This window comes from Sipha flava, unplaced genomic scaffold (genome assembly GCF_003268045.1).
Source record: "Sipha flava isolate LNK unplaced genomic scaffold, YSA_version1 70_pilon_pilon, whole genome shotgun sequence".
Classification (NCBI taxonomy): domain Eukaryota; kingdom Metazoa; phylum Arthropoda; class Insecta; order Hemiptera; family Aphididae; genus Sipha; species Sipha flava.
Window position 1 is genome coordinate 1 of NW_020273610.1, and position 72,089 is coordinate 72,089.

The 72,089-nt window shown below is 27.9% G+C and overlaps 9 protein-coding genes across 12 annotated transcripts in view; 4 read left to right on the forward strand and 5 right to left on the reverse strand.

Moving 5' to 3' along the window:
• Window positions 1-228: 228 nt before the first annotated feature.
• On the reverse strand, window positions 229-1,641 carry LOC112692153. The gene is made up of 2 exons (XM_025566730.1): window positions 1,479-1,641; window positions 229-909 (listed from the first exon to the last, which is right to left on the reverse strand). Exon 2 carries the CDS (start codon window positions 721-723, stop codon window positions 229-231), a length of 495 nt encoding a protein of 164 aa, XP_025422515.1. The 5' UTR covers window positions 724-909; window positions 1,479-1,641.
• A 421-nt stretch (window positions 1,642-2,062) lies between these two features.
• On the forward strand, window positions 2,063-3,105 carry LOC112692098 (cytochrome b-c1 complex subunit Rieske, mitochondrial). Its single transcript, XM_025566651.1, has one exon. It carries the CDS (start codon window positions 2,187-2,189, stop codon window positions 2,991-2,993), a length of 807 nt encoding a protein of 268 aa, XP_025422436.1. The 5' UTR covers window positions 2,063-2,186; the 3' UTR covers window positions 2,994-3,105.
• Window positions 3,106-4,661: 1,556 nt separating this feature from the next.
• Window positions 4,662-5,066, reverse strand: LOC112692143. Its single transcript, XM_025566708.1, has one exon. It carries the CDS (start codon window positions 4,886-4,888, stop codon window positions 4,673-4,675), a length of 216 nt encoding a protein of 71 aa, XP_025422493.1. The 5' UTR covers window positions 4,889-5,066; the 3' UTR covers window positions 4,662-4,672.
• A 7,468-nt stretch (window positions 5,067-12,534) lies between these two features.
• LOC112692128 (glycoprotein-N-acetylgalactosamine 3-beta-galactosyltransferase 1-like) lies at window positions 12,535-29,526 on the forward strand. Of its 2 annotated transcripts, none has more exons than XM_025566695.1 (9): window positions 12,535-12,689; window positions 24,755-24,806; window positions 25,790-26,059; window positions 26,119-26,271; window positions 26,332-26,467; window positions 27,692-27,810; window positions 28,393-28,494; window positions 28,960-29,117; window positions 29,181-29,526. In XM_025566695.1, exons 2-9 carry the CDS (start codon window positions 24,764-24,766, stop codon window positions 29,385-29,387), a joined length of 1,188 nt encoding a protein of 395 aa, XP_025422480.1. In that variant the 5' UTR covers window positions 12,535-12,689; window positions 24,755-24,763; the 3' UTR covers window positions 29,388-29,526. The 2 variants fall into 2 exon arrangements, with proteins under 2 accessions (XP_025422480.1, XP_025422479.1); XM_025566694.1 differs by lacking the exon at window positions 12,535-12,689 and adding an exon at window positions 20,992-21,719.
• A 1,690-nt stretch (window positions 29,527-31,216) lies between these two features.
• Window positions 31,217-35,874, forward strand: LOC112692131 (chitinase-3-like protein 2). Its single transcript, XM_025566698.1, has 7 exons — window positions 31,217-31,529; window positions 31,610-31,776; window positions 31,892-32,163; window positions 33,192-33,328; window positions 34,702-34,926; window positions 35,005-35,220; window positions 35,285-35,874. Exons 1-7 carry the CDS (start codon window positions 31,480-31,482, stop codon window positions 35,637-35,639), a joined length of 1,422 nt encoding a protein of 473 aa, XP_025422483.1. The 5' UTR covers window positions 31,217-31,479; the 3' UTR covers window positions 35,640-35,874.
• A 12,778-nt stretch (window positions 35,875-48,652) lies between these two features.
• On the reverse strand, window positions 48,653-49,519 carry LOC112692100 (vigilin-like). The gene is made up of 3 exons (XM_025566653.1): window positions 49,387-49,519; window positions 48,953-49,108; window positions 48,653-48,883 (listed from the first exon to the last, which is right to left on the reverse strand). The coding sequence occupies exons 1-3, from the start codon at window positions 49,510-49,512 to the stop codon at window positions 48,653-48,655; spliced, it is 513 nt and encodes a 170-aa protein (XP_025422438.1). The 5' UTR covers window positions 49,513-49,519.
• A 196-nt stretch (window positions 49,520-49,715) lies between these two features.
• LOC112692101 (vigilin-like) lies at window positions 49,716-53,100 on the reverse strand. The gene is made up of 6 exons (XM_025566654.1): window positions 52,927-53,100; window positions 51,167-51,382; window positions 50,721-50,903; window positions 50,069-50,222; window positions 49,805-49,983; window positions 49,716-49,727 (listed from the first exon to the last, which is right to left on the reverse strand). The coding sequence occupies exons 1-6, from the start codon at window positions 53,098-53,100 to the stop codon at window positions 49,716-49,718; spliced, it is 918 nt and encodes a 305-aa protein (XP_025422439.1).
• Window positions 53,101-58,702: 5,602 nt separating this feature from the next.
• On the forward strand, window positions 58,703-66,351 carry LOC112692076 (myosin-J heavy chain). 3 transcript variants are annotated; one of them, XM_025566615.1, is made up of 5 exons: window positions 58,703-58,792; window positions 62,774-62,841; window positions 62,914-63,177; window positions 63,247-64,890; window positions 66,035-66,351. In XM_025566615.1, exons 2-5 carry the CDS (start codon window positions 62,788-62,790, stop codon window positions 66,176-66,178), a joined length of 2,106 nt encoding a protein of 701 aa, XP_025422400.1. In that variant the 5' UTR covers window positions 58,703-58,792; window positions 62,774-62,787; the 3' UTR covers window positions 66,179-66,351. The 3 variants fall into 3 exon arrangements, with proteins under 3 accessions (XP_025422400.1, XP_025422399.1, XP_025422401.1); XM_025566614.1 differs by lacking the exon at window positions 58,703-58,792 and adding an exon at window positions 61,129-61,277; XM_025566616.1 differs by lacking the exon at window positions 58,703-58,792 and adding an exon at window positions 61,410-61,649.
• A 618-nt stretch (window positions 66,352-66,969) lies between these two features.
• LOC112692077 (calexcitin-2) overlaps window positions 66,970-72,089 on the reverse strand; it is a 149,915-nt gene continuing 144,795 nt past the window's right edge. Inside the window, exons 6-7 of the mRNA XM_025566618.1 lie at window positions 70,625-70,722; window positions 66,970-67,441 (exon numbers count right to left, since the gene is read on the reverse strand). Coding sequence (XP_025422403.1) covers window positions 67,325-67,441; window positions 70,625-70,722 — 215 coding nt within the window. The 3' untranslated portion in view covers window positions 66,970-67,324. The remainder of the gene's footprint in view (window positions 67,442-70,624; window positions 70,723-72,089) is intronic.

Genomic DNA, 72,089 nt, shown 5'->3' on the forward strand with positions numbered 1-72,089 from the left:
AAAAATTTACATTCATTCACCTCTTTTATTAATTTGTCTGTGATAATTAAGCCACATATATCGATCAAATTATTTTGAATAGTTTTACTAACAAATGTTGCATTTTTTTGGAGCCGATTCTAAGTGATTGCAAAGATCTACATCGCCCGCATCTATTCTGAACATCAACAATTCTTTGAATATTCCAATATTAAAATTATTTTTTGCTTGGTCATTTGAAATCAGATTTCATAAATTAACATCGTCTCTATGCCTCCTTATAGATATATTATGACGACCACAAAAAATAATTGTTTTAATTATAGGAATTAATTTCTTTTTATTTTGTTTGACAGTTTCATTTAGTTGGTCATCAAGTTGAATTTTTATTGTTTTTTGTTTGCCTTCAAAACATTTTATAAATTCTAAAGATCGCACAATTGCTATTTTATGATATTCTCTTTCCATATGTATCTTAAAATCATGTAAAGCATCTTTGTATTTTATCATAGGAATTTCTTTTAAGACCACAAGCCTTTGTCCTCCAATCCCACCAAACTTTGGTCCAAAAAGTACACATACTTTACAAAACGCTCCTTCTCTATTACGACTATAAGCTAACCAGTTGTGCTTATTTAGCCATTCAATTTGAAAGCTTCTTTTATGACCTTTTTTATTCATACTTACAGGGAAAATATAATTTTGTTTAGGTGACCACGTTTCTTTTAAATATTTATAAAGCATATTTGGATCGTTTTTTTGAATTTTTAGATTTGCATTTTCTTCAATAGCAAATGCGATATCATATTGACTGTTAGAATCGACTTCACACGAATCAGAAAATGTAGCTGGCTCTGACTCTGTTGGTAACACGCTTACATTTTCTATACCTTCAATTGGAGATGGATTATTTTCGTCACTTGTTTTCAACTTTTTAAAAAAAAAGTTTATTTCACTTTGTCGTTTTTGTGACATTTTAAAACAGAATAATTTGAACACGAAACTACAAACGAAAACACTACGGACAACAGCAGTACAGGCGAGTACAGCACGAAATACGAATTACACACAAGTGACACGACGACTGTAAAATTACTAACATTTTAAAACGATAATAGCAATATAGAAATGGATTAGTGATAATCGTCTTACAAATAAAATAAGATAAGATAGCGATGGCCAGTAGGAACGATACATGGCAAAAATAGCCGGTTAGCCGATCTGCCGTCTGCGTTAAGGCGAAATGCTTTTATACCCGCATAATAAAAGTAATAGTAATATGTTTGGGAGAGTTTCTTATATAATGATAATATAATAATAATATAAAATATATGTAATGATAATATTTCTTAAATTATAATATAATGTGTTTGAGCGAAACAATATAAAAGATAAAATTATAAAAATTAATAATAAAAAATAATAAAACCTAACTTATGCCAATGGGGGGGGGGCGAGGCCCTTCGGGCCCCCCCTTAAATCCGCCACTGAATACTCACAAATGAAATGATACGTTGCCTGTATTATCTTTAGAGGATACATGACAAACAATGCAAGTACGAACCATAGCTTGAAGACAAATGATAATTCGTACAGAATCGGGAATACTTCAATTTGTAAAAATGTTAAATAATTTTAAAATAAAAAAAAAATGCGTTAACAATAAAAATATTTGTTATCATCATAGATATCTTCTATTATCATTATAAAATAAAACTAATGATAAAACCCCTTGCTAAAGTGAGTGCACTATATAAAAGCAGTCTATCTCTCATCCACATCCCGGACCGCGACCCCTTGTATTGTTAATATATTTTATATATATATTTAATTGGCCTATCCATTCTTCTATTATCTATGGTCCAACCGAATAATTACGGATTCCTGATAAAAAAATCCGCTTAGTTACCTCTCCTCCACCGGATTGAAAAAAAGATGAAATTAGGAACACTAAATTCTAGCGTCTGACCAATCTGCTGAGTTTTGGAACAGACGAAATTTCATGTGGGTGAAACCTTATCAATTAGTAGACCACAACCATGGTATATTATAGTTACGTGATATACTGCAATCAGATGTAATATTAGGTCCGAGATAATAGATCATAGTAAGGTCAGCACTTTACAATAGTTTCCGACCTTTTTTTTTCAATCACAGAGATCAATCTTGTTTTAACTATTTTTTTTTAGTTTTACCTGTCCCCAATCATGTTCCGTAACATTCAACTTAACGGTAATATCGCCAATGCCGTAAAAGGATGCACCGAAGTAGTGGCGACTACATCTACCAAAGCACCGTTCGCTGGAAAATCACCAAAACAAGTTTTGCCGACAAAGCCTATCTTCCTGACCAACTACAATTTGCAAAGTACACTTTTGTCTAAGAAAGCATTGACACCAGTCACCACTACTCAAGTTCGTTTGGTCCACACTGATTTTAAAGTTCCAGACTACACTGCATATCGTCGTGATTCTGTAAAGAACCCTAGTGCTTCGAACCGTGATACCTTTGAAAAACGTAATGCTTTCACTTATATGGTACTCGGTACTGCTGTTACTGGAACAATGTTCTGTGCCAAGGCTGTTGTTCATAAATTTGTTTTGTCAATGGCACCAGCAGCTGATGTTTTGGCTTTAGCATCCATTGAAGTTAACCTTAATGAAATACCAGAGGGCAAAAATGCAACTATTAAATGGAGAGGAAAACCATTGTTTGTTAGACATCGTACTTCAGCAGAAATCCAAATTGAACAAAATACTTCATTGTCAGAACTTAGAGACCCTGAAGATGATTCTGTAAGAGTTCAAAAGCCAGAATGGTTGGTAATTATTGGAGTATGCACTCATTTAGGTTGTGTACCAATTGCTAATGCTGGTGAATGGGGTGGTTATTATTGTCCATGCCATGGATCGCATTATGACGCAGCTGGTAGAATTCGTAAAGGACCTGCACCATCAAATATGGAAGTACCACCTTATAAATTTATTGATGATAATACACTTCTTGTAGGTTAATATGTTATTATCACAGTATTTGTCATTAGATTTACATGTATGTTGTTAAAACAATTTCAAAATATATGTACTCCTGCTATTTTAATTATATTTTTGTTTTAAACATATTATCTATATATGAATTCAATTTTTATATTTTCATGGTTTCATGATAAATATTTCATACATAGCTAAACTATTTCAAATGAACCATTGTATAATTTGTCCGACAAAAATAAATTGAAATAAACTAGTAAACTGTTTTCTTATTATGCAACTGTACATGGATTTCTTTAATTTTAATTATATTATAGGAATGATGTAAATAATTATTTATAATTATTTATTATTAGTATATAAACTGTTGGTATTGAGTTAGTGAATTTTTATATTTCTGATTTTGGAATTGTTAAAGAAATAATAAAAACAAAATTATAAAGTTGTATCTAATAGATATAATTTAGATATTCAAGATTATTTAAATGTACCCTAAGTTTGACATAAGAAACTACAAAAAATATAACTGATAAATTCATTCAAATGTGTTTTCCTCAACTATAATTAATTTACCTCGATATGGAATAGTAATGCTAAATAATAAAGTACTGTCTATTTAATACAGTTTATATCTTCCAGTGGAAGACTACCACGGTCCAATTAAATTTGAAAAAAATAATGATTAATTGAGGTGCATTGATAAAATTTGACAAATTTATTATGGGTGATTACTGAATAATGTATTTCATACCAAATTTTACATTTATTTTAAGATACTTTTACAATAATAAAATGATCTATGAATAATGTAAGCAATACAATTTTAAATAAAAAATATTACTTATACGAAAATAGAAACTTAAAAATCTTTGGCCAATCTATATTATACAGCACTGCAATAATAGGGTATAGTGTACAGTTATTGGCACCTTTAGAAAAGTTAATATTTGTTTCCATGACATTTCACACTTAAACATAGTTGAAAATTGTATTATTATTTCCAATGGTGAAACAAATTGTTATCAATCTTACCTTATGATCATAATCTTATATAAATATTAAATACTTTTTCTTATTTACCATCTAGTATAAAATAATTGAAAGTTATAGTTATTGGCACCTAAAATTGTGTTATTGGTTTTTTAATTTCTGTTATTGACATCCTCTTAAATTATATATATAATTTAATAGTTTTACCGATTCATTTGGTTAAATTAATAAATAAAACTACATAGGTATTTATACTATTTTATAGCTAGATAGTAGCTACTACTTAGGTATACTGAATACTTATTAAATAACACGTATAAGAACCATACCAAGTTTAAACTACACATAGCTGTAGAAAAATTATACATATTTAGTTTACGATTCTTAATAAATTAACTAATGAACTAATTGTGTTTTAAGATATTTTATAACTTATTATTTAATTACCTATATGCTTCACACAGGTAACTCATTCAAAAAATCATAATATTTTATTTAATCACAATATATAGTACTATATTGTAGTTAGAAATCAAATAGATACCTATTATAAAAAATAATATAAGTACATCTAGCAGAAATAATAATTATGCTCAACAACTATAATAGGCAGGTAACTAATAATTTAGCTAAAGTATTTGATTATAATAAGAAGAAATAATAAAATATATTTCAAAGTTTAAAATATTTATTTGGTTATAATTAAAACAGTCTTATGTTTTATCACTCAACATATAAAATATAGATACAGATAATACAGGAGCTGGTTCACAAAAAACTTTTTGGTCAGAATTTTTAAGTCTATATTGTAATGTAGATTTTGATACAGAAAAATTGTTTGCTGCTGACTTTTTTGACTTGCCTTCATTGCCTGCTTCAGCAGCATTAGTCAAATTGAACTGAGAACAATTCTCCCTTTTTTTTGGCATTTCAATAAATAACAGTCAAATTTTACTCAAGTTCTACAATTTTTAAAGTAAGGGCCAATAAATAAATTAATACATTTTATGTGCATTTCAATAATAAGCACCCTATGCCAATAACAAAAATTTCAAATATGTACATATCAGTTATTGGCATACCAATTTTTCACAAAAATAATAAAAATAAATTATTGTACATCGGATTAAATGATGAAAAATGTTCTAAATAAACTAAAATGTACATTATGCTAATGAGTAGTTATAACTAAATTAAGAGCTTAATTTCTAAGTATAGTCTACTGATAAAAACAGTAAATTCTTATAAAATATTCAAGATTTCTGAGACGACTGAAAACTTTGATAATAATTAAACGATAAATTATTATTATCGGGAACACTTGATAACACGACATGATCAGTTTGGACAGATATATATAAAAAAAAAATCATTTAAAAGTCAAAATGCTCACTAATTACAAATAAAAAACTTTCATAGTGTCAATAACTGTACCAGCGCCAATAACTATACACTTTACTCTATGAACGTAGGCATCAACAGTGACAGATAGTCCCCTCCCAACCAAAAAAATTTCTCTTATTTTGTAAAATATACAATCATTTTAAGCAGTCTTGTAAAAGATACTTTTTAAAAGTATTCAAATACAGATACAGATGCATATTTTCAAAAGTATTTAAATACGTATATGAATATTTGATCAAAAAAGTATTCAAGTACAAAAATAGATACTTTCAAATATAATACTTGAAATAATTTAAAAAATATATTCATGTATTACATAGTTGCAAAAAATAAAATAATTCAGAGTTTTCATAGGTCATAAATCAGAATTATATTGTATTTTGAAAATGAAAATAAACAAAATTCTCAAATGTGTTATGAAATTGTTAATTAATATGGATTGTAATGTAGTAGATTATAGTATCTTAAGTATCTGAGCGCACGGTAGTGCGCTGTCCAAGTTCAAGCAATGATAGTGTATCTTTATAGCCGGGTTTACATTGGTAGAGTATTTGGTATAGTACGACGGTAGAGTAAGTATTCTACCGTTTCTAGCATAATGTAAACACTCAGGAATAGTATAGGTAGAGTACTAAAGATAGTAATCGGTATAGTAGAGTAGTTAACCACTGTGGTAAAGTACACTCTACTCGCTTTTACCCCCACCACCGTTTTTACTGTACTCTACCACCACTCTACTGGTGTAAACAGTCTAATTTTGGTATAGTAAAAGAAAATATTGTTGATATCGCCTGAACCGGCACGTGTATTCATATTTATTTTTAAACTTTGTATACATTTTTAATTTTGTTTAATGTTTTTAAACCTTATAATATAATATAACTATTCTACATTTCTGATCGTATTGTATTATATCATTTTATTTCATTATAAAAGTGGTTTTAATAATTTTTAAAAATGAAGTGGTCTGAAAGTGACACGATAGCGCTGGTGGGTCGTTTACTAACGCAGTTGTAACCACTCGAAGGCATTTCTTTAATAATTTTCGACAATGACGACGACGTACGATATCCATATTTGTTATTTGATATTTTGAAGTTGATCAAACCTAACCGTGACGGCGTGAGTTTACACATCAACTGCACTCTCTTCTAATAAATACTAGCTTCGTGTAAACAGTTAATCTACTAAAATTAGTAGAGTAGAGCGAGTAGGCAAAATAGTAGGCTAGTGTACTCTACTAAATACTCTACCAATGTAAACCCGGCTTATACCATCCAATTTGCCCAGTTATTCTAACCCATATATCTCTGTTTCCTCTTAAGATATACTTTTGAAATTTAAAACACAGATTAATCTCGAGTAGCTTAGGACGCTGTAAGGAAATGAGCCCTTAATATTGTACCATTTCGAAATGGATGGATTTAAAAATTTGCAATTTTGTTACTAACGTGAAATTTGGCACAAAGGTAGGTTTTACAATGTAACTAAAAGGAAAAATCTAAAAAATGATTTTTTTCAAAATTAATGCCGCTTTAGAGAGTGTATTTCTAAACGTATGAAGTGGCGCGCTTAGCACGCATAAACGTTTTCCTTCAAACAGCGTCACAATACGGTAATAAGAAATCGTTTGTAGTTGACTTATATATATGTATATATTTATAAAACATAATAATGTTTTCGTACATTTATTTTATTTAAATACAAAATATAATATAATTATTCAAATATAGAATATTTTAATAATATTCGTCGGTATACAGACGATAATTTTACATGGTAACGTCGTAAGAAAACATTGATAAACGTATGACCAGTGGTGCATTTAAGGGGGGGGGGTGAAAGGGGCAAATGCCCTGGGCGTCAAATTTTTGGGAGTGACAAAATATTCTAACTTTTATTGTTGATGTGTTCATGATTTTTTTAATTTTCTCACCTTTTTCAGTATTGTTTAGTATTTTAAAAAAATATTATTGAGCATTTAATAAGAAATTAAAAAAATTATACTATACCTAGTCACCTAGGTATTAGTGAAATAGCAAAATAGGTATATTAGATTTATTATTCAATATTATATTTTCGTTCGATGTTTATAATAAAGACTCGAGTACACAGAACGCGGTATTCACTTTAGGGCACATTTAAGAAGTTTACAAAAGGAGTAAAATTGTTGTCTTCTAATTATGGAGATAGTTGGATGAAGATCTTGTTTTTTTTTCAGAAAAGACTTAATGGCCTTGCTATGTTATTGATTCATCTAGATTTAAATATTACTACTGATGGAGTTATTGACGAATTGACAAATAAAAGAAGAAAGCTATAGTTTATCATATAGTTATAATTAATGAAATTACATTTTTCAATAAGAAGATAATAAAATTGATAAAAATTTAATTTTGACCATTTTATACTAATTTATAAAAAAATGTAAGATAAAAACCCCCCTCCCCAAAAAAAAAAAAAAATTATAAATATGCAATTGCTCTGGGAAATGATTTAAAATATTTTTTTAAAACTATTTAAAATACATATTTAAGTACATGAAAGTTATTTGAATACTTTTATTCGAGAACTTTACAAGCAGGGCCGTAGCAAGGAAAGAGCTAGAGATACCTATGCCCAGGAGCAATTTCTGGGAGGTTAAAAATGAAAAAATTACAATTTAATTGTTACTTATAACTTATTACTTATAAATAAAAGTAATTTTATGTATTTATGTATTTACTTAAATAACCTATAAATATTATGTTATACCTATGTGCCTACTTATAATTATCATTTATATTTATATTTTAATAAGTTATTGATTTAAAAAAAAAAATAAAAAATGCCTACATAATTACCTATAAGGGAAAATCATTATTTATATTGTGTTTATAATAAAATCATCAGTTTTTTGTGAGTTTTTTTTATAAATTAAAATACTTAAGGGCACGTTTTGGAGATTTGCCCCGGGCACAATATTTGGTTGCTACGATCCTGTTTACAAGATTGATTTTAAGACATAGATATTATGTTACATTATGTTATCATTAGACATAAGCGTGCGCAGAGTATCAAGTCTAGGCAGCAAATATTTTTACCGGCCCATTTTTTTTTCATACAAACGGCTTGTAAATGACTAGTATACTTTAGTAGCCTGCAGTGACTGTGTTTTTTGTAACCAATAACCTATTTAAACACAGTAAAGATTAGATTGATAACTGAATGCATTTTTCGAATAACCAATTTATTTTTCATTAAAAATTATATGGTGGCTAGCTTGGACTGTTTGACACTAACAAATACACTTAAACCGTCCAGGGGTAGTAAGAGAACACACTAACTGCCCCTGTGCATACACCTTTGTCATTAGACAATTTTCATTGTTTCAATAAACTAAATAATAACACCTTTTATATTTTAACTTATGTTTAATCGACTTATTAAAATTAAAATCTTGATTCTTATGCAGGAGTGAATTTAAAACCCCACTCCCAAAATATTTTTCTGGCTACGCCACTGAGTGCAAATAATGTTTGAAATTTGGGGTGGTTGAATCTTATAAATGTATAATATAGTATACTATTTAATTTTCATTCGTTTTTTTTTTTTTTTTAAGAAAAGGGCAAAACACCCCTACTTCTTTATTTGTGTTAATGAATATTTAGGTTATTTAATTCTGAATATAGTAATACCTAAAGGTATTATTATATTTATCAGGTAGATACGCATTACCAAGGTATCTCAAAATCCATATAATATTCGTGCATAATATGGTGCATTTAGAACGGCAGGTACTGGGTAAATACTAAATTAGGTACAACGTATATTTTTACATATTAATATGATATGAGGTACATAATTTCATACTATGTTTAGCATTTTTCTTTTTATGGTAACTTTAAAGTGACGTGAAAAGATGGACGCAGATGTACAAGGTTTAGATCTAGGAAGCCTCTTAAGAATATTATATTTTTTTTTGTCATCAGTGAAAATATTAATGTGGCGCAAATTTAAATCAATATTATTTTTTTTTTTTTGTATGAATATAAATAGATGCATATTATATATACAGTATACTTATATATCTGTTAAAAATGATTTTTATTTTGAGTAATAATTTATATTTGCATCTAAATTAACCTGTATACCTATTAATAATAAATAATAAAATATACTTGGACATAACACTTTCAATATAAATGTTGAATAAGCATTTATAATTTAACTTTTTAATGTTTGAAAGATGTAAATTAAATAAAGAAATAATAATGATAATAATAATAAAATTATAAAAAACAATTATTTATGTTATTAGCTTCTTCAAATATGCCTTCAAACTTTGGTTGTTCTTTTGCTTAATTGATATCTTTCACCTGACTTTTAATTTTATTCAGCCAAAATGGATGATTTGAAGATCTATTTTATTTAAATAATTGATATCATAATTAATAAAACAAAATAACGATTTTTAAATCAATTAAAATTTTATGTGTTATTAGACTTCAAAAATTTTAGTCTATATAATAATGATTTTCCTATAAACTTATTAAACTCATTGAAACAATTAAACGGTAAGTATTTTTAATTATCCAAAAAGAAACCTTAAAAGAAGAGAACTTTTAATATTTTCAGCCCTACGACCTACATATACTATGTTTACCTCATCATGTTATAATTAATGCATCGACATTCAACTTGCGGCCCTCCAACGATTTATATGTGGCCCAAACAGAACTCATTGAATTGATAATAAAATATAAATTTCAAAATTTATATTATAAATATAAAATAGGTATAACAAAACAATCAAAATGTGTCGCATATCCAAAAATGAAAGTGTATAGAAATCGGATTACTGATTCACATATTGACGACTTGTTAAAAGTTGCATGCAGCAACTACAAACCAAATATATCTAAATTAGCGAAAAAACCATTTCAATATAAAAATTCACACTAATTTAAAATAAATATTTAATTTAATTTTTTTATAATACATTTTCAAATTTTATACAATATATACAATATATAAATTTATTTTAAGTCTTTTTTTTTTTTTTTTTTTAATTTCCGTTCCGTTCATTTCGACTTGCGGCCTGTGAAATATTTTAAAATATTTTATATGGTCCAAATAAAAAAAAAGGTCGAGTATGGCTGAATTATACTATAGCGATAGAACTCAAAAAATTAAACAGTTTTTACACGTTATGAAATAATAACTGTTGTAAAATAAATGAAATATTACAACAATGTTTTAAAAAATAATGACGATAAACGTACTATAAGATTATAATATTTAGAAATAACATTTTTATATTTGTATGGTACGGTAATAACATGCAATTTAAAATTATTAGCAATAATATTTATTAATAGAACACGATACTTTCATTGTTTAAAAACCATTAAAAAGTTGTAGCATTTTTTATTTATAAGTGAACTATAAAGTAAAATACTGAAGTTTTCATTTCATTTTAAAACAACAATATTTGTCAATATTTTTTTCGCGATATGTTAATGGAACTAATGAGTTGAGTAATGAGTGTGTATTATCATTGATTATAAATAGTATAGATAGCTCACTGCAATATAAAATACGCGGCTCGTTAAATGGCGGGTGTCGCTACGAGGCGCTTCGCGCAGTTATTAGTTTTGGCGGGTGTCGTTATAATCGCTAGTAGTTTACAAAAGTGGGGTTGCTCCATTTTAATAATAGATAGGTCTATTTTATGTTTAATACCTAAATATAATAAAAATTGTCTATAATATACCTATACAGGTCATACTATTAAGTTTTCATCGGAAAAAGGTTATGACTATTATAAGCATGCAAAACAATGCGAGTCCTCACTATTTACGTCTCACCGAGGACCGACCGCCGACGTTTAGCAACGATTAAAAATAATATTATTTTATTCCATTATAATTGACAAAATTCCTTATCGCCCTCTATCGGCAAAAGTTTCTTACGTAGCATATTTTGTATTGCAGTGAGCTATCTATACTATTTATAATCAATGGTATTATATATTGTATGTGATTATAAAATTATTTTATAGTTTTAAATTAATATCTGGTTCTAAAATCTAAATAAAGACGGATAAACACAAGTTATTTAAGTATTAAACTAGTCGGCCTATAGAAACAGAATAGTACCTATTTGGTTTTACAATGCAATTTGCTAATATGAAATAAGTTATATGTACCGTAATTAAACAAACCTAATTAAAATATAAGTAGGTACATATAAATATTAAGGTATCTAAAAACCATTACTGTTGAAACCTTATTTAAAAAATTTAAATATTATTTTACCATATATAACAACAATTGGATAATAGTGTAAGGAGCGTTGAAAATATAAAAATAACAAATTTTAACAATATGAATACTACTAGTTTTCAAATATTCCATTGTTTTTAGAAAATTGATGAAAAATGTTTATTCTTACCTACGTATTAAGTCAACCAATACATAATATAAGCCGGTTAAAAATAATAATCGAAATATGATACCTAAATTGTTGTATGACATATATTATAAAAACACTAAAATATCCACATATAATACAATACATACAATATGCAAAATATCCACTAAATTTTAATTGCGTAGTGAAATATTTTTATGCTTGTTTTAGCATGCAATATGATCTACAAGGAAAAATGTGCAAATACATACACATTCAATTCATGCCATAGAACGGTTACAACTTACTATATTAAACAAACATTATCACATATATCTATTTGTGTACACTAATGAACTATGTGTGCTAATGTATACTTATAATATATATTCATAAAATAAAAACCAGGTTATTGTGCATTTAAAAGGAACCAAAAGAAAAATACGTATTGTAACAAGCGACATTTTCAATGCATTATTTCAATTTCGAAGTATCTATAGAAAATAATTCTGCATTTTTTAAATTTATTAATAACTAACAAAACTTTTCCATTGATATAAAATAGTACAACGTAATATAAAAAATATTTCATAACTATTCACTAGCCCAAAAATGTCCATAGTTAAAAATTATCTAGTATGAGACATAAGTGTAGATAAAAATATAGTTGCTGTTTACGATAAAAACTTGAATACAGAACTCGAATTGCGATACCATTACTGTAAACGGATGTTGTATTATTTTATCTATATAAGAAGAAACCATTCGCTCGCGTGCAACGTTAGAGATATGACGTATATCACTATACTTTGTATTGTGTCTAATTACATCGTGTTTAATACCATTCGATACGGAGTGAAGATCTACTACTGCTCATTCCGGTTCCATGTTAATCTTTCAGACACTCTCCAGCCTCTGTTCTGGAAAAATCTGGTAATAACAATTATATTATTATTCTATACATAATATCAGTTTCACCGTGTATCGCCATTTATCGTGCCGATATATGTATTATACCTTATTGTGTCGAACTTCTCGGCCTAGCCGGTGGACGTTCATATATATATATCATCCATATATATATATATATATATATATATATTTTAATATATCATAATAAGTAGTTACGTAAATAAATATACGACTAATGCACGCGATTCCATATCAAAAAATACTGAAGCCACATTATCATCAACCGCTATTCCAAATCGCGTACCCAGTGATTCAAGTTAACGAAGTCTTTTCCGATAATAATAATTCAAACACCGAATTTAAAACGACCAAATCCAAATTGAAACGTCCTTATCCTTTTACTAGTTCTACTGAAAAATAAAATAAAATTATGAAACCAGTTTTTGTCTGTACAAATAGATTTAATATTCTTAACACTAGCGAAAATGTAGGCGATACGGAAATGCACAATGCACCCAAAAATAATCCCGTCAGTAATACCGGTCGAAAAAATCCGCTACCTCCACCGATTGTACACAATGTCGGAAATTTTATCGATCTGCGTAATGATTTAATAAACCTTGTTGGCTCCGACAGTTTCTACTTCAAATCTTCCGTAAACAATTTAAAAATTATTGCAAATAAAAATCAGAAATCCTATTGAGCAGTCATTACATATTTAAAAACAGGCATTGCCGAATATCATACTTATCAAGCTCGTGAAAACAAAGCATTTCGGCTTCTTTCTCTAATGAGCTCCTATTCCCTCCTTGTCTCAAATCAAATACCTAGGTATAACTTTAGATAAGAGATTAACCGGCTGGAACCCGATCGATCACGAGTGATCTTTTTCGTAACCCAATTGAGTACGGTTGCAATCAAACAATAGGAACCAAAAAAAAAAAAAACCCAAAAACTACACGATTAAGCACGAAAATGGGTGCGACCGTTGCCGCTTTGTACCGTAGAATATTTCATTAATTCACCATTTTTTCTAATCCCAATAAACCTATACTTGAAAGCTCCGACATTAGCCAACTCTGTGCCTCTCTCGGATAAAATAATTTTTATTTCATTATTTTCCATTTCAATTTTCAAAATACACGTTATTTAGGAATACAACACGAGCACACGAGACAACAGAACAGACTGGCTATTATTTACAGCGTAGGTACATACAATAATAAAGGCTAACCTAAAGGCCCGGCACACATTGAGACGCAGGTGACGCAGCGCAGCGTAGTTTTCTGTAATCTATTAGTTAGAACGTACTAACACATATTGGGAGTCAGGGCAGGACAGAGCAGTGCTGTGCCTGTGTCAACCTGCGTCACGCAGTGTCCGCGACACAGATTACTGCACACGTGCCGTACAGTTTTGGAAATTACGATATTACATAATTTTAAACTAAACTTGTTAATTAAGTCAAGCTTTTATAATAATTACGATGGAAGAAACTCTAATAGAAGCCATCAGATATTATAATTTATTGTATGATACTAGACAAATTGAATTCACCGTGACTTAGTCTTCTCTTCTTAAAATTACTTTTCCACATTTTTTTTTCTTTACTTAACGAATACAACAAAATTAATTCATCAAATTCGTCATGGGAATTTGATTCAGAACTTAAATGTATTAAATTTTCGGCCATAATACTATCGCTCATGCTGGTAACTGTGAACAACAACTGTCAGTGAAACGTCAGAACTGCGTAGTAATATGCGCTCACTTAGGTAGCGCAGTTTTTCCTGCGCTGCGCTGACCTACGCTGTGCTGCGTTGCTTGCGTCTCCATGTGCACCGGACCTAACAGTGCAATCGTTGTAAATAAAATCTGATTTCCTTTCTATCAAAGTTATTTTAAACTTCCGTGGAACCCATCAATCTACAGCGAAATTTTTTTCGACTAATATTTAGTTAGTTTCCTATTAGTAATCTATAATATATACTAGCAAAAATCTGACTACGTTGTACACAATATTTTTTTTTACCGTGCTCAATCAGGTCGTCAAAAAGGTCGGCCGATAACGACCTTGCTCAATCGGGTATCACGGAATTAACCTGGGGTCCACACCTCAAATTCAAAAGAAGATTACTAAACACTAGATCCCACTTATTACGTCCTATACTAAAATTTAAACTTCCACTTCTTAACAAAATACTATTATATAAGTCAATGCTAAGACCAATTCAGTCTTATGGTGTCCAAATATGGGGTTTCGCCTAACCAGAGCCGTGCCTAGGGGGGTGCGAGAGGTACGTATGCACCGGAAGCCATTAACACTCGGGCGCTAAAAGCTTTTCATAATCTAAGTAAAATTACTGAAAGTTAACCATATTATTTAATTCAAAATATTTAATACGTTTAACGCCATGGTCTCGCGCGTAGTCGACATCATTAATAATGTCTTGATGGCGGTGTTGCTAATTTATTTTTAGTATTGGTATTTATTTTTGCCCCGAAATCAACGAGATGACAAATCAACAATAATATACCATTCATAAAATTATTAAAATAATAAAAGATTGTATACAAAAATCAGCCTCGTGAATAAAGGAAATAATTAGAATGAGAGCAGATTTTGAAATTTAGAATGCTGAAAGTATTGAATGGATTATTGAGAGACTAATTAGGATATTGCGTTTGGTATGTAAGGAAGGGCAGTCAAAGAGAATATAAGATAGAGTATAGATTTTTTTTTCTAAATGGAGTGTGCAGAGAAGGGAACAGTGGCGCAACTTGACGATAAGGGGCCTATGTGAAAATGTCCAGACTTATATTATTATTTATTGTTATTATATTAAAACAGACAACATAATATGTGTATATTACAGATTATAATAGAAATATTGTAAAGGACAAAAGTAATATCAGAAGAGATCTCGAGGCCTCCCAAAACCGGAGGTCTCTGTGAATTGTACACCCAATAATCCCGATAATTGCACCTCTGGAAAGGAATCATTAAGATTAAATTTGTAAGCAACATGGTAAGAAATGATGGCCAGTGCGTAATCGGTTAAATTTGATTACGAGGGATCTGGAAAGAGTGAGATCGTTGAACCATATAACGGGTCTGGTATAACGGGAACTATAGATTTAAGTCTAGAGGCGAAATTTGCGGGTAACTTGTTCAAGTAGGTAGACCAGAGTGAGAAAACATGGCGTCGAAGAATCAGTTTGAGTTATATTACTTATATTGTACTTAAGTCGTTTATTATTTCTTTTATTAATTTAATAAATACAAAATAAATAGTTACATAAAACCCCATATTCTTAAGTAGTCTCCTTATAGTTTAAGCTTAGCTATAATTATAGGATCAAAAATACTTTGTAGAGGGATGAGGGCACTAAAAATGATTTTTGGCACCGGACGCTAATTATGCTAGGCACAGTACTGCGCCTAACCATCTTATCTAAAAACAATTGAAGCATTTCAAGCGATCTCCCTTCGTATAATCACATATGCCCGATGATATGTGTCTAATCTCACCCTCCACGATAACTTAAACATTGAACCAGTTGTAAATTTAGTTAAAACTCACTATAAAAAATTCCCCTTCAAATTAAATCATCACCCAAATCCTTTTATCGCAAACCAGCACACTTTCTCAATTTCTGGCAATCCTCCTCGTCGTCTTAAAAGACGTTGGTTTCGTGACCTATTAGTCTAAAATAACTGTCTGTTTGCTTAGCGTAACTCACCAAAAAGGTCCTATCACTGGATAGCTTCTCTGCTCTATGTCCCAAAGTCAAGTTTATAATATTACCACATTTGCTTATTGTATTTATTTAAATATAGATTGTAAATTTGTTTATTTTTAATAAAAAAAAAAAAAATTAAAAAAAAAATATGAGATAAATTTTAGTACTCAGTAAAGCTAATGGCTCGTAATCCGAACTCAAAATGAAAGAAAATCGAACCGAACTATTTATCATTTAGGTATGTTCGAAATTTGAACTAGAAAATATTCTTTATCAAACAATCTATAATTAATTTTCTATACTTCGTAGTTTATAATAAATATCATAGTAATATTAACTATTTTTTTTTTATATTATTACGATTAGGTATAGTAAAATAATTCCACGTTGAAGCATATAATTTATTTTGTAAATATCTATTGGTAATATTATTACAGATTATTTTTCATATGATCAAAACCATAAATCTATTTTTGGAAAAGTGAAAACGAAAAATATAAACGTTTTTTGTACTCTATATTTTAAAAAACTGTATGAGAAATAATAGTATTGGATGTTAATAAATAATTATTATAATTTATTATATATTTTTAAGTGTATTACATTTTGCATAATGTAAGTAAAATTTTCATAATTTCAACCTATTTATAAAAGGAAAAAAAAATTATGAGTTCGATAAAAAAATTGAATAGTTCGGTTAGGTCCGGGTTTATTTGAATAATTATAAGTTCAGTTCGATTTGTGTTCGTAATGCTTTGACAATGTTCGATTCGATAACGAAAAATCAGGTTCGAACCATCACTAATATTTATATTTAATAAGTTATTGATATAAATAAAATTAACATCGCTTACATAATTATAAGAAAAAATCATTATTTATATTGCGTTTATAAAAAAATATTAAGTTTTAATAAGTTAAAACTTTTAAAACTTTTTTTTAGATTTTATTTAGTTTTATTAAGTTTTTTTTTATAAATTAAAATACTTTTTTTTTTATTTATTTAAACTAACAATGTGTCCACATATTACATGTTATTACAAGGTATTATTTATATAATAATGATACGGTTAAAAGAAAATAATAATGATGTTGTGGAATGAAAATAATGGATAACTAATTTTTGAGATAATAATAATAATAATATATATATATATTCTAAATTGACAAAATGTAGTCGTTAATAATGATAGACTTGGTTGGATGTTACATAATTTCAATTAAAATTTTAGATAAAATTAATGAGGATAGGTCTGAGAAAAGATAAGATTATAAAGATATTATGAGACGGTGTGCAATAGTATTATGGAGAGATAATGCCTTTAGCTTTTAGTGTGTTTAGGACTGATGTAAGGAGGGAAATTAATGGATTAATTAAAGAGCTTAAATTGGATATGAGTTTTGAAAAGGTATTTGATATTTGTTCTGGTTGTTAGTGGCTTCTGCTTATGATTTTATTTTAGTTCTGGGTTGAGACTGTTGAGAGTGAGGGTCAGGATCTTTGACTGGTTGAAACTTTTGAGCAGATTTTTTAAATATTGACTCGAATGCTGGGCATCCTTTGAAGTTTACGGTGTGGTCTTTAGCGCATAGAGCGCATTTGGCTGGACTATTTCGGTCCTTGGTACACTCGATTGTCAGATGGTTTTCACCACATTTGACACATCGTGCTTCATGGTTGCAATAGTTCTTTGTATGTCCATAGTCTTGGCAATTATGGCATTGCGGTGGGCCACGACTTTTTTTGAATGGTTTTTCGATTTTCACTATTGTGTTGAGAAGAGATGTAATTTCATGGATATCATTGTTATTTTTTTGCTGACGGATATCTACGAAGAATACTGGAAGTGGGCAGTTGTTCCTGTTTTTGGTATTGTAAATACTCTTGACTGAATGTCCCTGTTCAGTAAAAGCAGAAGTAATATCGGTGTGTAAGGTGGAATTATGTAAATTTTTAATGACGACTCTGTATGTGTGATGACTTGGGGGGGGGGGTAAATGAATGGAAACTAGCGTTTGTTTCATGTAAATGATCTATTATTACATCGTAAGTTCGTTTATCGGTGGGTTGTGACGGAGTTGACTTACAGGTGTAACCATTTGGTCCGGTGATATTTTTTAGGACGGTGTTGAATACTGAGAAGTTGGATATGTTTTTGATGTGGATAGGAGGAGCCACGGGTTTAGCATTGTGAACTTTGTGAAGTGGTCTGTCCGGATCTTCCGTGGTGCTAGTTGAAAGTGTGGCGAGTACATTGTCTTCATCGGTGTTGAGTACGGCGTAACGGTTCGGGGTGATAAAAACTTTTTTTTTGTCGATTTGACTGGGTGAACTGTAGATAGGTTTTGTTTCGTTGTTTTAGGTGTATGCGGCATGATAATGACGTAATATTATTGTGACAAGTTATATAATAGCGATATGATAACGGAGCGCGGACAATTACGACGTGCGTGTGTTCATGTTGAACGTTGCGGCCGAACTTATTAAAATACTTGAAGATGCATTTTGAAGTTTTATCCTGGGGGCAATATTTGGTTGCTACGACTCTATGTAATGTTTTTATAAAAAATTGAGGGGTCGATTTGGATCTTAATTTGTATGAATTTTAAACTATTTATAATACTAATCACTATTAGTGTCGCCCGCGCTATGAGATCTCATCCATAAAATATAAAATGACACTTGAAATACCTTAAAAAAGTCTTTGAAAATATACCTACAAAACTATTGGCTATAAGGAATTACCAGAGTGAGATACAGTATGAGATCTTATGGTAGTCAACCTGTTAATATTTATAATGAAGTACTTATACTTGTAGCAAATTTTTTGTAGCAATTTCAAAGAATTTGTATTTTATATTTTAATAATACTTAAAAAAAAACTAAATAATTTCAAATTAAATTTAATTAAAGTTTTCACAAACATTTCTTCGCTTTTTAATTTGAAAACTTGTCAATATCACACAATGTAATACGTCAGATCTTTGTGATATCACTTTATACTTGTAATATCTACTCCCATAGCGTCCATATTTTTTAATTGAAATGTAGATCGTAATCTATTATTTATTCTTTTCAAAGAAGAAAATTATTTTTTATCAAAACAATTTTTATCATGCATTGTAAAAAAAAATATGTAGACAAGTTTTTACATTTCTATACGCATGTGATATTTGCATGTCATGAATAAAGTTCAAGCCAGTGTAATTTCTTGTCACCTAATGAGAAGATAATTAATTATGAAATTGAAAATATCCTTCTATAAAACTATTGTGTTCAAATCTAGTTTGTTTGCATACATTGACTGTACATTTTTTTATTTTTTTTATTTGTTTATTTTATTTATATCAGGATTTTCTTTAAATAAAAATCCTAATTTTTTCTCTACTTCAATGTATGCCACTTTACTTTTATTGAACTCGGATATAAATCTAAATTAAATTATTTAAAATTAATATCACTAATAAATTTTGCTCTTGGATATAATTGGCTATCTTTTGTGTCATTATACTAGTTAAATATTTATTTTGTAGAATTTTTTTCCTTGAACTTTGATATTCGATATTTTAATTTAAAAATCCCATAGATTCACTTTCATTGTCATCCAAATGTTCTTGAATATACAGCATAAAATTTATTGAGGAAATGTACAAGGGCCATATTGAAAATTAGTTTTTTGTTGAAGATTTACCAGGGATAATTCTATTAACTATTATTGATTTATTAATTTATCAATTTAATCGTGTGATTGAGATATATCGTGATGAATTCAGGTTTTGCGCTACAATATGATTGCATATAATATAATAAAAAATAAAAATTTAAAATATTTACTGTGACTTTTTTTGTTCTGTCTTTGTTAATCAGCTATAATTATGACTAAAATGTATACAACAATTTTGTTTGTTTATTGTCGGAGGAGGGCCCTATTTCAAGTGGGTCCAGTGCAAATGTCCTATTTGTTGCATAAATATGGTCTTGAATGTACATTACTTTTCTGGGGAAGAGTCGAGAAATTCATCACTTTGACATTAGTGGCACTGGCCATTTATAATATTTTATACGTTATAATTACAACATTTATACATTCCCTGGAAAAAATGAATTGGTCATTTAAAATTAAAAAGAAATTTTCGAATTTCGGTGTCCCTTCAATCTTAATATTAGTTGTGATTCTACCCTTTCCCGTGTGACGGGGTTCACGGGTATCTATAGTTACGTCGGTGCTCCTCTATTGATTGTCGTGTCCACGGGGTTGTAGAAATACGGTGCTGTTATAATACAACCCAATACAAGTACTACACAGAGGCGGAATGATATTTTAATAACTATTAGGTGTGCAAATACTTTTACTATTCTCGGCCGGTAATCGTTCAACTGCCTACGGTTACGGTCTACACTGTATACTGTACGTCATAATATTTTGGGTAATGGTACAACGGTACCCAGGGGACTAGGTAGAAGTTACCGAGTTTTCGAGTACAATTTATCGCGTTGCTACGTGAACACGGCGACGAGCGTGCGCGCGGCCCAAATCCCATCTGATCAGGCGTTCGGACGAGACTGTCAAGTGACAGCCGTTGAATCGTCGTTGTCTTCGTAGCGGCTAATCTCTAAACGCGTTATCTCACGTCCCGTGTACACTCGGCTACACGTAAACATGTTCGAAAACTAACAATTAATCAATTTGATTTACAATGCCGCAATGATATTGCTATCGTCACCGAACAATACGAATTTGCGGTGTTGCACGTTCTACGTGTTTCAGTGGGTTCCTACTGCGGCCCGTAGAACACACGGACGTCACCGCTACTGTACGCAATAACACATTAACTCGAAAAACGAAACGGATAATTTTTTATAGCCGCTGATAAGAAGGTTATATATATATATACATTCCGGTAAAATTACATTATTGTTTCGTTGTCGGCGGCCGTGCGGTTGTTCCCGCTGCGCGTACAGTTCGGTTGATAACTGACTGCCGCCGAGGTTGTTATAGTATTGCCACTTCGAGCTCGACGATCGAACCGAACTCCGCGAACTTATTCTTGTTGCACAGCTCATTTATTTTATTTTTTATTGTTATTTGATTATTATGATTACTTATTACGTATGTCGTTGCTGTAATTAGTTTTTTTTTTTTACTATTAATTATCTTCCGTCGTAACCATGCACATTGTTTCGAATGAAATTAAAACCGATGGATTACTTCAATGTAAATTACACTCCGTCAACGTTGCAAAGCTTTCGAGTATAACACCCAAATTCTACATCATATTCTTCGTATTTATATACATAATGTCGTTGTAAGTACATTTGTTGTTGTAAGACGTGTTATTGTCTTGATCTGGTAATCTTAAATAATTATCTGCAGTTTAGGTATTCAATTTAAGAACGTTAACAAAATTCAGATGTTCTTAGTAATCAATAATTGATATACTCGTTTAAATTGTGTCTAAAGACTAGGGCTTATGCATAATATATAGATTTAAATATACACAATAATATTTTTTTACCTAGTGGTTATTAGTTTGCAAAAAAAATTAATTTTATTTGCATAAAATATCATTACATTTATAATCTTACATACATAACAGTTCTGTAATCATAGATTTTTTTTCATTGTAATTTTTAACTACCTCCTAGGTACTGATTATTTTGTATTATAATATATGTAAAATATGTTTAGCTATGGTATATACTATCTTACTAAACTATAACATGGGTTTTTTTTTAACTTAGATGTTTTACTATTAATTTTGATCAATATAATTAAATTTACTCAATTATTTTAATAGATTAAAATTATTAGGTTTCTACACAGATATATAAATCGAGGTTTATACCTATGTTTATGGTTTTATATTATGTAATAAATTTAAATTCTTAAATTATATGTGGTAAATTGTAATATAATAAACTATATAGTAGACAGACACTTTCAAATTAATAAAGGTCAAAACATTTGATACTAGTTTTATATTTATTTAAAGTGGTCTTTTGTGTCCCCTGTTGGCTATTACTACTTTTAACAAGTATTCATTATATAGAGTCAGCATGAGATTATTGAAACCCACAATACATGTTTTGTGAAGTGTCCTTAAAAATAACTAGAATACATTTTTAAAATACTGTTTTATAGGAATGTTTTTAGTTAATATTATTTATATTTTAGTTTTATTTTCAATTAATAGGTAATTAAAATAAAATATAATAGAAAATATGTTATTCTATGTACTTCTTAGGTACCTATTATTTACCCATTATTTATCTATTATTATGATGATTTATTAGTGAGCATTCTCTGGGTTAGTTTAAGTTTTTTTTTTACTGTTAAATATAAAAATATGTATATTATATGAAGGTTTTATGTTTTTTTTGGGTTTTCATAATTGAAGAAATATAGTTAATTATTTCTTATCACAGTTTTACAATGTAATAAAGTAATGATTTTTTTGAAAGTAAATTATCAGTAGGAAAAACACTTAAATACATATAAATATATGTACATAGATACTAAATTAAAAAAATAATAATTGTATGATATTGGTTTTGAGCAGAGCCAGATTAATGAAATTAGTGGTTCTGGGCTAATTTATTTTTGGGGCCCTAATTTTACAAAAAAGTATTTTTATAATAATATGTCAATTTATATTAATTAGTTAAATCAGAAAATTATTTTTTCAGACAGCAAATTTACATTACATAGTAAATTTATTAAAAAATAAAATTTAGTTAAATGTTAAAATATAAAATATATGGTAATAACACAAAAATACAAACAAATGATTATTTAAAATATTTTTTTCTAGATTTATTTGATGCCAAAGTATCTAAAATGAAAGTTTTTTACATATCTCATTTTCAATTGACATAATTGTTAATGCGTTCAACCTATCTTTAATCTGTGTAGATCTTAGTTGATTTTTAATTATAGCCAACTTTGAGAATGAATGTTCTGATTTACGATTTGTCAACGGTATTGTCAGGTTTAATCTCAGTGCAAGATATACATTTGAAAAAACATCAATAAGTTGTCATTCATATAGAAGTTTTGCTATAGCACCACAATTGTCAATATCTGAAGAAACTGTTTTGATATAATGATAATAATGTGATATTTTTGTTTTCAAGTTATCATTGAAATCATTATGTTAAAACTGAATACAGTTATTTAATAAATCATGGTTTGAGTTATTGTCAGTTTTAAAGTTAACTAAAAATTTGAATCGAGAAAGAAAAAAAGTATAAGAATTTAATCTTCTGTCAAGTTCAGAAATCAATTTATCTATAATAACAAAGAAAGTATCGACTTCAAACTTTTTTTTGAAACCTATAAAACAAAACAAAATAACACAGTATATTGTGTTTTGTATGTACCTATCTAATTCAATAATATGTAGGTTGTCACAGATAATTATTTCTAATGATTAATATGATCGTGTCTTCAAATAATTATTATAATATTTAAATATTGTTAAAATCATATTTTTCTAATTATGTATCTATAACTGTAGAAAAGCTGCAAGCCCATTTTATTTTTTTGGAGGCCCTGGGTTCTAGTCCGATTAGCCCCCCCCCCTTAATCCGGCTTTGGCTCTGAGTATAAGTTTTTGCATTTTAGATGCCTAAAAATTCTTAATTATTTTAAAGTGAAATGTTATTTATGTATTAAATGTTTTGTAAAACTAATTGAATTTAGAATTTTATATATTTTACACGTTTATTATACTTTTAGATTCTAAATAGAGATATAATGTTATATTTTTCTATTATCAAATGTTTGGGTTGTAAATATACTATAAAAGTATTATATTGATATTTTAAAATACAAAATCCAATACAATATATAATACTTAAAGAAAAAAGTTTTTTTTTTTATTGCTTTTATTTTTACAATATTATAGAATAACAATTATTAGAATTTAGATACGAAAAAAAAAAAAAAAATAAAATAAAATAATAGTAAAAAAAGTTTTTATTTTTATAAAATAACTTATTGTGTGTTTAATGATTGAAAATTGAATTTGAATATTTTTAATTATTATTATAAATGAAGAAGTTTTGAACTAGCTAACTTTTAAACCTTTTAATACATTTTTTTTTAAATAAAAGTATTTAATTTTCTGTGTTTAAACTTCATACAAGTATGCAAATTATTTCATTACATTTATGGATTTAAGATGCAAGTATATTTTATGATATGTAGTCAATTCAACTATATCTATGTATATATTATAAGTAGTAACCTTCTGTCAACATTTTTTTTTTTTTGAAATTGACTTATTATTGTTTTCAAAATTATAATTATATTGATAATTAACACAATGTTTTTTTTTAGAATTAGCCAATGAATAAAGAAAATTATTTTAAATTAACTACAATGAAAAATGGTAAGAAAATATTTTTATTTATTAAAAATAACATTTTGGTTCATTTTTTACAGTATAATATGTACTTTATAAATAATTTTTTTATTTTTAACATTAGATTTAAAATTAGTTTTTAAATATATAACTTTATTTAATTATTACTTAAAAGTTTTAAAATAAGATGATAGTATATAAATTATGTAAGGCCATCAGTTTGATATTCAAATATTGGTTGGTTTCTCTATAAATTATATAAAGAAATAGGTACTCTATCACTGATGGAATATACTTGTTTAATCAATATCTTTATTTCTTAAACTTATTTGGTCAGTGGTAGGTAAGCTACTGGTTTTAACCCAAGATCACTAAAATAACTATTTGTCTATAGTTGAAAAAAAATTATATTGTTACAAATATAAAATAATAAAACAGTATTCCTATTTCTTAAACAAGGAAATTAATTATTTTTTAGTGGAATTTGTCAATTGTTTAGATAAAATATAAAACTTATTAGTTTATTTTCCTGGTAAAAAGGAAAGAATATGTTGAACATCTCTCTTTAAATTTATTCTTAGATTGTAATAGGAGAATATTTTTATGATGATCATGTAAAATTTATACATAGTAAGCATAAAACAAAATTAAATATTGTAGTGAAATAGCTTTATAAAATCTTATATTTTATTTTACGGATTTTAAGAATATACAATATTGCATATGTAATGTTTAATCACAAAGAAATAATTCATTGTTTAAAAAAAATTATCCTTTAGAAAATAGAGGTTAGTTTAGTGGGAACGTTTTATTTTGTTAGTATAACATATTAATTTTCATTGTTAAATTTAATTATAATATTAAAATTCAGTTATAATTTTATTAAAGGTTTTTATTTAATTTACTTAATTTTGATTTAAAAAAAATATTTACTTATTAAATGTTAAAAATTATATAAATACATAGAAGTATTTAATAAATTCAATAAATGTGTATTTTTTTGTTTTCAGAAATTTTTTATTTAAGCCGACCCAGCATTAAAAAAAATGTTTTATTAACCTTCTGTATTGGTGTACTATTTGGTATATTTTTTGCCTACACTACTGTATCTATAACTGAATGCCATTTTAAAGATATCAAAATACTTCCATCGAAGTTTTCCTATGAAACAAAAAAATATAGTGATCATCATTCACACGGACATGGAAACTATAATGAAGGTTTATTTAATGATTCAATTATAATGAAAGATCATGGGGTAAATGAAACTTTACATTTTCGTAAGTCAAGCTAGGTTCAATCTATAAATAAGTTTTTATTTCAATGTAATATATTTTAGATGAAGATATTGTGGCTCAGGAATTGAAAAAACGGATTAGAGTTATTTGTTGGATTATGACTAGTCCTAGTAATCATATAAAAAAAGCAAGGCATGTAAAAGCTACATGGGGTAAACGTTGCAATAGATTACTTTTTATGAGTACTGTTGAAGGTTAGTGTATTATAATGTACTTATTGTAATAGAGATGTAATAAAATATATTTTCTTATAGATAAAAGTTTACCTACTATTGCTTTACCTGTTAAAGAAGGTAGAAATCACCTTTGGGGTAAAACTAAAGAAGCATTTAAGTATATATATCAACATTATAACGATTATGATTATGTATTGAAAGCTGATGATGACACGTATGTTACGCATTTTATTTTATGAATAGTATTTTATTACTCATTTAGTTTAAAAAAATCCCAATAATTATAAAACATTCTTTTCAAATATATTTAGTGTTAATATTTGAATACTCATTTTAAATAGTTTTTTTGAAATACTGTACAATATAATTATGAAAATTGTAAAAATGTAATTGTTAATAAAATATGAAAAGGAGTGTTTGTTTAATTTTCAAATATAATACAAACAAACTTCATTATATTAATTTATTCAGAAATTCTAAGCATAAATATTTTATTTAGTTTCACTCAATTGTTTGTCAGCATGTGATGTTGAGTATTATTTAAAATTATTGTATATTTAAGTATAATTTATTGTACGAAAAGTAAAAAATAATTAAAAAGTACTTAATATATTTATAAAGTATTTCAAATAATTTGATTTGCCATTACATTTTATGCTATTTTATAAACTATTTTATCTGTATTATAAATTAGAAGTTCCTAAATTAAGGCCTAAAATCTTGTAGTAGTCTAGAAGATTGTTATAATTATTTTGATCATCATTTACAAAAAAAATAAAGCTTAAAATTTGCTACAAATATGCATTTAAAATGTAATAAAATTCAAAAAATTAATTTGTATTATATATTATTATGAAAAAAGGGTATTAAAAAAATGTAATTGTATAAAGATTTTGTGACCAGTAGCCTGTTTTAAACTAGTTACTGCATTAAAGCACAAGCATCTTATACTTTTTATCTCTCTCGTAAAGCCAGTTTAATTGGCTAATAAATTGTTTATCATATGTCTTACAATAAAAAATAAAAGAAGAATTTCTAACTATTGATCACTTTATACAAAATAATATATTACAATAATTTTAAATGTAAGTTATGATATTGATTATAAATTTACATTAAATGTTTAAATTATACAAATATATCTATTTTATAATAAATATCCATATATACAATGTATATACAATTTGTATGTATGATTTTAATAACATTCATTATTTGATTAACTTATAAGTTTTTTTTGGAATTTTAAAGTTAACATTCTAGTTGTATAAAATAATATTATAATATTAAATATCTTATAATTTATTTAATTTCTGAATATAAAACCCTTATAACTTCTCAAGCTAAATATGTATTAATATATTTCAAATTAATAACATTTATATTTAATATTATATAATTGACTCTTTCATGTTATTGTGTTTATATTTGTTTTTAGATATGTTATAGTAGAAAATTTAAGGTATATGTTGACTGCATATGATCCAAATGATCCAGTCTTTTTGGGCTGTAGATTTAAACCTTATGTTAAACAAGGATATATGAGTGGAGGTGCAGGTAATTTATACTTTAAATTAATCATTTTATAATATTGGTATATTATAAAACAGGAGTAGTTGATGTATAGTTAAGTTATTTTTAACTAACTTAACCTATAATTTTATTAAAAAATGTAGTACTAATTTCAGCTTATAAAATTAAATAGTTTGTTCATTTTTTACATTTTAGTATTAATCTGAAAATTAAAATTTCAATTAATTTCTTTTGGTATATTTTCAATTTTAGTGTCTTTATGTTGATTTAATCATTCTACATTCCAATTATATTATATATACTTCTAAATTGTTTTGTGAACACTGAAGTTTGAAAAATATTGAACTTCATTTAGAATCATTTGAGGAATTATTAATAATGACTTAAAATCCATAATAATAATAATATAAATAATCTAGTATCTTAAATCTTGTAGGTGTCCATAAAAACACATTTTTTACTCTATCTTAACTATTAAATTACATTTGATATGATTATAATTATAATTTATACTATAAGTATGTATATTTTGTTAAAGCTATTTGATGCTGTGTTTATTATTTTTAAATTGTTTATATTTACCTTTCAAATATATATATTATATAGGTTATTTGTTAAGCAAAGAATCAGTTAAGAGGTTTGTAGAAGAAGCTATACCTCATAAACAGTGTCGGCAAGATAGTGGTGGAGCTGAAGATGTTGAAATTGGTTAGTTCTTTATTAATTATAAACTATTTATGATATATAGTATAAGTAACAATATTAATCTGGTACATAGATATTTTATATTCATTGGCATTCATTGTAGAATTTTGTTAAATAATTAGGGCTTTAGTCCTCATTAAATCTAATAAAAAGAGTAGTTATACTTTAGTCTTTAATACATACTGTTAGTTGGAACATTTTTAAGATTTTTTTTTATGATAATAATGATAATCAATACTTAATATTGTAAACATTTAAAATAATGTTTAAAAAATGTTAAGTTAATTTTTAACTTAAAATTAATTATTAATAGTATAAACAGGACGGAAAGTTAAGTATATGATAATTATTGCTTAAATATTTATTTATTATTGTTATTTTATTAATGGATGTTCTGAATTTTGCATATATATATTTGTTGAATGTATTTAAAACATGATAATTTATTTGATACTTAATTTGTTTAAGGTATTTGTCTTCAACTAGTTGGAGTAAAAGCTGGAGATTCTCGAGATAGTTTAGGTCGTGGGCGTTTCTTTCCATTTGTTCCAGAACACCATCTTATACCTGGCCATACAGATCCAAATTTTTGGTATTGGAAATATATTTTTTATCCAATAGTAGAGGTAAAAGGAAAAATATGTATTTTCTCCCAATTGTATTATTAATTATTTTTAATATCTGTATAGGGTATGGATTGTTGTTCAGATACAGCAATTTCATTTCATTACATTGATCCTAATAATATGTATGTACTCGAGTATTTAATTTATCATTTACGACCATATGGAGTATCCCAAAATATTGACCAAGCCATCATAAACAAATTTCATCTCAACAAGGGCAGCAATGTTACTAAGACTGATAAGCTGAGCAATAAAACACAACATAATTAAATTTGTTAGCTGTATAACTTATTGTTCAAACATTTCACTGGATAATGGACAGTGTTCATTCTTGTTGTATATTTATAACTATATTTTTGCATAATTTAGAATAATTAATTCCGTGCCATTTGCATGTCTGTTTTCAGAACATTTTACTAGTCAACAACTTATGGCAAATCCTAGTCAATTTGCTCATAAAGTTCTAAAGATGGAGCTTGATTTCTTTAATTATTTTCTTTCTTATTATTTCATGTTTAATATAATTATGCACTGTGTTTAATTATATTCATGCTCATTTATTGTTAAATAATTAAATAAAATATTATGTATCATGATATTTACCAAATACATTTCTAAATCTTGTCCTATGAATCAACCAAAGATATTATTTTATAATTGCTTATAAAATGTCTTTAATAATATTATTTGCTATTAGTTATTCATTTGTTTATAAACTACACAGTCATTATGTAAACTACTTATTATTTATATTATTGTATAAAAGAAAAAAACTGTGATTTATATTAAAGAACAATTAATTAGTTTAGTTACATTTGACTTAAATGTCAATGTTTAAAATGGTTTTAATATCTTATAATATATTATTATAGTATTATTTATTTAAAAGAGTGTACCATTTTTTATAAATACATTGTGAATTTGATGACTATGTTCTTTGACATTATTTATAACATTCTTATTATATATCCTATATATTATATTAAATATTTACAAACTTGTGTATTTTATCATATAATTATTGTGGCCTTAAATAATCTTAAATCATAGATTATTTTAATTATTTATTATTTTTTATATTTTTCAATAAATAAATAAAAAAAGTTATGTACAAAGAATAGCATTTATTTAAAGACATAATAAAAAACTAGATGTCTTGGTAATGCTTTAATTATCATAATTATAACAATATTAGTTGTACACTTGTATTTGAACGGAATAATAATTTTACTACTTTAAACTCTAGGATATAAAACTGATAAAATGTTAGTGAGTTCAATGAATATAGAACTTTAAGATATAGGCAGTGGCGTATCCAGGGGGGGTTAGGGGGTTATAACCCCCCCCGAAAATGTTTAGTGTATGTATATTGTATATTGATTATAATAAAAACACACAAAATTCAAAAAAAATTTAATGTTTCATTTTTTATAACCCCCCTCCCCAAAAAAAAAAATTCTGGATATGCCACTGGATACAGGTGTTGACCTGGTCATTAGGATATGTTTTTACTATTCATAACCCATATTCATAACAAATATTTTATGTATTGGCATTGTAATTTTAAATAATTTAAAAAAATTTGTTGAATATACACTGAAATTATTAAAATATACTTGGTTTTTGAAATTAAAATTCTTTAAACTCAAATTTAGTATTTTCTTTTATTTGTTCGTTGTAAACTATTGTAGGTGTGTTTCACTAAAAATATTAAGTTTTAAGGTGTGTATCAAATTCAATAATTTGCAAACAAAATATTTGATTCTTAATTGACACCTATGTTATTATGGAAAATGTGCTATAAATTAGTTTCAAATTAATAATTAAAAAATGTGTGCATGTTGTTTAACTAATAAAGTAATTCAATACTCCCTAAAACATTTAATTTAACATACAATATTTATGTTAATATCATAGTTATTAATTAATAGCAAATAAATACAATAACAATTAACAAATAGATTAATTAATACAAATGTAAATCCAAAGTAGAGTTGATAACGTAACGGCAGTTGGAAAATCATAACTTGTTTTCTTTCACATATGTCGCAGACAACACAGTGTTATCACTTATATGTGATAACTGATAATATTGTATTTAAGTACTCATTAAAGGTACGGATAAAAAGAAGTTATCCGTGATTAAGGCCATAATACTTTTATTCATATTTCTTATTAAGTAATGCAACACAAATCACAATAGGTAGAAGGTTACTTAGTTATGTGGTCGATTTATAATTTATAAATAAAAAGAAAATCTGTTAAAAAATAATTCTTTATAATGTTTTTATTATTGTGTAACAGTTGGTTGTGAACATTATTAAAGTTTTTATATATTAGTTGAATTGGTTCATTGGAAACAATGGCTCTTGGACATTTAGAACCGCAATATGAACTTTTAAATGGAAAAAAGTGAGTTTTCAATTGATTGAAAAATTTTTGTTATAACCATAGAATTTTATATTGTTTTTTTTTTTTTTTTTTAATTATAGAAGATATGTCCAGCCAATCGTACATACTATGGTATTGATCGGGCTAACTGTCCTTTTAGTATTTGTCGTTATTTTGATGTTTTCTGTGTCCTGGATGAAGTTTGATGACTCTAATAATCAAAATATACCTATAGATCTAGTTCTCTATGGTCCACAAAAGTATACAAGTAAAATATATTTTTATAAGTTTTTCTTGGAAAATTTATTATTTTGCAATTTTTATTCAAAATTATCGGGTTTACTAATTTTTTCTTTTCACATTATTTGTTTAATTTATTTTAGATTCAGAAACAGCTTCTTATCGTGCTCATGCATTTGCTATTGCCTCAAAGTACAGCAATAAAACTTCTTGGACAGCCAAGTATAAAATCAACCTAAAGAATCGAATAAACAAGGCATATAATTTGGCCTGTTATTATTCTATACCAACTGATAATACAAGTAATACCCTTCAACCTGATCAAATCAATGCTTCATTATGTACTCATTTAATAGTAGCATTTGCTCAAGTACGAAATAACAGCGTTTACTTCAAGAGCTCATTAGATACTGATGTAAGATGTCTTATTTTAATGTTTTTTGATACTATTTATTACAACTATTGGACATTTGATTTAGTTTAATATAGCCTATAATTATATTTAAACAGCCATTTTCCTGTGTAAGTTCACATACCTACATATTTTGGAACGATTTTAGTTTAGCAACCTATCAATTTTTTTAATTTTTCTTTTTCCAAAATATGTGTTTTAGGGTGTTTTATAAATATGTAAAAAAAAAGAACCCCGGACAAACTTCGCTTTGAAGTTATTGATGAAAAACTTCAAAAACTCGAAGTGATGTCCTTTGTGATATTTTCTCCTTCCGAATTTTGATTCGTCAATTTCAACAATTAACCCCGGTCCACCTATATACGAAGTATTTATGAAGAATAATTCACTAAAAATCAAATAAAATTTTTTTGCAAACGATGTGTGTGGTATCGGCAATGGCCAATGAAACTATTATACGAGTGTTTCGGCACTCGTTGCTACTCTCCTCGACGCCGTCGCTTTGCTTTGGCTTTGCAAAACCACCTCAAGTAGGTAACAGGGACAATAAAAATGAAAATATGCGAAAATTAAAATTAAATATTCAATTCTAAGTATTTTTTTTTAAAAAAATATGCACGTTATGAAAAAAATGAAGTTTTTAAAGTTTTTCATCAATAACATCAAAAAGAAATTTGTCCGGGCTACTTTTTTTTAGCATACTTATAAAACACCCTAGAACACACATTTTGGAAAAAAAAAAAAATTAAAAAAATCGATAGGTTGCTAAACTAGAATTATGCCCACATTTTTGTATTTATATTTATATTTTTGAATTTGCTATACTTTTAAAGTATAAAACTTATATAGTTGTCAGTGTTGAATAGGTAGATATTAGGTATAAATAAATACTTGATATTCAGATAATTCTGTATTTAATGTAAATATTAATGTAAATATATATTCAATATATAATTTTTATATCATATAGTAGTAATATATGTGACCTAATGTAAGTATATTTAATTATGATTTTATTTTTGATGTTTCAGGTATTGAGACAAGTAGTTAAGCTACGTGAAATAAACCCAGAATTAAAAGTATTACTCTCTATTGTGCATTTTTCTAATGGTTCACATACAAACGAGGGGTTTTCTGATGTTGTTGCCAGCAAAGAAAATTTATTCAAGTATGATAGGTTTTTAACAGTTCAATATCTGATTTGTTAGTGTATCAATGATAGTAATACAAAATATTATCATTATTTAGTATCATTTAGAATATGTTTTATCATATTAATTTGTTGTATTATCTCTCCTCAGTTGTATAATGTGGTTATTTACCATTTACAACTTTTTATAGTTACGAATCAAAAATAAGATGTGGTAGATCAGTGATTGTGCTTTGACATTCGGCGCATAGTGCTGTGGGTTCACATTTACAAATACACATTTTATAAAGTACCTTCATACGTTAACATGATGATTAGGGCCCGGAATTATATGCACTAAAAACGTACGAAATATGCATGCATTTATGCGATGGTTATCATTCAAATATGCAAAAATATGCAAACAAAAATGCATGTTTATTATTTATTAAATTACTTCAATTTTAAAATGTATACAATTCATTAAATAATTAATATTCAACAAAAAATATATTTTAAAATATATATTAACTGTATTTTATATATTTTATTGAACTGTATGGAACTGTATGTTGTATTGTAATTAAATTTTATTTTAACACTTACTCATCTAAACAAAAATTCACTAACGAAAATCAATTTAAACAAATCAAGCGGAATTTTTAAAATATTTTTAAAGTTACCTGGATAGTAACTAACGTATTGGTACTTTTAGCAAACTTTATCTTATCTTATTATTACACAAAAATCAAATTATATAACTGCACAATTCACGGAATTTACAATGGACATGCGCTAAGTAATAAATAATAATATTAATAACTTCATAATATTTTTTCTATATATGCATTATATTTCAGAAAAATGCTAAAATATGCATAATAATTTTAAATGTTCCAAGTATGCAAAAATATGCCAAATTTAATTTTGCATACCAACACTTTAGGTTAAGATTAAAATTTCTGTCTTGCCTAGTTACTTTTTAGTTTAAATATAAAAGTATGCAAATGCATACAATTTTGGGCCCTAGTGATGATTAATAATACCAAGGTATGTTTTTATAGGCATAGAAACAATTTTTAATATGAGAAAAAATAATTTGTAAAAGAACCAATTGTATTATAATTTTTTTTTTCAAGTCCTTTTTATGTTTAAAAGATATTAATTGATATTTTAGATTTTTTTTTTACATATTTAAAGAAAATGAATGCACATTTTTAACTTTGTGCATATTTTGTCAATTAAGTTATCTATCCTAGGGATGGCCATAAGGCTATATAAAAATGGTAGTAGGCTAGTTGTGGTGTGGGTGTCACCAGTTTCTCATCCTCTGACTTATGCTATTGGGCTTAATATTCTGAAATCGCTTAATTAACAAGTTGCTTATTAATTTAATTCGTACAATTTTTTAGATTTGTCAGTAATGTCGAATCAGTTGTCAGAGAATTTTATCTTGATGGTATTGATATTGATTGGGAATTTCCATCATGGCCTTTATTAAATTTAGAAGAAAAATATGGATTTGCTAAGTTATTAGAATCCTTACGCGATCAACTACCTGATTCTCTTTTAACTGCAGCTGTTGCTGCTCCATTAAATATCATTGATTACTCATATGAAGTTTATGCTTTAGCTAGGTAAATTAAGAATCAACAGTATTATTATTTAATATTTATATTTTTTATTAAACTATAATATATGTTTATTTTTTTAAGTTTTGTTGATTTTATAAACATCATGTCCTATGATTACCATTCATATCAATGGTATTTCCCATTAACTGGACCAAACTCACCACTGTTTTCTTCAGAAAATGAGTCTGGCTATTTCCGGAATTTAAATATCAATAGTTCTATACAATACTGGATATCAAAAGGTATGCCTAAAGAAAAAATATTACTTGGCATGCCCACATATGGACATTCTTTTAAGTAAGTTTTTCAAGTGACATTAATTTCTATAACCAATAAAATACATTTAATATTTCTTTTTTAGATTAATAAATGAAGCCAATAATGGTTTTGGTTCACCAGCTTCTGGTTTTGGTATTGGCAACAGTGGTTTTGTAACTTTTTCAGAAACATGTGATTTTATTTCACATAAAAAGGCTACAACTATTTTTGATCATGATACCCGTACACCATATACATATTATGAAAAAGACTGGATATCTTTTGATAATGAAAATAGTTTGGCTTATAAGGCAGAATTTGTTGCATCTTTAGGCTTAGGAGGAGCTATGGTATTTTCTTTAAACTCTGATGACTATAGTGGTTTAAGTCTATGTTCATCATCAGTATTTCCATTAACTTCTAGAGTAAAATTAGTGCTAAATGATGATGATTTGTAAATTAAATTCTAATTTATTTAAATGTATACAATATCTATAAATGTTGGACATTTACTATGATTAAAAGAAGTATAACACATTCCAAACTTCTAGACCAGGGCAGTGATTCCATTACATTTTTTGTCTTTAGATAACCTATCATAAGTATTAATTTATATATGTAATTGGCAGCATAGGATTATTTAATGAGATCATAAAGTACTAAATTAGTTATATTGTAGCTAGAAAAAAAAAATAAGTAAAACATTTCCCTTTTTATTGATTTCGATGAATTTTAGGTTAACTGTATCTATATAGTATATGAACTGTATGTATAATATTAAATAATCAACTACTAATCCGATCAGGCATTTATACTTATAAAAATAAATCAGTTTATGTTCATTTTTGTCATAATTAGGGCAAAGGACTTAAAGCTCTAAAAATTAAAATGAATTTTTTTGAACAAAAAATAAGAATTTTGCTGTAGGTAATTATTATAATAAATACATTTATTTACAACTTTATTTAACAACTTACAAGTTACAATGAACTAATTGGATTTATTTTATGGGGTTTCTTATCTGGATACTTACTTTAGAATTTTTTTATAATAAATAGTAAATAGTAAGTGTTAGGACAGTCAACTGTTGAGAAACACAGCGATTACTAAAATATGAATATGTCTGATGTCGGCGACAGACTGATACGTGGCCCGTATCAATATTTTGTGCATTGAACAATATTATCTCATCTGTCTATAAATAAAATTAAGAACCCGATAATCAATCTAAACAACAACTCTCGAGATGTGTTTTTAGTAAAACCATGATGGGTCTGGGAAAAGTCAAAAACCATATTAATATTATGATCAAAATTTTAAATCATTTTAAAATCAGCGTTATTTTGTTTGTAAAAATAAATAAAAACGTCGACGAAAAAATATTGATAAAATTATAAATTATTTAAAATATGCATCTAAAAGTATAAACTGGAAGAAATATGCCCTAATAACCAAAAAAGTGCAAAATATGCATTTATATGCACAATAAAATTTCAAAACTAGCTTTGTGGAAGCATGAAACATATTTGTTTCGCACTCTGCTATTTTTGTGACTGTGCAAAAAAAATATGCAAATGCTACAAGTCCTCTGCTCTAGTCATAATATTCAATAGTCACAAAAAAGTTTTAATGAACATAGTTAATCACCATTAAAAAAAATATTATTCCAAATAATTAACTTAAAAGTTATAAGCTATAATTGAAATGTATTTATAATTTACATTTTAACAATTTTTAAATACATTTTTGTCATTGTGATGCATTTATTTTTACATTTATTGTTGTTGATTGTAATTTATTTTATATTAAGTTAAAATTGTACTCTTAAAATTATTAAAAATCATTAAAAAATGATTTTTCAAAATATTGTGTCATTTAATAATTTTGATTAGATTTATTGAAAATTTTATTTTTATTTAATACATTTTTTTTTATTGAACAATTACATTTTAACAGATAATTATTTAATTTAATACAAAATATAACATTTAAACATATTTGTATTATTTTTAAATAGTATTAAATTGTTATATATTTTAAGAAAATATGTTGTAATTGTATTTTGAAATTTGAAGTATGAATAGCAAGTATTTTTCTTTAGATTATTAATTTCATATTAATTGGAATTATATACAAATAGTTTTGTACTCATAAAAAGTAAGAGAATGTATTTTTAAATTTCTTTAATATGATTAATTTTTAAAAATTATAACAATGATGTTTGAATGACAAATTATTTTTTTACTTTAAGTATTAAAATATTTCTAGATATATGGAACTATAGACATGTATTAATAATATTTAATTATTAAAACAAACTATTGGTGTTATAATTACTGATAGTTCTCAATAATTGAAGTGTATATTAGGGTGGAACGAATTTTATTTTTTTTTAAATCAAATTTGTATTAGCTCTTAAAATATATCTATATACTTCAAAAAAAAGTGTGTGGAGTTAAAAATAAATATATTGATATCTTGAGGTTCCTCCTTGAGTATGAATTTTTACTAAAATATTGAAAATAAAAAAAAAATAGGAAATTTTAACATATTTTGTACAAACTATAATATATAGCGTAAAATTGTATAGAACTTTAATTGTAGGTCCTATTATGTTCTATAAAAAATATATTTAGAAAATTTCTGGTAAATTAATATTATTCCGAAAAAATAAAAAAACAAAATATTTTATTTGTTTTGAAAAAATAATATTTTTACGATTACCTACTGTACGTTTGTACAGAATTAGTGTGAAGCTTAAAAATAAATCTAGTTATACCTTAAGGTTCTTTATTGACTTTGAATTTTTTCTAATATTAAAAGCAGAAAATTAATTTTATTTGTTTTTTAATTTATTTACTTTCCCATAATTATAAAATAATTAACATAAAAATCTTAAAACTAAATTATTAATATATAAACCGAACAAAATATACAATTTAAATTACTTTTCAGCAAAATAATCTTGTTTTTTTTTTCAAATGTCGGAAGAGAATTTCTTGATTTAATTCTTACGTGAATAAATCCTTCCCTGTCTTTGATCCACAAACAGCAACGGCCGATTCGGTTACTAAGCGTACATTTCGTTCCACTGCTTGACAATGAGACGGAATATTTATGATTTTAATGGGATTTCTTAAATCCAAATTTTTTGTTAAGGGTGGTTCATAGATTTTTACTTGATCCCAAAAAATGATTTCCGTGTAGTTTGTTGCTTTAAAATTAAGTTTGGGAACAGTAAAGACACGAATGTTATTTAATTTATATTTTCTCGCTTCAGAAATCTTTTTAACAGCAAATTTGTTTATCGTGGAATCTTCATCTGTAAGCATTGAAAGCAATATATTTTCTGGATGCGCGAAATAAGCATTTCGTTGAATTACCGTATCAATAATGTTTATAATATTTTTCGGAAAGCACCTAGATAGTTCAATTATTTTAAAAATATGTCTTGGTCCGTCAATACATAAAATATTTAGTTTTATGTGAAACCATATTGGGGCATATACTTTTACTTTTACTATATTTTTACTATGTTTTTACTAGGGTTTTCAGTTCCTACATACAATCTTAAAATCCGATTAGTCATTGTCAACCATTTAGCATGGGAAAGTTTTCCCGGGTTTCTAAATGACAACGAGACTTCAATTTCACCCAATGATACTGCTTTTACTATTTCTAATAAATATTTTTGGTCTGTACTAAGATCTAAGAATGCATTTATGGTAGGAAGGTTGTTTTTAATAATTTTAAATTTTTTAATAGGCAAATTTTCACATTGTCCTAAGTTTTTACCAATATTTCCTACAAGTCCATATGGTCCATTAGTTTTACCATCGAGTTGTTCTACCAAATGTCGTAGTGGGAGTTCATTAAAATGAAAAAGACAAATAATCCATTGTAATCAGTGGCGTAGCCAAGGGGGGGGCTAAGAGGACTATAGCCTCCCCCACGGGCCGTGTTTATATGTATAATATATCTTGACTATTTAATAGAATTAATGCTCGTTTTAATCAAAGGTTTATGGATGTTATGCCACTTGAAGGACTTATTCCGGCCAATTTAAATATGTATGACGATAAAAATATTATAGAAGCTGCTAAAATATGTGTCCAAGATCTCCATGATGATACCTCATCTACAATCAGAGCTGACCTGTTCATATGGAAGCAACAATGAAGTCAAAATACTATTCCAAAACCGAATTCTGCTCTTGATTCACTCTCTCATCGCACCAATCTTCGACCTAACATTAAAATACTTTTACAATTATTCTCCACGTTACCAGTTACCTTTTTCACTCCGGAAAGAACGTTTTCAGCACTTAATCGTTTAAACATTTTTTTAAGAAACACCATGTCGGAAAACAGACTGAATGGGTTAGCTATGGCTAATATAAATAAAAAAGAGTAATTCGATGAAAGTGAAATAATAGCTGAATTTGTCAGAAATTCGCCTAAGAGAATGCAGCTGTCAGAGTGGAGCAAGTGACTGAACACAAACCAAAATTATTATTATTATTATAAATTATATATCAATAAAATTTTTTAAAACTATACTAAAATGCTTGAATTACGTTTAGAAACTTGGTGGTAGATGGTGGGGGGGTTAAGGGTCAATTTTCATATCCTCTCTTACTTTACTTATCCAAAAAAAGTGGTTAGCCTCCCCCATTTAAAAATCCTGGTTACGTCACTGATTGTAATGGTCTACCGAGTTCTTCTTCTATTAAACGAATTACACCAATTTTATAACCAGTATTAATAACGGTACCATCACATCCGATTGCAATAAGGTCTTTAGTCTCATACTTAGTAGAAAGAAAATTTAAAATTGATTTTTTTACCTCTTTTGCGGTATTTTTATCGGTCGTAACGTGTCCCAAGTAATTTGAACTAGGCTCTTGTAATATTGTAATATGTTCTTCTAATACAGTACTTCTCTTAAAATGTTCATATTCTTCGTTTTTTTTATATAATAATGTTTTGTCTTTACGACCATCAAAAAATATTGCAAGTAGAGGTGTTGTTTCTTTATGTATTAATAATTCACGCTGTTCTTTACGAGCTCTCCTAATTTTCATTCTGTCGATCGTCATTGTAGGATTTGTTTTAGAAAAAAGACCAACATCTTCTAAAACCGCATTAGAAATCATTGCCGCAGCTCGATCCGATACTCCAGTTCTGTCGCAGGCAGTGGCCAAAGCTGGCGATTTCAATCTCATTTGCGAAAATGTAAACGTAGACAGTAGTAAAACATTAATTTCTTTACTGTTGTCTCTTTCACGTTTATTATTTAAATTCACTTTTGCAATAGTAGTTTCTGTTTTCTTAAATTTTCTTTCTTTATTTTTATTTATCTTTTTTGTAGTTGCAATATCTAATGATCCAATGGCCATTTTTCGAACAGTTCTTTGATCTCGTAAAAAGTCACGTTCTATTATAGGCACTTTCTTAAGTTTTTCACACTTACAAATTTTTGTATCACATTTACACGCGGCAATATCAAAAAGTTTTGAAGCATCATCGATAAAACATTTTATTTTCGATTGCATAATTGAAGTCCCCTTTCTCGCTTTAAAATTTTTTAATAAATTTTTATAATGTCCGTGAATTTTTTTTATCATATTACATATTCGAATATAAGATACGGTCGGAATACACGAAGTTTTCCAAATGTTTATAATTTTTGGTACTACTATTTCTAATATTTTTCCCACTCCAGCATTTTTTCCGGAGTTCAAAACAGTTTGTTCGTGTTGGACAAATAAGTAATATAGCATTACATCATGGTACGTTGGTAAAACACTTTGATTCATTTCTTTCGGATTGCCCAAAATTTTACAAAAGTATTTACTTCTTGTTTTAAACATCTTTATATAATAAAATACTTGTCACACACGTCGGTCGTCGGTAATCGTTGAAAAAAATCGAAGACTGAACTGTGTTCTATACTAGGCATTAAACGGAAGAAATGAAAAGATAAATAAAGATAAACTAAGTCGTTAATAAATCAATTCGATAAGATCGTAAGACAAATTTGCTGATTGCAGTTATTGATTTTAGTATTATTATAATTATTTGTATCTGTATAATATTCCTACGGACTACGAATATGATTTAATAATAAATATAGTGCATTAGCCATGGGGTTTTTTGTGATTAATTCCATACATTTAGTTATAGCAATTAGATGGTTAATTTTATGTAAATTTATATAATCACCATTTTTTAGAAAATCAAATTTAAATTGATTAAATGTAAAAAATTTATAGTATCTTTAACCGTTCGGTGTATACGTTTCAATAACTGTAAAATATCAATTTATGCGAAATAAAGGAAATATTTTGTGTTTTTTTATTTTTTCGGAATAATATTAATTTATGAGAAATTTTCTAAATATATTTTTATAGAACATAATAGGACCTACAATTAAAGTTCTATATAATTTTACGCTGTATATTATAGTTTGTACAAAATATGTTAAAATTTCCTATTTTTTATTTTCACTATTTTAGTAAAAATTCATACTCAACGAGGAACCTCAAGATATCAATATATTTATTTTTAACTCCACACACTTTTTTTTTATGTATATACACATATTTTAAGAGCTAATACAAATTTGATTTAAAAAAAAATAAAATTCGTTCCACCCTAGTGTATATTTTAACTGATAAAGTTTGTTTATGTGACTTTTAATAATAAAATTCATTATTTTATTTAAGGCTATATCTAAGCCTTTGCCTAGCTTTGCCTTTTGTTACACAATTACAATATTAATTCATAATTATGTTTTAAACATGTATTTTACCATTGATTATTTATTATTATTTAATCAATGATTTTACTAATATTTCTAAAACGGTGATATATTTAGTTTTAAACAACTTTTTTTAATATAAAGTATTTATATTTATTATATATTTGTATAGAACTTCATTTTCTCTATTATATGTGTTTAAGTTATGTATTATATTGTAATATGTTTAATTGGAAACTGAGTATTATAAGATTATAGGTATTGGTTTATCCCAGTGGTTCTTAACCAGGGTGACATGTGACCCAAGGGTGACATGGACGCAGTGTAGGGGTGACACAAAATCTCTACGGGAAAAGGAAAAAAAGAAAATAATTAATTTGAATAATATCATACTATTAGGTACCACAACTGTCATGTAAATAGCAAACCTTTAAATTTGTATCTTAATAATATTTATATTTATTATTTAGATTCGATAAACACGTGCAGTATTATTATTAACACAAAATCGCTGTATTATCGATTATTTTATTGACTTAACCGGGGTTATTAGTCAGTTATTTTGTAGTGGCTAGATACCTATGTAGTATTATCATAGTATATTATAGCTCTACAACTCTAGAAAACAATAAGAGACCAGTCTTCCACCATCAGCCCTCGACTTCCTCAACTTTGTAAAAACCACCAGGGCCCGATTTCTCATCAGTTTTTATACAAATCATTAATATTTTTTTAATTTGAAAATTTAATCTTTAAAATTTCAATGTTTATTGAAACCTTCAACTCAATAAATTGCAGGTGTTGCATCGCTACACGTACATATACCGTCTGTCGCGACGACTCAGATCGTAACAATGGGTATAACACATAGATTTAATAGTAATAATAATAATCAACGTGTATTTCAATTAAACATTAAGACGGCGGAGTGCTCGCACACACAAAACCAATACAAATTAAACTAATATTCTAACACACACACACACACACACACACACACACACATATATATATATATATATATAAATAATATAATAAATAATAATGATAATAACAATTATAATTGTAGAAAAAATATCTCGCATAAATACAATAAAACCCAGCCAACCTGGTGCTACCCTCGTCCGCTTGGTTACGTCCACGCGGCCGTGCTATAACACGTGCGACGGACCAAAGATAGCCGAAGTTTTCGAGTGTCAGGAGGTTGCCCGTAGACCGGGACCGTTGTCGATACTGACCACAGTGGCCCAACAAGGTACGTGTCTATCCCAAAACGCACGTTCAAAGGGAACGGGATAACAGCGGCACAACACGTCACGCGTATAATAAAAATATAAGTTGCCCAGCAAGGCAAGCGAATATAACAAACAAATCCGAATAGCTGTACAACAAGGCACGCGGATATAATGCCCAAAGATAAGACATGGAACGACCATTACCGTGTTAATCGACGAACGACAGACGGCCTTTCTCGACACCAGCAATGGCCGAATATAGTTAACGGTCACCGGGAGGAAATAATGTTCTAGAGCGCGATAATGACTCTGCAATATCCGTCGGGAAAGACCTGGTAATGATCGCAACTGGTTTCAGCATGACGCTCAAACAGTAGGTGTACTTATTATTTTTCTGTGTATCATAATTTTTTTTTTTTGTCATTCCAAGAACTATTCTAAAATACACAGTTCAGATTATTGATTATTTTGATGTTAGGGTGACGTGGTGTTTGATTCTAGTGGCCAAAGGCATGAATGATAAAAGGATGAGAATCACTGATTTATCCTAAAGTAAATTTATTTATAAAATGAAAAACATTGTGTAATATCTTTATGAAATGTTTAATTTAGTGTTAAGACAAAATATTTATTATTGTTACTGAAAATTAAGAGTATTAACAGTGAATTTTAAGTATTATAATTCTTTATTTTGTTTAGTGAAGTTTTTACAAATACTATAAATTTAATTATAATTTACCAATGGAAATTAAGTCGTAATTTATTCTAATGATTTTTTTTATTTTGTTTTTCCTTTAAAACTCTATATTTCTATACATTTAATAATTGTGTTATAGTGTAATTTTAGGAACATAGGCAAGTTCAGATTTCAGTGGCCGAGAGGAACAAACATTTTTTAAATTATGAGACCAATATTTTTTTTAGATATAAAAAAATATTTATTTTTTTATATTAATAAATTCGCAATGATAGGAATATTTTTTAATTAAGACCAAATATTATAACCATTGGTGCGTCAAAACAATAAAAATTAATTTAAAATTAAAATAAAAACATATATTATACTTAGTAATGTGTTACTAGAAATATTCCCCAGCCTCTCCAGAAATTTCTTTAAAAAAAAAAAAAATTGAGTGGGAATAGAATGCCAGTCTATACTACTGTACATCAGCCATACTTTGTACTAGTGTAACAGTATTAATTAGTGTGTTTATATGTTTACAACTTATTTTAATACAAGTAGTTTGGATATTTTATTAATTGTTTTCTATTTGTTTTATTATAACATTATAATTATAAAAGTATTAATTAAGGGTACTGTTTTACTATTATTTTAAAGTGATTTAAATAAAGAGACTTTAGGTCTAGTTATATTTTTATTTTATTCATTACATGTATAAGTATCTAAAAAGTTATTTAGTAGTTATGTTTATTTTTAAAACATATTTTAATACAAAGTAGTAGTTTGGATACTTTATTAATTGTTTTCTGTTTTTGATCGTAAGTTCATAATATTGTTATTTTAAAAGTATTAATTAAGATTTAAGAGTACTGATTCTTTCTATTTGTATTAATGATACTGAAGTACCTAATGTTATATTAAAATATATATTGTTCATTACATGTATAAGTAAAAGTTATTCAGTATTTCAGTATGTTTATTTTTATTTTTTAACATAAAATAAAAGTTGGATAATTAATTTTGTGATCATTGTACAAATTTTAGTTAAAAAATTAAATTATAGTTACTTAGTAACATTTTTTTAAATAATAAAAATCTAAACTGAAATAATATCGGTAAAGAACTGTAATTTCGATCATTTAAAGTCATAAGTTTAATTTAAAACTAAAAATTATGATCAATATTTAAAAACTTATTATATTCCCGGGAAATTCTCAAAAATATATTCTCGGGAATTTTCCCATCACTGTTTATACTACTATATACATATTTAGTATAGTACGGTGAGTTTACTGGTATTATCTGTTCTGAGTTCAGACTACACGACTTTTTTTTTTATTTGGAGTTGATTTTATTAGAGGCATAGTCTGCCAAGGATGTCAGTGCCCATTCGGCCCCTCTATTTAATACACTTTTGTTTAGGAAATATAATTTTCGACTATTTAATGAAATTAAATCTTAAGAATAAGAATTATAAATATTGTTTCAATTTTCTAATGTTGTATGTTTTCAAATGGAATTTCTATTTGACCCCTCTTTGGAAATTGCCATTGAAACAATGTAAGTACTAATCTAATGTGCTTGCATCAATAACGAATAGTGCATAAGGCTGTATAAGCTCATAGACACTATAAGCAATGTGCCTAGGACATTATCGGTACTTACAATTGAAACCGAGTTAATCCAAGAAATAGATATCGAAAAATTAATTGAATTATTTTCAAATAAAAAATATCGCAAAAAAGTTTTGTAATTATAAAGTTATACTTACGTAATGTACTACACCATTGTTATTTATTTTTTTGTCGCAATTATTTTTTTGTTTTGCACTTAAATATAAGGGTTACAGAACTATGCAAAATTATATGAAAAAGTTGTTGTTTATGGCATTTTAAAATTTAATTTTATAATAATTGATATAATAATTGTTTTTAAGATTGTATTCGTTAAAATTGTTATCATATAAAAGTTTAGATTTGATTCTTATATTGTAATTATTTTTGTTTTTAAAAATTAACCATTTAAATACTGGACATCAAAAAGCCATATTAGCACTAAAAACACTGTGCTTGGGACTAGGGACCTAGGGCCTACGATAGTGTTAATCCGGGTTTGATCGTACACCAATTATATTATGTGCGCCACGCAGATTTTTGTTCGGATTTTGGTTAAATTATAGGTAGGCACACTCTTGAGGGTTGGAATATTTTGTCATTTTAATCAATGTTGTCAGTTTGATATAATCAAAAATATTGTATATAGGTGGTATGTTTTGTACAGACGCCATAAATTTGACATCGTTTAACTCAATACTTCACTTTATTACAGGTTGCAAAGTATAACATTCAGCTGGAATACGTATAATACGGAAGTGTATGATATATTGTATGAATATGTACCGTGTATACTACATATTGGTAGTAGTTAAGTAGGTATCTATCATTGATGAACACAGCATAGGCGTTGACTAATTGACTAACTCTCTGCTACCTATACTGATTATATTTTAGACGAATGTTAAATATTAAAATTAACTTAGATTAAGGTTATCTTATTATTATTAGGTACCCTTGATTTAGTTTCGGCCATTTAAGTGCTTTATAAGGGTAGTCAAATTATTTAATGTACTAAAGTATTTCTGTTTCGACAATTTTATAACCTATTATTTACGTATTGGTAAATGTGCATAAATAAATCGATTGGCATGTATAACATACATGCTTTTTTCTCAAGTAGATTAGCCACTTCTACACAGTGCTCGAAATGGAAAATTTTCTCTTTTTTTTTTAGTACATACCATAGAATTAGGGGCTTTAACCTACCAAAATTATATTTTCCTCTTCCTGAAATACTAAGCCTTTTATTATTACATAAGTTGTACCTACTATTTTATACCGTTTTAATTAAAATTATATTTTGGTAAATCATTATTTTTATCTCTAATGCTATGTAAAGTGCTAAAAAGAGTGCTAAGTCCACAGACGTTTTATCAGAGTGTAAAATGTTTCCCATATTCATACCATTCAAAACTTGTTAATCTATTATCTATTTCATTCGGTAAATCAACAAAAGGCTTTTGACTTTTTACAATTTTATAAATAATTCTAAAAACTAGAACAAGGTTTCGAAGAGTCATATCAACAATAGATAATCCAAAATTTGTTATATTTTTATATGTCTCATAAATACAATGTTTGACGATTTTCTTTCGGACACGAAAACAACATTTTTAGTATAAGGTATTTTATAAAAATAATATTTGTATAATATTTGTATATTCCTTTCAGAACTAATAATAATAATAATAATAATAATAATAAAGATGAAAATAATACGAAAATTAAATACTATTATTGATAGATTTGGGTAGATCGCGCACTACTTGAAAACAAGTTTGGTAAATCGCGTACGACATCACTACCTATTTTTTTTATTAATCAAAGTTATGTAAGACAAAGCTTTAAGTACATCACTAAATCTTTCTTTAAGGGTATAAACCATGCATACTTATACGTACCTGCCCAATGTATAGGATTGAGTGTTTTCAAAATGATATCTGACATACGAGTAGATTCTGAGAAAACATTCAACTTTTCCTATCGTACAAGGCTCAATCCACAAAACAATTGTAGATATTTTGCATATTTTTAAAAAACTGAGATATTTTTCGCCGTTTTTGCTCATTTCCTACAGAGAATCCTGTCGCTATCCGCCGTCGCGTTTTTATTTTCAAAGAATACACGGCGACCCGTTATCGTGTGTTGCTCGGCAGTGAACAGGTAAAATAATATTATTATGTAACTTTAATACACAGACTTTTATATTAACTTGATAAACTACTCACCGAATTTATCATCGAGAATGATGAAATCTGTCGGAAGTGCTCTTATCATATATCCACCACGTTTTCGGTCGACAAAAAAATATTAAATACTTGTTGGTTACTTTACTCTTTTTTCAATAAGTAAAATTTAATTAAATGAGAAGACATATAAGTTAAATTAAGAGGAAAAAACAAATACTGTATTTTTCATGGCATAAACATTTTTAACATATTAGTTTAAAATTAAAACATACAGCACCTACCTATCACAAATTATAAAATACAACTAATTTTGTTAATTGATGTCGTTTATTAACAACATTTGAAGTTTTTGCTTTAGCAACATGATGTAGTTGCATTTATAAATATTTTTACAGATTACTATTACCTATTACTAAACATAATTGATGATTTTTTTTAAATGAATTATTGGAACACGTCATATTTTGTAGAATATTGAAATTATAACAATCATTCTTGGCTGAGATTATTATTTTTACAGATAAACCAGATATAATAGAAGTAAAATAATAGCAGATCAGTTTGAATAACAAATTCCCAATGTATTTAAGTAATTTAAAAACACTATTAGAACTCTTTAATAATCCTCTTCTATTTTTTACATCAATTAATATGGAATAAAAATATTTATGACTATAGTTTAGTTCACTTTATGTAATAAAGAATATTATCTTCAGTAGCGTAGCCAAGATTTTAAAATGGAGGGGGCCAAACCCAAAATACTAAAAAAAAAACATAATCAACAATTAACAATAAGTTTGTTAATATAGTAATTTTTATATTAAATTGATCATATTTAATATATTTTATTTCATTATAATTATATTTCAATTTATTAATTATTTTGAATAATCTAACAATAAAAGACGTTGATGAGATTTTGAAAAAAAAAAAAAATGTTTTTATTATTTATTTTTACCAAAAATCAAAACAAACAATTGGTTGTAGTTAACGCAAGCTTTTGTGTAAATATTCTTTTTGATTGACCACTAAAGTGCCATGATATTTTTCATTAATTTTTACATGTTCTTTGATGACATTATCAATATCGGTTATCATAACTTCAAATTTTGCTTTTGCTTTATAAACATTCTCTTTTTTACCAACAATAGTTATATTTTCATTAGTGGAATCAGTTTCAGGCGGGAAAATTATTCTTGTATTCGTTAAATATCTGATCTGGAATCAAAGTATAAAATCATAAATTAACACATTGTACCCTTATACTAAATTATTTTAACAACATACCTTTTTAACATTGACTCCATTTATTCCAATTAAATATTTGTGAAACTTCGGATTTACTTTTAAATCATACACATATTTATGAACTTCATCAACCATTGTCTGAATTTGTGTAATAACATTTTTTACATCATCTTCAGGTCCTTTGATAACTATAGTCTATGAATTAAATTTTAGCTTTAAAATAACTGTTTACCAGTGTTTTTTTTATAGATTTTAGCATTTGGGAAATTTTCTTGAAAATTTACTTATTGTATTAGGGGAGGGGAAGCAGTTTCTTCTCTTGAGACAATCGTCTCCTGCTCAAAAAGAGAAACTGCCAGATGCCAGGTTCGAATCGATGTCTGAGCGTATACCACGCATATAATAACTTATACAATTGGTTAAAATGTCATTTTAATTTATAAGTTTAATAAATAAGTAACGTATATTCTTACATTATCTCCTTTAACAGTTGGTAAATTCAATGTCACATTATCCCCACAATCTTCTTTTATAGATTGAATGAATTTATTCCCAAGATTTACAATGGCATTTCTAACTTTAACATTTCCCAACACCATTTCCTTTGTTATTATGTCTCCCTAAAAATACATGATTGATAAATTAAAAATAAAATTGAAAAATAAATAATCTTTATAAAAAACCAACAATTTCATTTTGTATTTCTTTAATCATATCAAAAGCCATTAAAACTTTTCTTTTATTTCCCATGACTTTAATAACATCCTTATTATCTCCTTTGCGTGGTAAAAAAATTCTCGTATCAGTTTCTTCTCTAATCTAGAATATTAAATTATATAAATAACAATATTTCTAAAGGTCGAATCACAAAAGTTAATAAATAATAATTACCTTTTTAATAAATATTGCTCTCTTTCCAGCACTAAGTTTGTGAAATTGTTTAAAAATAGGAATTTCCAACACATAGTTGATTTCATCCAATACTTCGGCCAATTCAGCTAATGATTTAAATGCTTTATTTACATCATTGTTCAAACCTTGTATTTTAACTAAATTATTTCTAGCCTCAACTAAAATATCAAACCAAATATTATTTATAAACTCTCAAAATACAAAAAATACAAACATATTAATACTATTAATACTATTAATTACCTGGACTGGGGAATATAATTTTAACATTAAATATTTTCTGAAGTTCTCGAACTTTTTCACCATTGAATCCAATTATCGCTCCGTGGTGACGTTGATCAATTTTTATTTCTTTTTCAGTTTTACTTTTCAACTTAATTATAATTTCCTCCAATTCCTAACAAAAATTTTAATTATTAAAAAATTACGAAAGAAACTATTTGATGGAAATTTATTAAAATACCCGATTTCGTTAATACATAATACTTGTAAATTTTTTTCTAAAAAACAAACATATCAGAAACCTTTTAAAAACTTTTAAACCTATAAGTAATATTAAAATTTAAAGTTCATTGTATTCGTATATTGTTATATCAAAATTCAATATTAAAATCCTCATTAATTTATTTTTACTATAAAAGTATAATAAAAATTATCGGCATTTTAATTTAGAAATCGTGAAATTTTTAAATATTTATTAAAAGATTTAATTTTAATTTAATTAATAAAATAAATAAACTAGTACGGTCACAATTAACCACTTTAAAAATAGGCATTATCTATTTTGTCAATTTTTCTCCAACCTATTCATTCTAGTCATTCTATTCGAAAATTAATTTACTTTAATGTGTTAAACTTTAATTCCGATTCATTAAAACATATTTTTGGTACATACTTGAACTACTTTTTTCGTGGAATCCTTTGTTCCAGTTATATAAATTATGTCAGCCGAATTTTTCATACACGGTATTTGAAGACGTGCTCCTGTACGTTTTTCAATATTCTTAATATTAAGTCCTTGTTTGCCCAATAACGTACTTCGATGTTCTTTTGGAAACGGTGTAGTAGTAGTTTTAATCTAAAATTTAATGTTTTAGTTAAAATTGCTAAAAAAATATTTTTTTATTTATTTATCCGTAATAAAACTATAAAATAACAAATGATTCATTAAACATTTTAAATTATTATGCACATTTATATATTATAATATTAAAAAATAATAATAATAATAATAATAATAAATTATTCATAATTTGTACACAACAATATAAATATATATATAATACATATTATTTTTATCAGTTTATCTTATTAATTCCAACTTAATTAAAACTTATTTACTTGAGTTTGTTCGAATGTGTTAATTTTTTGTTTTGCTCGTTCAACATTTACTCTATTGCCGCTGATTTGTAAAGTCAGATCCATGGTTTTTGAAACACAAATCTCTATTCCTACATTACATTCTTTCCCAATTTTCATATATGCTTCCTTACATTTTTTATTCTCTAATTGACTATTCCTGTCCCAATGTCTGTCTTGGGCAGGTATAGTAATTATCTACAAATTTTACAAAATAAAAACTAAAATATTTTTTTATTTATATTTTAGATTTAAATCTACAAAAACTTTCTTAACTATTACTATTCATACTGAAAAATGTTATTTGAAATCATAATAATGATGTTCTTTAATATGTAAATTATCGTTCTATAATTTTTATGTTATTTTTTATTTAACTTTTGACACAAAGTTATTATAGCTCAACAATTAAATCATGTAAGATAACTAAGTATGCATTTTAACATTAATATACAATAATCATTATCATAAAATAATATTAGTAAAGTTTTTTGATAATTTGAATTTTTGAAAATTGATTGATCAATTAAAATTTACAAGTAACGGATAACATATCAAATGGTTAAAGACGTGATCATTTAAATGAATAAGGTAGAAAAGAATTTGGGCTTAGGAGTAAGGTGATTTCGTAGAAGAGCTGTAATAATAAAAGAAGGGAAAATGTTAAATTTATTAATGCCAGAAGACCTGAGATAAATCGGAAAACGGTATATCGTCCATAGGACTATTAGGTAATAGGGTATTATTAGAACCAGTGATGGAGGTGCAAGAAGCCAAAGCTTTCACAGCTTTCCAAAGAAAGATGTTTGATAAGAGGAGACGTGAGTACAATATTTTTATTTTGATGATTACAAGTGGGTTGTTTTGCGACGTTTAAGAAGTAATTTATGCTTAGGACAACCTTTATAATTGGAAGTATGATCACCCGTGCAAAAGTCGCACTTGGTTAAACTGTCTTTCTCTTTATAACTGTTTCAGGAATGATTTCCACTGCGTTTAACACAGCGTGAAGGATGAAGGATCACCATCATTTCCGGTATGGTGATGTTAATAGTTAGCGTAGAGTGACCGTAGCTATGTCAATTTAGACACTGAGGTGAATCACTATAAGTCTTATTGGGTAATTCGACTTAAATTTTAGTGTGCAACATTGATGTTTCATTAAAAATTGTATTTGGATTAATTGCAACAATGAACAGCGGAAGCGTATGGCCATTTTGAATAACATTCGTAATTCTTTTGCGGGAATCTAATTCCAATAGGGCATCTGATATACGAGTATATAGTGACCTGATGTTTTTATATTGATGGTAAACAATAGATTCTTTGGTTATATTATGTACGTCATAAGAGATGTCGAGTTTGATTTCTTTGTCCACTTCGCTCGAAAAGACAGCGAAACGATTAGGCGAAACTTATGGTTTAGTGTTTTTCCCCGTATGGATTGGAGAATTATGTTATGATAGCAGCGACCGTTTGGGTTTGGTAGTAAACGGAGAGGGTATGTTGTCCATCTTGAAAGTGAAGTCGCATAAATACGATATATAATACCGTGAATACTCGTATAATACCGTAAACTGAACTAACATAACTTAAATAAACTAATAAAGTAACTTAATTAAAATTGCGGTTACGGAACGGGCAAATTATAATCGAACTGACATGCGACCGTGTTACAAGTCAATATCAGACTGATCGATCTAATATTTATTAATTACTATTAAAATGGCATGATAAATTACTTCGTTCACGGTTGATGATTTAAAATTACTCCGTTTTTTTAATTGTGCAGTCCCAATTGTCTCCGAAGTCTTCAAAACTGGCAAAGCTGGAAATGAAAGATTGTAGTTATTGCCATTACTCATAGCATCTTCTGCACTCGGTTGGCCAGACACCATTGATAAATTTTTCATCATTGTAATTGATGTTCTAAATAGGTTAGTTACTTTACAGGTAATTTTCTGAAACAAAATCTGAAAACTAAAATCAGAATGCGAATGAATAAATAAATTTAATTCGTTCGAATTCGATATCGAAGTTCAACCAGTATAATATTTCAGAAAGTGATGTGATACGTCGTATAAATCAACTAAATGTTCTACTATAATTATAAACAACTAACAAACTAAATCACCAATAGTTACAAATATGCAAAATATAATTTTATATCGATTAATAACGACTAATAATACAATTTTTTTAAGTCTGTATTATCAAACGATAATCAATTGAAAAAATAAAGTGTTCATATAAAAATCAAAAATGTATTTAAATATTAAAAAGTGCATTTTCACATATAGAGCTCTAAATACACGTGAATCCACGTGTCACGTGTCACGTGTAAAATCCAAAATAAGAACGTATAACTTTAACTGTACCTTTACTGAACTAATAATATTTATTAAAACTTAAGTTAACTGCATAACATAAAATTACTAATTTTCATCATTATAAAAATGGATATATATTTGGATAAACACGTATTTCACGTGTACACATGAATTCCGTAACACGTGTTTTAAGAGCTCTATTCACATTTATGCTTGTATATTTTTAGTCTTGTATGTATTGTAATATTGTTTAGTTTCAAAAGTGATCTGATCGCCAGTAGAATTGCTGTTTTTTTTTATAATTTTTAACGAGACTGTTATATGGATCAAACAAAATAAGAGTACTTATTGTTTGCGATATGCTTCGTAAAGAAATCTTAGAAAAGAAGCAAGAAGCTGTTAAAAAAAAAGATTATGGGTTCGACACTGGATTAGTAGAAGAAATAGTGTTGGAAAATCAAATAGTTTGTTTTGAATTAAGAAATCACATTGATCACATGGTGATTCGTGTTCGGGAATAAACTGGCCTAAAATTATCTAATTGCATTCAACTTCTATCTGACATATTGGACTGCATGCAAGTACTTGCATACGTATTATAAACGTTCACATTTGTTCAATTTTGTTCTTGCAAAAAATAAGCATGCGGGAAAAAGCATACAAGAAATTTCAATAGTGTGAACCCGGTATAATGCTTTATTTTTAACTTTTAAAACTCACATAAGTATTGTGTAAATAAAGCTAAAATACACTATCAGTGGACGGCGATTATCGTATAGATAAGCAATAAATGTCTTTATGCATCGCGGTCGTTTGATGTTTATTAAATATTTTACAATGAATAATTGTGCAAAATGGTTAAATTTTAACAAAATATGGTAGGTACACCAAAAATTTATTTGAAACGGAACGATAAACGTTATATTTTTTACGAACTGGAACGCTAAAAAAAATTTTTTTCGTGAACCGGAACTGTGTTTCGGTGCGTTCCAGTCAATTTCGAGCCCTGCTTCTACAAAAAATCTTATTTGGAGATTTTACTATATAGTGATGTGACGGCGGGAAAGGGAAGTATGTGGCATGAAAATTAAACTACAAAATACAATATTCTATCAGTACTTTAAATGTTGTTGAATTTACGATGATGTAACGATGTTTCGAGTTAATTTGTTTTGATAGTTCTTATTATATTTGTTTGATTCTCACTCAGTATATGATTTTCTGATGCTTTTGTACTTTCATACGTAATTTTAAAAGTAATCTAACATTTAGTAAAGCGTGCAGCCGTGTTCTCTTCTGTGCATAATCAACTGGAATATTTAAGATTTGATAGAATTGGAATGACTTTTTTTCTTGGCTGCTAGACTATTTCATTTGTCTGATAATATTGCTATTTCGTTAATAACCATATAGATCTATTAAAATTACAATAAATATAATTATTTAATTTCGAAAAATCGAAAAAAACGAAAAATAAATTGTTTAACACGCAATATTCAATCAAAACGAACTATGAAGTTGTATATAATTATCCTGGCTAATTATGATTGAATAATATTTCATTTTTCTTTCTTGTCTTTTTTTTCTATCTATATTCTAAAATAAACAATAGAGTGGATTCTAAATTTTAAAAACGATGGTTAACACATGTCTTAATCCCCAAAAACCAGTTACTCAAAAATATAATTCTCTGAAATTAATAATTAAATTGTCCAACAAAAAAAATGTATTTTTTTCATTAGTAAAATATGGCACTTAATTGCACGAGGAAGAAAAATTTAAGCTTGTGCACATGTGTTTATACTATAAACTTTATAGAGTGTACTGGAGTACTCAGATATTTTATATGGACCGTATACGTAGAATTTTATTCCTGTGCATAAAAAAAAAAATAAAAATTTTCTTTCTTTGTGTATAACTTAAAGAATTAGACGCATTCATCTACCAGGAGACTTCAGGCAAAAATCGGAGGAATGGTTATCATATTTTTAAGATTGACTTTTGTAAAAATACAGTTTTTGAAATTGCCAAATAATAATAAAACTTTAAATATATAGTTATAAATAGGGAACGGATTTATATGCACTAAAGTTCCTCAAAATATGCTTCCAAAAATGCTGTAATATACTACAAAATATGCACTTATAATTAAATCAAAAAATTTTTTTTTTATATCTGTAAACATTTCACAAGTATTGTATAACAAAATTGAACCATCGGTTTTAAAAATATCTTTATGTTCGTTTACGTATGCCTGTAAACGACTTATAATTAGTGTTTTTACTTAGACATTTTAAAGTTACGAAAGATTAATAAAAAAAAAATCACTAAACACAAAACCTGTGACAGTTTATTCGAAAAAATATACACACGTATTGACCGGTCGGTTTTTGTAATTCCGTCAAGTTCAAATGTTCAACCCTAACATATGAATTTATCTATATTAATATAATTTTTATATACTCGTATATAACATACGAGTATGTCATTTTATTTTTGGCTATAACGACCAGTCTCTATTTCATCTAAATTGTGTGGCTATGAACATGAAAATATAAGGTAAAACAAATTTATGTGCAATCTACTAAAAAAAAATGTACTATAAACTACAAATATACATGAAATATGCAAAATAAGGTGAAAACGTTGAAATATGCAAAGTATGCAAAATAAAATTAATGTTGTTTTAATAAGAATGATCTAACTAAATCAGGGACAATGTTCTTTAGATTTCAAAAGCTTAATCCAATACATATATGTACATTTGCATATAAATCCGTTCTCTAGTTACAAATAATAATTTTATGTCAGTTATTGTTTTTATATCAATAACTACATCTAAATAAGTCTATAACATGATGTAATAAAACACAATAATTATGATTATTTATTTATTTATTTTTTATAATATAAAATACGTATTTCAAAAACCTTTATGAACAAGAAAATAATGATGAAATCGTTTTTGAATAATATACGATTTACGAGTATCCTATATATGTGAAACAAAGATATTTTTAATTAATTAAATTTTCTTTTGTAACGATAATTTATAAAATAAAAAAAAGATAAACATGATAAGAGTTAATATGATGTTCTTTTTTATTGAGATTTTAGTCCATCTATTACTTGTATTTTATATCTTCACAGTTAAAATTAAAAATTAAACTATTTTAAACTAGTGTGCAGTATAGGTAAAATAGCACTACAACTATATTAAAACGTGATACAATAAATTAAATACAATTTATGAAAATTGAACGATAATTTTTTTGGTAAAAAAATACTGATGGGGCGAGGATAGTAAATGGGTTTAAAAGAGACACATGAAGTTATGATGAATTTTTTTAAATGTGCTCATTAAAAGCTTTTATTTGATATATGATTATTTATTATAAAATCGGTGCGTTATAACTTACAATGATTTAAAATAATAGGAACTGGACTGACTCTACATATAAGGAGTTTGTAGCACAAATAAAATTGCTACATCATATAGTATGTAATACACTATATGTTAAGTACTTTTAGAACGGTTTGATTTACGTCACAGTGAGAATCTTTTTTTGATTTCAATTCAATTGTGTGTTGGAAAACCATCGTCGTTCAACAGAGATTTCAGTCAAGACTGACTTAACATTAATCGTGAAGTACGCATGGATATGCATGAATTGAGTATTTGAATTATCATATAAAACACTGTCGAAAAATGTCACTGTTATACAAATTACATTCTGTCTGGTTCAACAGCCAAATGGGCATGTTTGTCACGCTCCAAATTGGTGTTCGTATGAAATGAGTTTACGGTGCTGATGTACTTACCTGCTTCCGTATAAATATTCGGCTTTTGTTATATATTTGCACTGTAATTGTGTCGTCCATATAGTGACACAAAACCTTTACATTTAAAATCTCAGGCTCAAGTCGTACATAGTATTTTGTGAAAATGAGAACAAGTACCTATAAGAATGATTATGGCCAAGTGTAACGGATCAAATATCCGTGATACACGCTCTAATACTCTACCTATTGTTGATACACCAATGGATTATAATAATTGAGATTAGATTTGAAATAATTTACAATATGCTTGAATAATGATACATATTTTACTTGAAAATATATTAATAGCTACCTACTTATAATTCATAAATGGCGTTTATAATATTCATAACTATTTAATGTATGATTTCATCATAGTTTTAACTAAAACAGAGAACCTATTTGGCCCACTGTAAATACTGAAATAAGATTTATAATGTTCATGAATATAGTCTATTCTTTTTTTTTTTATTGTTTTGGTCTATTTAAACGTCTCTAAGTTACTACTGTACTGCGTAATTGAAACTACACGGCAAACAATGAATATATAATTTAAATGTTGTCTTTAATGCATTTGGACACGTGGAAATGTTTATAAAACAATTATATAAAAATCACTATATTTGTGAAGCAGGCAGTTTTTAAAACGAGTTTTACAACGAGTAAAAGTTATTAATTGTTATGAATTATACTCGTGGCGTGATTTTAGATTTTTAAAGCACAACGAAATTTTAAGTGTTTTTAAAAAATATCTGGTTATGTCCTATGTCCACGATAGTCAAGCAACACATAATGAATCGGCTGATCTCACCAACGGCCGATATCTCCAGCAATTCTGAAAACATATACTACAATATATTAATGCATTTTCAGTTTCGTTTATGAAACAAAAGCGTACAAAATGGTTTATAAGGAAATAAAAAATACCGTTAGTAATTTTTATGCCAATGAAGGCCAGTATATATAAGCAATGGTTTTAAAATACATTTTTTCTCCTGTTTCTGGTGAGTCGCATTGGAAATATTGTGTAATAATTATTTAAAGATATTGAATATAGGAACAAACATATCATAAGACCAATTGCAGATTTAAAAGAATACGTAAAAATGTGTTTCATGAATCGTATTCAAGAGCAAGGGTTTTGCGCGTTGTAAAATTCAAGGACAAATCTATTATTATTGTGTGAAATTAATTTTGTTGCATTTTTAACGGGAAAAAGCGTTCGCATTTAGACAAATAAATGCGTAGAATATGGTTGATTGCCAAGTGAAAACAGAGAAATGAAATGCAGATCAAAAATTAGTATTTCTAATAGTTGTATACCTTTCATGTGACCACGTGTATCTAGTATCTAAATTTTATTATATTGGCTTACATAATTTATATTTATATTTTATCATATAACAAGTATGGAAACAAATATGAACCAATAATACTGACTTTGATAAAGCGTCACGTGAGTTACTTGATTGTGATACTAAGTAATCGTAGATATTTGTATAATTTAAGGACTTGTTACCCGTTTTACTTAACTGGCTTTCAGTAATGGTATATTTCTATAAAGTCAATTATGCAAAACAAGTAATAATGCATGTGTATTTGTAGGTATATTGTGCTAATTATATTAAAAGAATAAGCATTTATAATATACTATATGTATATTGCATATTTAATTCTAAAATTTTATTTGTTAAACTCCTCAAATTCAGACATCCTCTCGAACTTCGCCCTCCTATTGGTACCTTAGAATTACCTATTGCATTTATATTTATATAAAATATCTTTAGTTTAGTACAATGTAACAAAATAATAATAATAGATATATTACATTTCAAATTTCAAATAAAATTCTCAAACAATAAAATATTCAAGTGGACATATATGAAATCTAATTAGGTTATTTTATTCCGGTGATTTCCGGAAATTTATTGAATAAGTCAGGAGTGGCCAAATTGCGGCTCGCGAGCCGCATGCGGCCCTCGTCATAGTCGTATGCGGCTCGCGGTCTTATTTAAAAAAACCAAAATATTTAAATTTTTTTGTATACATTTATAAAAAAAAAATTTTATTGCATAGATACGAGGCAATAGTGTACAGATTAATAAACAAAAAAAAAATTTATTTATATGAATAATAAATTAAAAAATTAAACATCAACTTAAATTTGTTTGTGTGGTATTTTTTTCATGTCCACTTTTGTAGTAAGCTTCTTAAGATCTGGTTGAATTGATGTAAGAGTAGTTCTTAGTAATTCTGTGAGATGATCATTAGTCAAATTTTAACGATATATTGACTTAATTATTTATATGTATATATGTTTATCAACTGTTAGCTTTCTTAATTACTTTTGTAGTATAGAAGTACCGATTAGATAATTTGACTCTTAATATAATCTTATTAATACATGTGGCTCGTGTACATAGACATGTTGGCCACCCCAGGAATAAGTACACATGAAATTAATGGGCTATGAAAGATAAAACTATTTTATTAATTTATTTTATACTTAATTATATTTTAAAATATCAAAAAACTATCTGTTATTTGTTCAATTTTTGTATGTATCAATTGGTTATGTTTGGTTTAAGTATTACTTATTATTTATTACTATTTATTTTTGTTTATTTTTCAACTAATACTTTGATAGTGTATAATACTATTGTTTAACCAACAAAAGAATTTACTGAATCTCAATGGTCCAATTGAAATCATATATACTTAAACAACCCTTATAAAGTTATAAAAGTGATGCCTTGCGCACATTTGTAGGCAAAACATTTGTTGCTTATCTTCAAACGCAGAACCAACAGTTAATATATGGTGATGGATGATGATCGATGATACAATAAAGCCATCGCAATTGAAAAAGTCGAAGTTTTTTTCGAAGACGAGGTCAATTGGTCGACACGTACACTGTGAAATACTAATCGTAGAAATCTGTTCACAATTATGATGCTTATAGTGCTAATATATATATATGTTTTTAAATTAAACTAACTAGGGGCTTATTTTCATTCTGTAATAGGGATGCCAACATTTAAACTAGCCAATTTTTTTCATCATAGTAAATAGGTATATATATTTCGGGACGTTTGTAAATTGGTTGAATGTGTATATAAATAAAATAAAATAATTTTACAATGGTATTATATTACTATCGAACAAACGATTTAAAAAAAAAAAAAAAAAATAAAAGTATATAATTTTCCTTTTAAATTTTACACATAGGTCATCAAAGTGGTATGTTTGTAAATTTAACGGCAGGGCAAAAAAAAAAAAAATTAAAATAAGGGTGCCAATGTACACCCTGCCCCCTTCCTAATGACACCCCATGAACATCCCTGTTCATGAATTGAGTACTAGTGTTACACGACCTATCACCTCGTACTACGTGTCTACACGTGAGCTACACGGGTACCGTCGAACTGCGCGTTTTACCGGAAGAAAACAACGGACGGGCCACGTGCCAATTGCTCTGTGGTCCACCGGCCGGTCATCAAGAGGACAACGCCTCGTCGCCTCCGATGGATCCTTTGTCGTGCCCGCGGACTTGGCTGGCGGCGGACGTCGCGAGGTCGAAATGCGATTAAATTTGGCCGGAGAATTGCGTTTCGGGTACAGAAATAGACGTGGGCTATGATTAGTAGCGAATGCGCGCGCATCACGTCCGCCGTGTACCTATACACACACACACACACACACATACACATTCAACGTACACATAAGCATATATACGCGCACAAGTATATCTCGCGGGCTAAGGATCGTGGTCGTCGAGTATTATAATTATAGAAGTCGAACGCGCGCGCCGCGACACACACGAACCGCATACGTTTCACCAGCAAACCCACGTAACACAAGACGCAAGACCGCCGCCGCCATCGCCTGAAGAAGTTAAAGAAGTCATCGGAATCACGGGCAACGGTCTAGTAACATTTAAGGTACATTATGCGCATTATGATCTATACTTGTAGACATGTATATGGATCGAGCTTGTACGGACGATATACATTTCGGTCAAAACCTATGACGAGCGCAGCGGGAATAAAGAGAAAAAAAAAACTAGGCAGTTAGAATCCGGCATCGTTCGGGGCATTGTCTGTGGCTTTTTCATGCCTTTACCGTGTTGTTGCCTGAAAGTATTACATCGTTCACCGGAAACTAGCGCCGTTTTATCCGTTTGTTTACGTGCATAGACACCGTAATACGACACGTGTTCATTTCCGTATAATAATTATTATTGGGATCCGAGGCAGACAAACACCCGTGATCCGATTCGAAGGACGTGCGCAATGTGGATTTTACTTTTAATTGTATGCATATTGCATAATATTACACGAAATTAATGTGAATAGATATCGTTGTGTTTGACATATTTTTACACACTAGAGGGCTGATTAGGAAAAATATAAATTTCATTGTTCCAAATATAACATACATATTATTTCGCGCTTGGGCTTATTATTTTTCGGTCTATACCAGTGTGTGCTGTTGGTGACGGTGTAGCGCGTGTATTTGTTTTAAACCGTTCAAAATCGAATTAGGGGTACCAGAAGCAAAAAGCTTTGTTGTGAATAATTTTTCGGATGCAAACTCCTGCTGTTTCCACCTCGCACTTGACGTGCTTTCGTCCGCGTCGTAGTTACGTCCACTAACATTGTAGCTAATCGGATTAGATTTTCCTCGATCGATAACACCTTTATTCGCATAACATATAAATTATTATTTATTATTATGTGGATCTTAATCGCTTACGTAAATCTAATTTTTAATAACGTTGTGTCCGTCGTCGTAGATAACTGTAGCATAGGTTACATTTTGTAATGACCTACAATTAGTGGCGTAACCAGAAAAATATTTTGGGGTAGATTTTAAATTTTTAATTTTTTTCTCCTAATTAAGTACTAACTTTTTAATTTCAATAATGAGTTCATTAAACATTAGTTAAAATATAATGATTATAATCATTTAGTTAGTTAAAACTGTGAAAATTGTTTAATGATGTTATGATATAACATTACGAGTATACCTATGTCTTAAAATGATTGTATATTTTACAAAATAAGAGAAACATTTTGGGGGGGGAAGTTATAATTTTTTAACAACCCCCTGGTTATAGCCTATAAGCTGCCTATAGTAAATATACGTACTATTATAATAATGACAATTATTTTATTATAATTTATACATGTATGTACTAGTATAATTTTTTTTAACATTACGTTTTGTTTCAAATAGCCAACAGTTACATGCAAATTTATTGTTCTAAATAAAAGAAGTCACGTGTGCTTTATAGGCCAAAAATAAAAATAGATTCTGAATGATGTTTTTTCACTGGTCTACCAAAATTTATAGATTTAAATTGCGTTGTCTAATTGTTCAAATTATATTAACTTTGTAATATCATTATGTTATTATTTATTATTATTTATTACAGTGTAATTATCTCAGATGGGTGCCATATGGAGCCGTCCGGTAGATATACCAGTGATAACTGCAGCTCCAGTAATAACTCATATTCATGTATTTTATAACATAAAATATTTTTAACTTTACGTATTTGGTTTTTTTTATTAGGAATTAGTCGTCGAGTCTTTTGATAGCATTACTGTTGATTCTGAAATAAAAGACCCAGACGAGTTTGATAGGTATTTGTCCAGTATACGTGAACGACGACACGATGCTATTGCATCAATTAAAGCTGAAATGAATCGATTAAAGGAGTACAAAGATGAACTGGAAATGGTGAGAAAAGAAAAAATAGGACTAGAGCAACAAGTCAAAGCTCTTAAACAAGTATCAAACATTAGCAATGACATGTTGAAAATCAGAGAAGCACAGGTGATTTATATATTGAATATTAGTGTAAAACAGTATGCGTTGAACATTTCTTTGATCCGTTTATAACAGGTGAATGATTTAAAAAAACGGTTGCAAGAAATGGAAACGCATGCAGACGAATGTTTAGCCGATCTACGCGTGGAATATCAGAAACAAATTGATAATATTAGAAATTTGCGGCAGCTTTACGAGGAGAGAGCAGAAGCGGCAGCCATGGGCCATGAAAGGGAAATTAATAAAGAGAGAGCCAAAAATTCTCTGCTAGAAGCTAAACTTGCCGAAGAACTTAACAGTAAGCAGGGTATGAATGATTTTATAGCAAAATTGGAAACTGAGGTCCAAGGCAAGCAAGCTGAGTACGAACAAATGAAAGCAAAGTATATGACTACATCAGCAGACAGAATGAGTCTTGCGTCTCAAATGTCTTTGGTCAATAATTTGTTCTCTACTTTATTGTCTGGTGACGAAGGACCTGATTTCGATCGATTTGCTCGGATGCTAGAAGAAAATAGGGAGCTGATATCTGACTTGACTTTTAATGGGGATATTAATGAAACAGCTTCTGTCCTAATGGATATTGCTGGCGACACATTGGAGCGTTCACAAGAAGCAAGTTGTACATCGAATCGGGAAAAAATTGCTTCAAATCTGCCAAAAGTTTGGAGAATACTTGTAGAACTATTGGGTCATTATGACGATAAAACGGCAAATGAGTCAAAACCAGAGGATGAAAACGAATCTAGGGCTGCTACGGTGAGCAGAACATTTTTGAAATTAAAAGATCTCATTCTTGAAAAAAATGCATTGGTAAAAGATATCGGTAGACTGAAAACTCTAAATGACCATTTAGAATCTCGACTTGATCATCAACAACAACGGCTTTCAATCGTTTCTGCTGAGTTATGCAAAGCATGGAATGCCGTAGCCAATCTTAATGCGCAACATCGAAAGCTCCATACTCATGAAAAAATTCTTAGATATGAACTGCAACACAAGAGAACTGTTCTAAATGAATTGAAAAAAGAGTTAGAGTATTGTCGAGAGAAATGGGATCAAGCAAGATTGAAAAATTCACAGTCAGAAGAAGACTGGAAATCTTTGAGGGAAGAATTTTCCCGGAGAAAGTGCAATAGTACATCAGTAGAGAGTGGATTCGAAGATGATGAAATTAGAGTAGCTATCGCTGATAGTGGTGCTTGTAGTGATGAGGATGAGAGTTGGTTAAAAACATTATCTTTGGACACTTCAGAATCAGAAGTTGTAGATGAACCTCAAACAGAAAATAAAACAACTGGAATTAAAAGATTAGAGGAACAGAGTAGAGCATTGCTTAATCAAATGGTGCGTACTTCCCGAACTAGTGACTTTATTACCGAGCGACTAGAGGAATTACAGAGGCAGTATGGACGGTCTGGGCGATCGATCACATCTGAAAATGAAAATACAATTTTAATAGAAAATGAAATACCTGGGACTAGTAGTTCGAATCCAATCGTTTTACAATCAAATAAAGAAATTGTAACAAAAACCGATATAATTGTTTTACAATCGGATGAAAATGGTTTACAATCAAATGAAACTGTTCCACAACCTGAAGAGGAAAGACTGCAACAAAATACATCTGTGTTACGGCCGGAAGAAGATGAAAGACTCCAACGAAGAGCAGCAAGATTAAAAAGATTAGAAGAACAGTGTTTAGGTTTATTCAGACAAGTAAGTGTAACACGTCATTTAAATTTAATATGCTGGATAAAATGAAATAATTTTGATGATTTAGATTAGAAAAACATTAAATTTAGGCGATAGTTTAAAAATATCATTCAATATAATTAAACAAAAATTTATTATTATTATATTATATTATTATGTATTAATTGATGTAGGAATAAATGTAAACAAAAATTTACTACCGTTCACTAATGAAATATAAAATGAATTACATATTAAGAAAATACAAACCTTAAAATATTGCATGTTTTATTTAAAAAATAGAAATCACAAAACTATGTAATTTTTAAAATATATTTCATCAGTGGTGCACACAGGATTTTTTTTCGGGGGGGGGGGGGTCAAGGTAAAAATATAACACATTTTACAATTAGCAAAATTATGTTAATCCTTAATATATTTTGACTTAAATAATAGTTTTGATAACTATTATTTGATAATAGAATAGCATTGATAATAGAATAGACTATTCTATAATTAATGATATTAGGTATTCAATACTAACTCTTCATATTTCAAACTTGTAAAATTTGTAAATTTTTACCTAGACATCGGAGAAAATTTCGGGGGAGGGGGGTTACAACCCCTTAATCCCCCCTGCGGGCATCACTGTATTTCATATATAAACTAAATTGTATACTTCTGTAATGCCTTTCATTTTTCTTATTATCAAAGTTAAAATATGGTTTCTATTTTATGAAAATGTTGATTTTATTTTAAATTAAGCAGGTAGATTAGCTCCTCATTAGATCTATACTAATAAATTGTTTACTTATATTTATATTGCTATAATTTCCATTAAAATCATTATAAAATATGTAGTTTAGGAATAAATTATAAATAAAATTAAAACGATTACCGCTGGGAAATTATGTAGGTTATTTACCTAGTGTATATTTTCGGAATTTTATAAATTCTCCGTATTCTATTTTAAGAGAGGGAGATTATTGTTGGTAGGTATAATTTATTTAAATTTTATAGTCTATGACCTGTCAAAATAAAGCCTATATTGTTGTACATAACTAACTTGCATATCTACCAATTTCTTAGGTTTTACTGTGTTACTTTCAAAAATACATAATATTAATTTATTAGTTGCATAACTATAAGAAGTGATATATTTCCACAGGTGAGTGAGACAAACGCTAGGAGTGATATGATATCTGATCGGTTGGATGAGGTTCATGCTAGACATGTAGCTAGATCCAACGATCGACAGTCAACTTCCATTGCTATCACTGTTCCCTCCGACGAGTCACCTGAAAGTGTTTGATCAGAAACAATTATAAAAACTCGAATGAAACGTTTCATTTATGTATGTATATTTTTGAATCAAAACTACAGAAATGACGGCCAATAAACCATTAAACATGTTACATTTCTGAGAAATACAAAGAATATTAAAAAAAAAAAGAAAAAAAAGTTAACACACAAACACGTTTAACACATAACCTACATTACCTACCATATTTTACTATTACACAAACTCCAATATTATTGACAATCTACAGTGCCACTAAATAGCCATACATAATAAAGTTTTATTAGCCATACTACTATTTTCGCATTACCTACATTTCCATTCAATAGTTTGATACTTAAAATATTTGTTATAATAACTGTAATACTGTAATATTAATTGTTATTTAAAGTATTAGAGTAAGGTTTTATGTTTTAAAGAGTGACATTTGTGATCTTATATAAATATTTTATTGAATTATATTATTACATCGTTATTCTGAATATAAAATATTTGGCAACGAGAACGTTTTTGAATAAAATTACTATTGTTTATTTTTTTATTTCAGACTTTGAAAAGTCAACTTTCCTGAGTTTTTCTCTATTCTTATTATTCAAAATGTCTCTTATTAATGTAAAAATTAATTTCCAATTACGTGTAATAAAAACGTAGTTTACAATATGTATATGCTTATAAGTTTAAAAAAAAATGTGTTAATCGTATATGTGCAAGATTTTATTATTGTTATTAAATATGAATTTATGATATAACATGATTTTTTTTTACACGAATAAGTCATGAACAGAAGGTACAATTATTATTATTATATAAAGTTTCAGACCAATAATAACCGCTGTTTATTTGTATTGCTTGTAATTTAATTTTTCGAAAATTATTAATTATATTGAACATTATACATTTTATTACAATAAGTTAAACGAAATATGTACGAAGAATTGACTAAGAGTGTATGTTAGTCTAAAATTAATATAATTACTACGTTTGTAAATATCTAAGTAGAATATAATATTATAATATATTATGATATCTAAAGAGGATCTATCGTTTCAAACATCATCCTTTAAGTATGTGATTTCTTGCAGTCACAATTTTAAAATATTAGTTTATAAAGAAAAAAAAACACGAAGAAGACGATTCATTTTTCGAAATTCTTGTTGTTTAGTTGAACGATGTCTTGCCGAAGATAAAGTTGCCCAAAGCCACGGGATCTTCGGAAGCGAAGAACTCCACCCAGTATTTAGCGAATTCGTCGTGAGAGACTTGAATTGTGCCGCCCTGTGGTGCATATACAAATAAATATGTATATATAAAATAAAACATTAAATTAATCACATTATTATAATATAGGTAATGAATTTCGATTGAAATTAACAACGTTATTTGTGATTGACAGGTCGCTAATTAAAAACAAAAAAAAAACCGCTTACTATATTAATTACGGTAGCGTGATTAATAAGTAAAACCAAAAATATTTTATCATTTATATTATAATCTGGTTTTGTGTTTTAATACACGGCAATGCGGTATACTATGTAATAAATTTACTCTCGGGAGTAATGTTATTACGGTGGAAAAAAAACAATTAAAACTACGTTGTCCGTAACTGTAATGCAGTATAAGACTCGAAATGAGGATATTTGCACATTGTTCTAGACGTACAATAATAATAATATATACTATAAATAATAGTAATGCAGCATAATAAATGGTATTATAACAAACCACAGCCGACAATGGAAGTCCACGACGCTTGTGGATACGTGTAAATAGTAGGAAACGTTAAATTTTCGTATTAGCCATTATGAAGCGTTATTTTTATTTTTTATTTTGTACCGCGGTATATAATATATTGTTTAGTGATGTCGAGTTTTAGATACTTCGGTTAAGCAAATTCTAAAATTTAGGACCTACCATTCACCTCTTTGCCTAGTATCTAACCCAGAAACTTAATACTAATCTTTACACATTTTCTATATACCCACCATCCCTATTCAAGAGGTGAAGCCACTGTTTCACTTGATCTAATAGTTTGGCACCATTGGGTATATATGTATATAAATATAACTGCCTACGAAGGAATCGTAATGGACTTGATAAATATGTATTCCGTCTTGTACAGGCTTCCGGCTTATCCATTATAATATCCTTAACATCATTTATGACAGGACTAGATGTCATTTCCGTTATAGACAGGTTTCCGGTTCATTCAAGGTCCATTTTTGATAGGTTTCAATGTGCATAGTAGCATAGATAAGAGCGTCGTTTCACCGTCGTTTGAGGATGACAGATCCGGATGTGTTTCGTACTGTTGATACGTACAGCTCTATCACGTAGTACAGTTTTTCTCGAGCAGTCCCAACGAATACCATCGCGATTTATATTGCTATCGTTTTCGTATGCGTTGTTGTTTCATCAAACGACATACGTTCGTATAATATGCGTCGTACTATATTATAACGAAACAATAACGGTGGAACGAGAATAGCGACGATAATACCACGAAATCGAACGCAGCAAAAATCAATAACGGCAAACGATGGAATCGCCATACATTTTAAATAGTTTTTTAGCACACATTTAGTAGTGTCGATTACTGTATAATATTATACTAGTAGATGTTTTTGCATGATACGCGGCAGGTATTTCGCCCGAATCGATTATTACCCTGTCGGTCCTAGTGGTGTATAATTATTATTATTTATTTGCTTTTGAGTAATTATCGTTCTCTTGCAGTTGACTACAATATGAGATAAGCAGCTGTAAACAAAACTCGGAATAGCGTACTACGTGACACGCAGTTATCACCTATAGTAATATTTGATTTAGATTGTTTTGAAGATTTGTTGGTTGCTATTATATTTTTGTTGTACTAAATATGTTGTCTTGGTTTTTGCTTGGTCGATGAAATTTATGCGTGATGAAGCTTCGATGAATTTTTACCGTACAATTACACATATGTATTTAATATTGCGATCAGTACATCTCCAATTCGTAATGCCTTCCATCGTTCCGATAAACATATAAAATTATAACCTATAAATTCGTCCAAGGATTTATTTTGTTCAGAGATAGTACACTCAATATTTTATTTAGTAAATGTGATGGGATGACACACATATGACGTATAAAAACGATTACAATTTAATAACATATTTGATGCTAGAATTCTATTGACAATAAAGCTTGACAAATATTGTTGAATCAAGTCCTGTGTAAGATAATAGCATTTGATGGGTATCTAAAATTATTAATAATCGTCTATACCGTTGCCTGTGAGCATTTAACATTTTATGGTTTTATCATTCGCTGAATGAGATCTCGCGGTTTTGCCTATTTTTGTAACCACTTCAGTGTTATACAATATATCGTTTTGCTGTTTTGTAGTGATATTAACGTTCGTACATTATTATACACGATATCAGTCATCGTTTAGAAATCTAATTTAACCAGCATCGCACGTACCTACTTAACATTTCGCTTAAACCTTTGCGACAGACGGAATGGAAGCCAGACCAAATTAACGGGTGGAGATTTTTAAAATATATAGGGTACATGTTTAAGATTACACGTTACCCGTTTGTATCACGGTTTAAAATGGATTTGATTTTAATTACTTTAACTAAATTATGTAACCAATTTATTTCGAATATATTTTAAACCACGGCTGGTACGTTTAAAAAGTTTAGAAAACTCTGAATTCTAATGCAATTTTTTTATGTTAAGAACGAGAAGGGGAAAAATGACCCGATCGTCACCTTATTTTATGCCAAATCCATTCCTGAGTTGATAAGGCACTGCGGTGTACAATGTTGTATATTATGTACGTGTGAAATCGAAAAGAAATATTATGTCATATATTGCTCGGTGCACACGTGTGTACGAAAAACGCATTTGCGTTCGAACGGGGCAAGTTTTCGGGTAAACGGCAATGTAATAAATAAACGAGCAACCGAAAAAATAACATTTATAACGTACCTCCTACCGATTATAAACGCATTAGGATATTACATTATTAATGTCCATGGATTTTCTTTCTTGTACCGTTTAAGCAGTGAGTGTAATAATTAATATTGTGCACGACGATGCATAGGTATGCTCAGCCATGTAATATTGTATAAACGGATTTTTACTATTTTACTCGGTACTACTTACTGTTTTTACTAGGTTTAATTATTTTAAAAATAAAATAATCGCTACCGACAGTATTATAATGTTTGTTACGACCGAAAAAACTTTTGCACTTGGTTCGAGTTAAAATAAATAAACGACCGGAGCAGTGGATTATCCGAGTATTGTGCGCTACATATACGTAGTTGACGTATGTTACGCATTATAATAACGCAAAACAAGTTTCCGGTCACATCAATTTCCGCTAACGAATTTCCGATGCTATTACGACCATCATGTAGGGCTCACTGCAAAGTTAGTGATTAAATCGTTAAAACGGTTAGCGCTAACCTTTGAGAATCGTCTATATGCATCCGCAGCTTCCGCAGCAGGCACGCCATTATTTTGGCAAACTTCGCAGAATTCTGCTTCGTCAATGGAACCGTCTCCTATAAAACACATATAAAAAAATAAGAAATATTACACTAATGATTTTTGTCGAATCCTTCAAAAGCTCGGACTCGGGGTTTATATTACACATTATTCTTTATAAACAGTTGTTAGTTACACGTTATAGAAAATAATGTTAACCTATATATAAATGCATAAATGGTAAACAGTCTTACTATTATCATAGACTTATTGTTGAGAAGTAGGGGAGACCGGGGTACAGTGAGACATGGGGAACAGTGAGACAAGATTCATAATTCGCGCCAAATTAAATATACGTTAGTATGATAATAAAATGAATTGATGTTTATGATGTTATAAACATTTTAATCTAGGAATGAATGAGCTCCAATAACTTGATAACCTGTTATCAGCGTTTTACTGTTTACGCACGTCGATTGTTTGATTACAATTTTCATTATTTTTTTTTTTTTCATTTTTGTTTTTGAATATAGGTAAGTAAATTAAATATTATTATAAAAACCATATATAGTTATGTGTTTTAAGGTATTTAACTATATTTAACTATATGTACTATAGGTACAAAAGAGATTTATTAAAATTTGATTAAAATATTTCTTTGGTCGACAAAAGATACTGGATATTCAACTTTCTCAATTGTTAAAAATTAATAAATTTTGTAGTATTTGGTATTTTTAATATATTGTCCTGATTTCGCAGATTTTTAATTTAATAGTTTTGTTCATTGGAATCTCGGTCGATCCTCTTGTTACTAAAATATTGGGCTGCTTCGCATTCCCAACATAAATTGATTCGTGCAATGATACAAAAATGTGTTCATTAAATGGATAATCTCCACCCACGGATATGCTGTTTGCGTACAAATAACTTTGAATAAAACTTGTAAAATAAACGATTCAGCATACGATTTACTGAGTGAAATTCGTTTGAATTTTAATAATGTGTGCGGTGATATGGAAAAGAGGTTCGGAATCCTATGGACCGCGCTTAACCCTTTATATACTTCAACTACCATCTGAAACCTTCGAAGCGTGATGGAAAATGTTTGCATTGTTTTGATTATGAACCAGGAGTTAAAAAGTTGTTTTACAATTCACAACATACATTGTAGTTACAGTTCTGTAGAATAGCATGATAAAAACCATATTGTTTTGATTGTAATAGTAAAAGTTAAATAACATTATTTGTCATCATATTTTAGTTAAAATATAGATAATAGTTAATAGATAACACATCAGTTTAAATTAATTATTGACACAATATTTTTAATGCACTAGAATCTAATGATTAGATTAAAATTGCTGGGCGAGGTACATTTTTTTAAATACTATCTTAATATGGGTTCGAATAGATCTAACTTTCCGTGCATCTAATATTTTGAAAA

Coding starts and splice junctions, on each gene's coding strand:
- LOC112692131 (XM_025566698.1), top strand. CDS start 31,480: ATGGCTCTTGGACATTTAGAACCGCAATATGAACTTTTAAATGGAAAA. Junction 31,777..31,891: donor TGGTCCACAAAAGTATACAA/GTAAAATATATT, acceptor AATTTATTTTAG/ATTCAGAAACAGCTTCTTAT. Junction 33,329..34,701: donor AGCAAAGAAAATTTATTCAA/GTATGATAGGTT, acceptor ACAATTTTTTAG/ATTTGTCAGTAATGTCGAAT.
- LOC112692128 (XM_025566695.1), top strand. CDS start 24,764: ATGAATAAAGAAAATTATTTTAAATTAACTACAATGAAAAATG. Junction 26,272..26,331: donor TTTTATGAGTACTGTTGAAG/GTTAGTGTATTA, acceptor ATTTTCTTATAG/ATAAAAGTTTACCTACTATT. Junction 28,495..28,959: donor AGCTGAAGATGTTGAAATTG/GTTAGTTCTTTA, acceptor AATTTGTTTAAG/GTATTTGTCTTCAACTAGTT.
- LOC112692143 (XM_025566708.1), bottom strand. CDS start 4,888: ATGCCAAAAAAAAGGGAGAATTGTTCTCAGTTCAATTTGACTAATGCT.
- LOC112692153 (XM_025566730.1), bottom strand. CDS start 723: ATGCTTTATAAATATTTAAAAGAAACGTGGTCACCTAAACAAAATTAT.
- LOC112692076 (XM_025566615.1), top strand. CDS start 62,788: ATGGGTGCCATATGGAGCCGTCCGGTAGATATACCAGTGATAACTGCA. Junction 63,178..63,246: donor TGAAAATCAGAGAAGCACAG/GTGATTTATATA, acceptor CGTTTATAACAG/GTGAATGATTTAAAAAAACG. Junction 64,891..66,034: donor GTTTAGGTTTATTCAGACAA/GTAAGTGTAACA, acceptor ATATTTCCACAG/GTGAGTGAGACAAACGCTAG.
- LOC112692101 (XM_025566654.1), bottom strand. CDS start 53,100: ATGATGAAAAATTTATCAATGGTGTCTGGCCAACCGAGTGCAGAAGAT. Junction 50,223..50,720: donor CCACGAAAAAAGTAGTTCAA/GTATGTACCAAA, acceptor AATTTTTGTTAG/GAATTGGAGGAAATTATAAT. Junction 49,984..50,068: donor AATTATATTCCCCAGTCCAG/GTAATTAATAGT, acceptor TTGATATTTTAG/TTGAGGCTAGAAATAATTTA.
- LOC112692098 (XM_025566651.1), top strand. CDS start 2,187: ATGTTCCGTAACATTCAACTTAACGGTAATATCGCCAATGCCGTAAAA.
- LOC112692100 (XM_025566653.1), bottom strand. CDS start 49,512: ATGGTGTTGGGAAATGTTAAAGTTAGAAATGCCATTGTAAATCTTGGG. Junction 49,109..49,386: donor CAACTGTTAAAGGAGATAAT/GTAAGAATATAC, acceptor TTTAATTCATAG/ACTATAGTTATCAAAGGACC. Junction 48,884..48,952: donor ATGGAGTCAATGTTAAAAAG/GTATGTTGTTAA, acceptor CTTTGATTCCAG/ATCAGATATTTAACGAATAC.